Raw genomic sequence first — 71,450 nt, 5'->3', positions numbered from 1 at the left:
CCGATGACTTAAGTCACATAGTTCAACAGCCTGGAGAGTCAGCCAGGAAATTATGGACTAGGTTCCTAACCAAAAAGAACGAGATCGTCGACTGTCCGGATGCCGAAGCCCTAGCAGCCTTTAAACATAGCATCCGCGACGAATGGCTCGCCCGCCACCTCGGCCAAGAAAAGCCGGAAGTCCATGGCAGCCCTCACGGCACTCATGAACTGCTTTTGCGCGGGTGAGGATAGTTGGTTGGCCCATAGCAAAAACACGGCAAGCGAAGTGGGCACCTCCGAGGTCAAAAACAGCAACGGCAAGCTCCGACGCAACAGACACAAACGCCGAAGCAATGGTGACAATACCGATGACACGACAGTCAACGCCGTATTCAGTGGCTCCAAGTCCGGTCAGCGTAAGAAGCCGTATAAAAGAAACAATCAGGGACCATCCAGCTTGGACCGCATACTCGATAGTCTGTGCCAGATCCATGGCACCCCAGACAAGCAAGCGAATCATACCAACAAAGATTGTTGGGTTTTTAAACAGGCCGGCAAGTTAAATGCCGAGAAGGGACCGCAAAGCGAGGACGATGACGACGAGCCCCGGCCACCGAACACAGGGGGACAGAAGAAGTTCCCCCCTCAGGTCAAAATGGTGAACATGATATACGCTACCCACATCCCCAAGAGGGAGCGCAAGCGCGCGCTCAGGGACGTCTATGCGATAGAGCCAGTCGCCCCAAAATTTAATCCATGGTCATCATGCCCGATCACTTTCGATCGTCGGGATCATCTGACCAGTATCCGTCACGGCGGTTCGGCCGCCCTGGTCCTTGACCCAATAATTGATGGATTCCACCTGACACGAGCCCTCATGGACGGTGGTAGCAGCCTCAACCTGCTCTATCAGGATACAGTGCACAAAATGGGCATTAATCCATCACGGATCAAGCCTGTCGTGGAATTGACACGTCAGATGTCCTAGGTGTAAGGACTTAGTTGTGAGGCCAACGCATCTATGTAGTAGCTTGAGAGGGGTTGATTGGGATGAGAGACGCAGGGCGGATCAACGCACAAGACAAGGGTTTAGACAGCTTCGGGCCCCGGGAAACATCATCCGGTAACAACCCTACGTGATGTTTGAGGCTAGGTCTCATTATGCTCATGAGAGAGTCACCGGGAACCGGCTCTCGGTGTCTAGCCCTAGAGATTGTTTCTTGTTCCTTATCCCTCTTTGGGGTGCCCTGCCCCTCCTTATATAAGTTAGAGGGGTGGGTTACATGTGGAGTCCTAGTAGGACTAGGACTAATCTATCTTCTCTTACAAGTTAATTACAAGTCCGGGTCTTGCTTCCTTGTAAAGGAAATATTCGTCATCCCTTTCTTCTTAAGCCGGCCCATCATAAATGTGAGCCGGCCTTCTGGGCCTTGGGCCTTGTTGTCCATCCGACCCGCCCGCCGGGTTACTAATGAGTCGCCAAGATCGGGCAGGTTATCTGTGAATCGCCAAGCTCCGGGCGGGTCACCAGTGAGTCGCCAATTCCGGCCGGGTCATACCGCGGGGTATATCCCCGACATTAGCCCCCAGTTTGATTTGGATTCATCCATGTTAAACTGATCCTGTAAAATAAACACAAGAACAAACTTAATAGGTTGTGCTCCGGGTTAAATTTTTGTAAGCCGGCACCTGATCATCTTTAAACCCTTGCTATTTCCTTCTAGATACATGCTCATGAACTCATCGCAAATCTCCTTTAGTAGATATGTTCAAATTTTGTGAATGCAAAAAATCCAGATACTTTTTTTTAAGAAATCCGGGTCAATAGGCCAGCTTCAGAGTCAATTTGCTGGCATTGGTCTCTTGTAGAGAAATATTGTAAGAAATAATCCACTTGAATCGGCTTCCAAAGCGCCGGCTTTAAATATATTGGTTTTGAAATACTCATCTGACTTTCAGCCGGCTTGAAGAGGTAAAACTTGCCGGTTTATCATAACCAAAATTGCCGGCTTGTAAATATTGATAGCACCGGGTCATAACTGTTGCCGACGCCGGGTCATAATTATTGATGACACCGGATCATGATTGTTGCAAACACCGGTTCATGTTGATAATGCCGGGTTGTAGACACAGGGTCATAATGATTGGTGACGCCGGGTCAATCTAGTTTGCTCAAAACAAAGAATTTGAAAATATTTCTTTGATAATAATATAATACCTGTAACCCCCAAGTCTTGAGGAGAACAAAGTGATGGCTTAAGACTTGCTTCAATATAAATGCTGCCACTTTGAAGAAATCCATATTGTTCATCTCAGTCACTAGTAAAAACTGAATACTCCATATTATGTAGCCCCCAAGTGCCGGGTTGTCATGCTTGCAGCAACCTGGGACTTGTAATTGCCTTATGCATATAAACTTCAACCAGCGTAGCCCCCAAGGGCCGGGTCATTATGCAATAATGAGCAGGGACTTTGTAAATATGATCATTGATAATAACAGTATATAATGTAACCTCCACCATGGGGCTCGAACCCACGTCCACAAGGTTAAGAGCTTTGTATTCTACCAACTGAGTAGTGGACCGTTCAATATAATGGATTAATGCTTGTGTACCCTGAATTTTTGACAGGAGCAATTGGTAGCCCCAAGGGTCGGCTCATTAGAATGTAATGAGTCGGGCCTTCAATAAGTTGAACAAAAAGTGACTTTACATTAGCCCCCAAGTGCCATGGTGCATGCTGGCAGTGACATGGGACTTGCATATTTGATGTAATCTCAATTTAAATAATGTAGCCCCCAAGTGCCGGGTCGTAAGCCTGTAGCGACTCGGGACTATTCCTTCCATTGTAGAATAAATCATATCCATTGATAAAATAATAGCCATTGCGCCAAAGCGACTTTGAATACCTCATCTGCTGATAAGTAAATCCGGAGTTTAAATACCCGGCGGCTCTTGGCCGATGGCGATTTAATACGTCTCCATTGTAAGCCGGAATTTTTATAACCCGGTGGCTTATAGCCTTTGAGAAAATCAAGAATTGACAACCCTTTTGAGACACCAATTTCAATCTTTGATGATGGGTTTGAACTTAATCATTTATGTAAGTCATAGCCCTGTAAATCCTGCACATAGTTTAAACAACATATGCCCTGGCGACTTAACGTTAAAAGCCAGGGCGGGTAACCACCCAAATGTAGTCTTATCCTGCACACAAGTAGATCACAAGATCCCTTGGCGGTTTACCGCAGGGCGGGTCATAATATCTCACATATAACCATTGTGATATTGAATTTGTACTGCCGGTTTACATGACCTGTGCAGTAAGGGTGATAACCCAATCTTGATACGCGCATGATTCCAATGGCACAATTCAAAACATACCGGCGGCTTAAAGTCCATAGCCAGGGCCGGTTTAAACATAATCATGTATAAACAATATCATACCTGTGATATTGAATTGTACTGCCGGCTTATGATACCTGTGCAGTAAGTGTGATAACCCAATCCTTAGAAGCCAATGCTTCCACATAGATGATGATTGTCATAAGCCGGCGACTTATCATCAAAAATCAAGCCGGGTTAAATAGCAACCACTCATATACACTTTAGATATGATCAAAAGAGCTTCAAATAAAATCCGAAAACTGTTTGCAAAAAGAGACATCAAAAATTTTGAGGCTTCTAATTCGAATACGATCAGAAAACCGTGCCAAAGGGGTTAAGCTAAGATTCGAATACGATCATATAGCCCCCAGTGGCTTTGGCGTTGCCGATCAAGAGGGTACCGACAACTATGTTCTCTTTGGTTCGAATACGACCTATGTTTGAACAGGAAGCCCCCAAATGACCTTGAGAGTTGTTTAACGACGCTGATTCGAATACGATCCACGTCGGTTCCCAAAGGAGGTTGAGCTATGGTTCAAATATGACCAAGAAACTCCCCAATGAGCTCGGCAGTGTGCCGATCAAAAGGGTATCGACAGCTATGTTCTCTTTGGTTTGAATACGACCTATGTTTGAACAGGCAGCCCCCTAGTGATCATGAGAATATTTAACGACTCTGATTCGCATACGATCAGGGTCACACCAAAAGGGTTAAGCTAAATTCAAATACGATCAGCTCCCAATGGTCATTAAAGCAGGGTACCTGTATTTGAGTTGTGCTTTGTAACAGACTCTCTTTGGTCCCTTTAATTTTTCCTGAGAACCCGAACTTTGCGAGAGATAACCTCTTTTTGAACCGGAAATTTGTAAACCGGATATTGAGAGCTTCAAAGCTTTATAAGATATAAATTTACCTTGAGCCGGATGTTTGAACCGGATTTGAAAGCTTCAAAACTTTGCGGGAGAGAGATATCTCTTGAACCGGATTTTAAACCGGAATCTTTATTTTGAACCGGCAATTTTCTGACGGCCTTTAAATTTTCATCAATATGGTAGCAGCCTCCGGAACCGAGCTATCATTCCCTCCAACGACCCGGGGTGCCCGAGTCATGTCACTGTAGCCCCCGAGTCTCAAGATGACTCGAGGAGTTGGCTTGAGATTCTCCATATTTAACCGTGATATAAACCGACATAACTTGTATATCATTGGTGTTGATAACACGATGTGTATCCATAGAAGGTTGAGGTGACTGCGGCGAGTTATAAATGATCCCGTATGAGCCGTGTCAGCAACTCGGCCAATGGTTCCTTCCAACTGGCTGTTTGAAGTTTAACCAAACTGTAGTGATGGCGACTTGTGCGCATGTCCATTGAGCCATCCAGGTGCAGACGGCGGCTGATAACATATGATAATTTGCCTCCAATTTGTTGGAAGAAAACCGGGCTTCCCAAGTAGTGACCTGCTCATACTCAATACACAGCTCATGCAGATAGGTGCGGCTCGGTGTGTTGATGTAGACCAGGCCGCGAGAGGCAGACGAAAAAGACGACCTCAGCATCAGAGGCGGCTCAGACAGATGAACCGGCCGCGGTGTTGTAAACCGGCGCGGTCGGGCGAGTTATACACGTCGTTTTGATGTAGTGAACAATTGTCCTGCATCAACAATATTGCAGACCAAGACAAGGATGAATTGCTCTTTGACAAAATAATATGTACCAATAAAATATATTTTAGATGGATATCACCTGATGTGCCAGGCCGGAAATAATCCGCCATGAAATTGATGATCGCTAGGTGAAGTTGAAGTCGCTCACGAGTGAACCGGCCACATCGTGGTAAACCGATGCGGACGGGTGAGTCGGCCGCGACGTTTGTAAGCTGGCGCAGACAGCGAGTCGACCACGGCGTTTGTAAGCTAGCGCGGACACGTGAACCGGCCGCGAGGGCGGACGGGCGAGTCGTCCGTGGCGTCGTAAGACGGCGCGGACGGACGAGTCAATCACAGGGACGGTTCCGATGAGTTGAAGTAGTCCGGGCCGCAAGGGTGGCGGCTTGCGCGTCCATTTACCGGGAAACGAGGCACGGACGAACACCGGGCACAATGTTGCAAGTACGTGCTCCCTACCCATGGTATAAACCACAATTGTCCTGCGTACAAAACATACAACAGGGCGGAGTAGTTTTTTGTCGAAGGAAATCAACATGTACCTAACAATATATGTAAGATAAATATCACCTGATTTTAGGTGACAGATGATCACCATATGGCATCCGTAGATAACCAAGAATTTTTGTGTTGATCCTCTCAAAGGCCTTGCGAGAGTTCGCCGCAGTTTGTATAATCTTCACTGCGTGCAAATTTTAGTATACTCTTTGGCCGGTTCAGAGGTGTGAAGGCCGTAGATGAAGTCGCTTTGGCCGGGGTGGCTCAATGGCAACTCGGTCGGGGCGGCTCGCAACACTTGGAGGCCGGCGGTTTGGGAGGCTTGGGGGCCGGCGGCTCAAAGCAGCAGCGGCAGCACCCTAGGGTCGATGATGGTGGTAGAAGATGACCCAGTGCAGTGGCGGTTCAGAAGTGTAGCAGCAGCGACGGCAGGACCCAGTCCGGAGGCGCGACAATATCTTGATGCGGCGCGTGGAGGCGAGGCCGACTCCGTGCGACCGAGATCTCCTCCGGGTCATGCTTGGTTTGACCCATCAGTTTGACTAGTGCCTTCATACGTCATAATGGATGATGGAGTAGTAGTTGATGACTAGATTTTGGTCTTTATGCACAAAGCAGCAGCGGCAGATCGTAGTGGAGGTGCAGCTGTAGCGCTCGTAGAAGGAGCAGCAACGGCAAGGCGTGCAGGCGAACAGCAGCTTGGCCGTCTCGAGGCAGCAGCACAGCCATGGAGCAGCGTCGAGGTGTGGGCCGAGGCAGAGGAGGCACATCAGAGGCAGCTCCGGCTAATGGTGAAGGCGGTGATTTGGCGCGGGCGAGTCAGATGTCCGCTCGGCCGGCTCACAGGCAGAAGCTTGAGCATCGTAGGACAGGGTCGAATCTGCGGCCACGTCCCTGTCTTTCTCCGGGTCATACTTTGACTCGGCAACCCCACGCCCTTTTCTTTCTTTCTCGAGTGCAGCGCTGTTGATTGGACAGCTCTGCTCATATTTCCTTGTACAGCCTGCCTCCATGTATGTATAGCTATCCGAGATAGCAATTCTGAGAATTAAACTAGCACTCAACCCACGTGAGCAGCCTAAATCCTGTTTTGTCCTTTGTACGATAACATGCAGCAGTAGTTGGCACGATTGATGGACGTTTGATGACTTGGAAGTCGCCTGTAGCGACAAAACACCTCGAGTCTGGGTGCGTCAGAAAAACGTGTTGTAACAGGAAAACACGGCCTGGCAACTTGCGATTCAACTACTCCCCAATCATACTGCAAAAAATTTCTCTTGCACTCCTGCTGGCCCCTGTGACGTGATCCTTGCATTGCTTGATCTCGAACACATCTCTAACTTGCGGCGGCGATAGTACATCCGACGCACTGTTAATCTTCTGGAACGTAAACCTTCATCTGTCTACTCGCGAGCTCTTCGATCCCTGAAGAGATCCCTCCAAGAACTCAACACCACCGTGCGCCTAGCCCCACGGTGGGCGCCAACTGTCGTGGAATTGACACGTCAGATGTCCTAGGTGTAAGGACTTAGTCGTGAGGCCAACGCATCTATGTAGTAGCTTGAGAGGGGTTGATTGGGATGAGAGACGCAGGGCGGATCAACGCACAAGACAAGGGTTTAGACAGCTTCGGGCCCCGGGAAACATCATCCGGTAACAACCCTACGTGATGTTTGAGGCTAGGTCTCATTATGCTCATGAGAGAGTCGCCGGGAACCGGCTCTCGGTGTCTAGCCCTAGAGATTGTTTCTTGTTCCTTGTCCCTCTTTGGGGTGCCCTGCCCCTCCTTATATAAGTTAGAGGGGCGGGTTACATGTGGAGTCCTAGTAGGACTAGGACTAATCTATCTTCTCTTACAAGTTAATTACAAGTCCGGGTCTTGCTTCCTTGTACAGGAAATATTCGTCATCCCTTTCTTCTTAAGCCGGCCCATCATAAATGTGAGCCGGCCTTCTGGGCCTTGGGCCTTGTTGTCCATCTGACCCGCCCGCCGGGTTACTAATGAGTCGCCAAGATCGGGCAGGTTATCTGTGAATCGCCAAGCTTCGGGCGGGTCACCAGTGAGTCGCCAATTCCGGCCGGGTCATACCGCGGGGTATATCCCCGACAAAGCCCACAAAGACTACCTTTAAAGGAGTCATACCAGGTGTAGAGGCCCGCTGTACGGGCTCAATCACACTAGAGGTTGTCTTCGGATCTCTGGACAACTTCCGAAGCAAAGAGTTAATCTTGGATATCGTCCCCTTTCACAGTGGCTATCACTCACTGCTTGGACGAACCACATTTGCTTGATTCAATGCGGTGCTGCACTACGCTTATCTCAAGCTCAAGATGCCCGGACCATGCGACGTCATAACAGTTAATGGAAACACAGAACGCTCCCTCTGCACTGAGGAGCACACTGTTGCCTTAGCAGCAGAAGTACAGAGCAGCCTTTTCAAGCAGAACCTTAATTCGGCGGCCGAGCTCCCGGACACTGTCAAGAGATTCCGGACTATGCTGCAGCAGGACAGCTCGGCTCGTCAAGAGCTCGACTAGCAATTCGGCCTCCGTCCCAGCCCCGATCAAGTGGCGGCATTCGTACCGCGCGTACATAACTACGCACTCAAAATACCATGGGCATAGACGGAGGCATAACTAGCTAGTGATCCACAATACGGCTCGACCGCCCCCGGACACACATACTTTTCACTGTTTCATTTTCTCCTTTTCAGGTTTCTTTTCCACAGGCCCCCCCCTGATGGCCTGATTACCGGTCCTTTCGAAGGATAAATACACCAAGATGGCAAGAAGCACAGACGTATAAGGGAATTTCTAGGTGGTCTCTTTAACGATCACTCTACCTGTTTTCAGGACCCACACGCAGCTCTCCCTTGGTTGTGGCATGTTAAATAGCCTTTTGCTTATTGCACTATTTGTATGAATGCGCTTTGACGTATTACCAAATTATAATGAAAACAGTTTGCGGCCCTAGCTTACTACCCTTTCTTCTTTCCTGTTTTCCTTTTCTGTTGATAACTTTATCAGACAACACCCGTACACTTTGGTACGTTTCAATTTGCCAGGGGCTTCATTGCAACCCATAATACGACAATAAAGTCCGAACACTTTTTACAGTATAGTTCGGCACCCCGAATTTAGCATTATATGCATTGGCTCCGAATCATGTCTTTGGTCAATAGTTGGGTTGCCCGGCTCCTGTGCTTGCTACCTTACGTTCCGTTATATCGGCTAGGGTAGTAAAGGGAGAACTACTGCGATCGTGCCCTGGTTTACCCGGATGAGCACCTCAGTAGAGAAATCCGAAAACTGACTGTCATGATGCGGCGAGAGCTGGTCAGCTCTTCGGAGGTTTCAAATCTTTAGAGATTTCTTCCGCAGTACGCGAGGGATCGGTACTTACCCGATCAGGTGTTTACAGCATCCTAGTTCGGATACTAAGGGTTGCGCCTATATTTTTATTGTCAAACTCCTATGGCTAAGTGAGGGCGCTAAAGCCGAATAGTCCGATTGCCTGGTTCGTTGCGCTAAACACCTCCTTCAAGGACCAAACAATTGGATCAAGAGTGTTTAGATTACATCCTGAACACCCCCATACTACCTACATGGGGGCAGAAGCCAACGACTGGCCAACTCTCAGATTTCATATACACGGCCGCACAGGAGGTAAAAATTAAACAAACATTTGTCTTACATAAATTAACTTGTTCCATAATACAGGGCAAGATAGTACAAATGTACTCAGTCAAAGATTACATCTTTGGCGCACTGCGCCGCCACAATGCGGGATCCCTCCAGGACATTGTCAAAATATAGTTCGGGCGTGCGGTGCTCCTTGCCCTCAGGCGGTCCCTCGGTCACAAGCTTGATGGCGTCCATCTTCGCCCACCACACCTTGACGCGGGCAAAGGCCATGCGCGCGCCCTCGATGCAGACCGACCGCTTGACGACGTCCAGCCGAGGGCAGACATTCACCAGCTGCTTCATGAGCCCAAAGTAGCTACTGGGTATAGCTTCGGCAGGCCACAGCCGGATTATCAAATCCTTCATGGCCAGTTCGGCCACCCTATGCAGCTCGACCAGCTGTTTTAGCTGATCGCTAAAGGGCACCGGATGTTCTGGCGCAAGGTATTGCGACCAGAACAACTTCTCCGTTGAGCTCCCTTCTTCGGCTCGGAAGAATTCCGCAGTGTCAGAAACACTGTGCGGTAGATCCGCAAACGCCCCTGGAGAACTCCAAATCTGGGTTAGTAAGAGATACTTCTTCTCCACATACTTGCTTTGCATACTAAATGCCTTACCCGCCGCGATCTTCTTAGCCTCCTGGATCTCCTGGAGGGCGCCCTGGGCTTCAACCCGGGCCGCTTCCGTGCTTTGGCGAGCCTTGGCGAGTTCGGTCTTTTGAGCCAAAACATCGTGCTCCAAGGCCTCGAATTTCTTCACGGCATCCTGGAGCTCTTGCTGGACCTCATCAAGCCTGGCCTCATGCTTTTTACGAGCGGCTTGTTCCTTGGCATCTCTCTCCTCGGCCTCGGCCAGGGCCTTTTTAAGGACCTCAACCTCGGTTGCCGCTCCTACAAATATTATGGCACTATGGTCAATACACATCATTCATTCTTCCTGAATATACAGCAAGTCACAACATACCTTGCTTGTCCTCTAGCTGCCTTTTTACAAGGTCGAGCTCTTCTTCAGCCCGCTCCAAACTCTGCTTTAGTCCAGAGACCTCCGCAGCATGAGAAGTTGCGGCCAGCAACGATGCCTGCTTATTCATATAAGACATCTTTTAGTTAGTTTCCTGCGAAAATAAATTGATCCTCTGTCCGGCTCTTCTTTCCGAACACCGGACAGTGTCTTAGGGGCTACTGTCTATGCTATGACTTTTTCTTTTGCATCGCTTACCTCAAAGCCTGTCAGCAGGCTACCGCAGGCTTCGGTCAGTCCGCTCTTGGCGGACTGAACCCTCTCAATCACCGTACCCATAAGGATACGGTGTTCCTCCACAATGGAAGCGCCTCGTAGAGCTTACAGCAGATTATCCGGTGCCTCTGGTTGGACAGAGGTCACCGGCGGGATAGGCACACCTCCTTCTCTTGAGGGAGGCTGCTTGCCGGATTCCGGAGACGTATAGGTCTCCGGAACCGTATTCGGTTGGGGGCCAAGCTGAACATGGCCCCCATCGCCAGTTTCCATGGGGATCTGCTCCCCCATGTGTCCGGCAGCCGAGGTTTCGCCCGCTAGCGCCACCCTGACGGCCTCCTGAACCTCCCCCTGGCCTGGGAAGGTCCTTTGGGACAGCACCTCGTTGTCGCCCTTGGCCGTGGGAGAGTGAGCGGTCGGCGGTGACTCGCTGGCCATCGCCTTTGAATCCAACGAACCTCCTGATGAGGATCGCATGGAGCTGTCGTGGGCCGGACTGCAATAGCGTAATTAAGCGTGTTAATACCATGAAGAGGAGAGGCCGGATACATGGACGTATACGGGTTTTCAGTACTCACGAGTCAGCCAGGGGCTTGTCTCGGGGGCGTCGCTCTGGGCTGATGTCTATGTCCCACGCGGAGTTATCCGCGAGGGGGCCTTTCCCCTCTTGGGCGCCTCCGCCTCCAAATTTGTGGAGGCCGCCCTCTTCTTCCTTCCCCCCTTAGGGGGTAGCTGCTTTCTTCCTCCTCCCCGTCGTCGTCTCCGGCGGCGGAGGAGTGAGCATCGTTGTCTTCGGACGTCATGTCTGAAGCACCCTTGCAGCGGGGGCCACTTCGGGCCCCCTTGGCTTTCTTCTTGGCCTTCTTCTCCGGCGCCTTGTAAGGCACCGGAACCAGCATCTTCATCAGAAGCGAAATTGCTGGCTCTTCGGGCAGCGAGCCGGACACCGAATTCGCTCCACCTTCTTTGTCCAGCCCTGAAAAAATAAATAAAGAGGTTTAGATATCTTCTTTGACTAAGCAAGTAAAATGTATGCCTTGAAGCGTGAAAAACTTACCGCACTGGCAGGACGGGCCAGGGCGTGCCCACGGTCCTCGGTCGTTGCCGGCGGCGTCTCCTTGCCCGTGAAGAGCACTTTCCAGATGTCCTCGTGCGTAGTTCCGAAGAACTGATGCAAAGTCTGGTGCTTGGCCGGATCGAACTCCCATAAATGGCAAGTCCGGCTCTGGCATGGAAGGATCCGGTGAACTAGCATCACCTGGACCACGTTGACAAGCTTGACGTTCTTGTCCACCATGCTCTGAATGCTCGTCTGCAACGCTATCAACTCGTCTGATGAAGACCAATTCAGGCCCTTCTCTAGCCATGAGGTGAGCCGCATTGGGGCGCCGGACTTGAATTCGGGAGTCGCGGCCCAAGTGGCGTCGCGAGGCTCTGTGATATAGAACCACAGTTTCTGCCACTCTTTGCCATTGGTCTTCATCATGGCACCTCCACGAAAGTACCCTTTGGCCATGTGACACTGGGCATCTTGCTCACCATGGCACCTCCACACTCCGCGTGTTGGCCGTCCACCACTTTCGGCTTCACGTTGAAGGCCTTGAGCCATAGTCCGAAGTGGGGAGGAATGCGGAGGAAGGCCTTGCACATGACAATAAATGCCGAGATGTTGAGGAAGGAGTTTGGGGCAAGATCATGGAAATCTAGCCCATAATAGAACATAAGTCCACGGACAAAAGGGTGAAGAGGGAACCCTAACCCGTGGACGAAATGGGGGATGAATACCACCCTCTCATTAGGTTTTGGGGTGGGGACGACTTGCCCCTTGGTCGGAAGACGGTGGGCGATTTCTTTCGCCAGATACCCGGCCTCCCGAAGCTCGGTGATGTCCTTCTCCTTGACAGAGGAGGCCATCTACCTGCCTTGCGCTCCAGATCCGGACATGGTTGAGTGCTTTCTTGAGGCGGAAAAGATGAGGACTTGGGCGCTGGAGCTCGAGAATGGAAGGGCAGAAAAAGAGAGAAGGCGTGGGTGAAGAAAGGGAATCCTTATCTCCTTATAAAGGCAGTGAATATCAAGTGCCTCCCCACTCGCCTTAAAACTCGCCTATTCCCAAGAGCTGTGCAAATGGCACGGTTGGATTATACACGCCCACATTGATGAGAATCCCGCAATAAGGGGACACGATCTCTTCTTTGACAAGACGTGCCAATGAAAACTGCATCTCGAAACGTGGAACGACAGATGAAAACGGTTCAAAATAATGACCGGGCAGACGTGATGTCACCTTACCAAAAAGTTGTCAGCGGATTGGACTTGCGAAATATTATACTCTCTGCGGTTGTGTGTGGTACTTGTGTTGCAGATCCGGACACGTTTGTTGCATCCGAAGATTGTGTTGGAGTATTCGGAGAATGAACCCGCCTTGAAATGCCGAAGACAATCTGCGCGTCGGACACCTCGTCATTGAAGCCTGGTTCAGGGGCTACTGAGGGAGTCCTGGACTAAGGGGTCCTCGAGCGTCCGGCCTGTTAGCCATGGGTCGGACTAATGGGCTGTGAAGATACAAAGACCGAAGACTCTACCCGTATCCGGATGGGACTCTCCTTGGCGTGAAAGGCAAGCTTGGCGACCAAATATGAAGATTCCTTTCTCTGTAACCGACTTTGTGTAACCCTAGTCCCCTCTGGTGTCTATAAAAACCGGAGGGCTTAGTCCGTAGAAGATAGATACAATCATAGTCAGACAGGCTAGACTTCTAGGGTTTCAGCCATTACGGTCTCGTGGTAGATCAACTCTTGTAATACTCATATTCATCAAGATCAATCAAGCAGGAAGTAGGGTATTACCTCCATAGAGAGGGCCCGAACCTGGGTAAACATTGTGTCCCCCGCCTCTTGTTACCATCGACCTTAGACGCACAGTTTGGGACCCCGTACCCGAGATCCGTCGGTTTTGACACCGACATTGGTGCTTTCATTGAGAGTTCCACCGTGTCGTCGTCAAAAGTTTGATGGCTCCTTCAATCATCTACAACAATGCTGTCCAAGGAGAAGTCTTCCTTCCTGGACAGATCTTTGTGTTCGGTGACTTCACACCGCGGGCCAACTCGCTTGACCATCTGAAGCAGATCGATAGCTACGCCCCTGGCCATCAGGTCAGATTCGGGAGCTTGAACTACGTCACGGATATCCGCGGAGACTTGATATTCGACGGATTTGAGACCACGGCGGCCGCTCCCCGTCATCGTGATGAACATGACCTAAATCTGTCATCGGACCATACCCAGGAAATTGCACCTGTAACCGCTCTGGCCTTAGATCCGGAGTAGATTGCGCCATCCGAAGACGGGAAGCTCAACCCCGCCACGGAAGCCACCGACTCCGCGGCGTTGGAGCCGCACACAGACCTAACCTCGGGTGGTATCTATGTCATCGAAACCTCGGACTCGTTTCCGGCTACCAGTTCCGAACCATGTGCGTCCGCATATGTCGAGCTTGACCAGTCATCAATCTTCGAATTCAGCGCCGCGGACATCTTCCGGTACTCGCCTTTAGGCAACGTGTTGAACTCTATATAAACCGGAGGGCTTAGTCCGTAGAAGATGGATACAATCATAGTCAGACAGGCTAGACTTCTAGGGTTTCAGCCATTACGGTCTCGTGGTAGATCAACTCTTGTAATACTCATATTCATCAAGATCAATCAAGCAGGAAGTAGGGTATTACCTCCATAGAGAGGGCCCGAACCTGGGTAAACATTGTGTCCCCCGCCTCTTGTTACCATCGACCTTAGACGCACAGTTTGGGACCCCGTACCCGAGATCCATCGGTTTTGACACCGACATTGGTGCTTTCATTGAGAGTTCCACCGTGTCGTCGTAAAAAGTTTGATGGCTCCTTCAATCATCTACAACAATGCTGTCCAAGGAGAAGTCTTCCTTCCTGGACAGATCTTTGTGTTCGGTGACTTCACACCGCTGGCCAACTCGCTTGACCATCTGGAGCAGATCGATAGCTACGCCCCTGGCCATCAGGTCAGATTCGGGAGCTTGAACTACGTCACGGATATCCGCGGAGACTTGATCTTCGACGGATTTGAGACCACGGCGGCCGCTCCCCGTCATCGTGATGAACATGACCTAAATCTGTCATCGGACCATACCCAGGAAATTGCACCTGTAACCGCTCTGGCCTTAGATCCGGAGTAGATTGCGCCATCCGAAGACGGGAAGCTCAACCCCGCCACGGAAGCCACCGACTCCGCGGCGTTGGAGCCGCACACAGACCTAACCTCGGGTGGTATCTATGTCATCGAAACCTCGGACTCGTTTCCGGCTACCAGTTCCGAACCATGTGCGTCCGCATATGTCGAGCTTGACCAGTCATCAATCTTCGAATTCAGCGCCGCGGACATCTTCCGGCACTCGCCTTTAGGCGACGTGCTGAACTCTATATAAACCGGAGGGCTTAGTCCGTAGAAGATAGATACAATCATAGTCAGACAGGCTAGACTTCTAGGGTTTCAGCCATTACGGTCTCGTGGTAGATCAACTCTTGTAATACTCATATTCATCAAGATCAATCAAGCAGGAAGTAGGGTATTACCTCCATAGAGAGGGCCCGAACCTGGGTAAACATTGTGTCCCCCGCCTCCTGTTACCATCGACCTTAGACGCACAATCCGGGACCCCCTACCCGAGATCCGCTGGTTTTGACACCGACAGAGCCCCCTTTGGTTGATTCTTTGGCCAGTATTTTTTATTAATTCCAAAACGTGCCTCCATGAAGTTTCAGGACTTTTGGAGTTGTGCATAATAGCTCTCTAATATTTGCTCCTTTTCCAGTCCAGAATTCCAGCTGCCGGCATTCTCCCTCTTCGTGTAAACCCTGTAAAATAAGAGAGAATAAGCATAAGTATTGTGACATAATATGTAATAACAGCCCATAATGGAATAAATATCGATATAAAAGCATGATGCAAAATGGACGTATCATTGTCACGTTGTGATTCGCTCTGGACCGAATCATCACATAGGTGGTCAAGTTGTGGGAGTCCTCAGTTACATTTTGCAACTTTTGGACTAAATCATCACATTCCCTGCAAGTTTATGGATCTGGGGTGCTATTACCTCATAAAAAAAGATGATGTCAGCAAAGATTTCATTTGAAACGAAACTTCAAAATGTTTTGTAGCTCGAACCGTTGGTCCGATTGGAAAATCGTTTTCACATAAAAGATTCATCGCGACGAGACCTCTGAAACTAGATCCCATGTTGGTATGTTTCGATGACTTTTTTCGGGTCAAAAGTTATCAGACTTAGACTAAATAAGTTATCACCTATGTGGTACACCAGTTACCATCATGTTTACATGGAAATTACCGAGGCATAAAAATGGCTCCTCCAACATTCTTTCCACATGCAAATGCAGTAGAGCACAGGAAACCTGATGTCATTGTAAATCTCGCTATTTCGAAAATGTAAAACGTTTTATAGCTCAAACTGTCATTTTTGATTGAAAAATCATTTTCACATTAAAAATCCATCGCGATGAGAACTTCGATACTAGATCTCATGTTGACATGTTTTGATTTCTTGGTCAAAAGTTACCTTAAAAGTTATCAGTTATGTTATATGCATATTAACATGTTATTTGTGCAGAAGTGTCCGGAGATGTGTTTTCAATGACTTCTTTCCCCTGGGTCAAATTTACCGTGGTATTTATACCTAAGTTATCAGCTTTGGATGCATACATTACCGTGCTATTTGCACAGAAGTAACCATGGTATGTTTCAATAATTTTTTATTCGGGTCTAAAGTTACTGCGTTGTCTATATCTAAGTTATCATGTCTATGATGTGTGAGTTACCATGATATTGACAAAAAAAAGTTATCGGAGATATATTTCATCAACAACCCTCCTCCACCCCTCACGACCGTCGCCAAAGTTATCAGGACTGGGGCACATAAGTTATCAGGCCTGCAATGTGTGAGTTATCATGTTATTCACACAAAAAGTTACCAAGGGTATATTTCATCAAATACCCCCCCCCCCCACCCGGTCACCAAATTTACCAAAAAAAGACCGGGGTACATTAGTTATCAGGTCTGTGTGATCAGTTACTGTGCTATTTACATAAAAGTTATCCGGGGTATATTTCATCACCCCTCCCTCACGAAAAGTACCAGGACCGGGGTGCATAAGTTATCGGGCCTCCGATGTGTGAGTTACCATGCTATTCACACGAAAGTTGCCAGGGGATACTTGATCACCACACCCCCCCTCCCCCCCCCCCCCCCCCCCGCCAAAGTTATCAGGACTAGGATACATAAATTATCAGGTCTGTGATGTGTGAGTTATCAGGGTGTTTGTATGTAAGTTATCAGGTCCGTGGTGCATTAATGACCTGTTGGGAAACGTAGTATTTCAAAAAATATTCCTACCATCATGCAAGATCTATCTAGGAGAAGCATAGCAACGAGCGGGGAGAGTGTGTCCACACCCTCGTAGACCAAAAGCGGAAGTGTTTAGTAACGCGGTTGATGTAGTCGAACGTCTTCACGATCCAACCGATCCAAGTACCGAACGTATGACACCTCCGTGTTCAGCACACGTTCAGCATGATGACGTCCCTCGAGATCTTGATCCAGTTGTGGACGAGGGAGAGTTTCGTCAGCACGACGGCATGGTGACGGTGATGATGAAGTTACCGGCGCAGGGCTTCGCCTAAGCACTACAACGATATGACCGAGGTGTGTAACTGTGGAGGGGGGCACCGCACACGGCTAAGAGAAGACTTGGTGTGTCTTTTGGGTGCCCCCCTCCCACATATATAAAGGGGGGAGAGGTGGCCAGCCCAAGGGGGGGCGCGCCATAGGGGAGTCCAACTAGGATTCCCAATCCTAGTTGGAGTCCCCTTCCTTTCCGAGAGAGGGAGAGAGGGAAGGAGGAAGAGAGGGAGAAGGAAAGAGGGGGACGCCGCCACCTCCCTAGTCCAATTCGGACTTGCCATGGGGGGGCGCTGCCTCCCCTTGTGGCCCTTCTCTCCTTTCCACTAAAGCCCATTAAGGCCCAATACTTCCCCGGGGGGTTCCGGTAACCTCCCGATACTCCGAAACTTATCCGATACTTCCCGAAACCATTCCGGTGTCTGAATATAACCTTCCAATATATGAATCTTTACCTCTCGACCATTTCGAGACCCCTCATCATGTCCGTGATCTCATCGATGACTCCGAACAAAACATCGGTCATCAAATCACATAACTCATAACACAGAACGTCATCGAACGTTAAGCGTGCGGACCCTACGGGTTCGAGAACTATGTAGACATGACCGAGACTCATCTCCAGTCAATAACCAATAGCGGAACCTGGATGCTCATATTGGCTCCTACATATTCTACGAAGATCTTATCGGTCAAACCGCATAACAACATATGTTGTTCCCTTTGTCATCGGTATGTTACTTGCCCGAGATTCGATCGTCGGTATCATCATACCTTTATTCCTTCAATCTCGTTACCGGCAAGTCTCTTTACTCGTTCCATAATGCATCATCCCGTAACTAACTCATTAGTCACATTGCTTGCAAGGCTTATAGTGATGTGCATTACCGAGAGGGCCCAGAGATACCTCTCCGATACTCGGAGTGACAAATCATAATCTCGATCTATGCCAACTCAACAAACACCATCGGAGACACCTGTAAAGCATCTTTATAATCACCCAGTTATGTTGTGACGTTTGATAGCACACAAGGTGTTCCTCCGGTATTCGGGAGTTGCATAATCTCATAGTCAGAGGAACATGTATAAGTCATGAAGAAAGCAATAGCAATAAAACTAAACGATCATAATGCTAAGCTAACGGATGGGTCTTGTCCATCACATCATTCTCCTAATGATGTGATCCCGTTCATCAAATGACAACACGTGTATATGGTCAGGAAACTTAACCATCTTTGCTTAACGAGCTAGTCAAGTAGAGGTATACTAGGGACACTTTGTTTTGTCTATGTATTCACACATGTATCAAGTTTCCGGTTAATACAATTCTAGCATGAATAATAAACATTTATCATGATATAAGGAAATATAAATAACATCTTTATTATTGCTTCTAGGGCATATTTCCTTCATGACCATGTTATTCACACAACATTTTTGGGGGATGTTTCAACAAAAAAATCAGGTCAGAAGAATCACGTTAGTGGGGGAATCATTGACCTAACCACTGTTTTTAATGTTCAAACTTGTATTAACCAATAACAAGTATCATGTAAACTTGTTACAAAAACAACAAGTCTGAAGCCGGGCTAGTGGTTTGTGTCGTAGGGATTACTACTTGAGGTATACGGTTCGATTCTTATCCAGCACAGGAAGCTATCAAATTTTTTTGGAACATGGGCAAGGATGCGATCGGTAAATGGTCCTCTTAATTTAGGAACATGGGCCGACGGTATTTGCACGTGAGTTATCACGTCTGATAAGTGTATATTATCATGTTATTTACATGAAAGTTATCGGGGTATATTTTTAAACAACTTTTATCACGAGGATGAAAAGTTACCGTGGTGTTTGTACTTGAGTTATCAGCTCTGAAGTATGTATATTATCGTGCTATTTATGATGAAGTAACACGGTGTTTGTACGTGAGTTATCAACTTTTATCCTGGCCATTTTTCGCGGGCCGGCCCACAAGCACGCATGCTTGGCACGTAACAAGCCCAAGCCGACACACGACTAAACGGGTTGTGCCTGCCCTGTTGCACGCCGTGCGCCGTGCTCTTCGAGGTGAGGCCCAGCGGCTGTTAGATAAGATCATGAAGGTAAAGAAATGTCATATGTTACCGTGTGTAGTGCAATGACAAGGCCATGGGCTGATTACCATGCTAGGTTTACGTAACAGATGGTAGGTTTACATGAAGTTGCGTTGGCTTAGTTGGTTGTTGGCTTTCCTAGCATCGTAGGCGACGTGGGTTTGAATCCCATTCCAAACTATTTTTTCTTCCGCCTAAACAACAGTAGCTCAATTTGTGGGCGGGTCCACCTTAAATGCAGCAGTGATTGACGTGCGGTCGGGCCGGAGAGAAAATAGGATCTTAACTGCAGTATAGGTCAACATGCGAGCAGGAGAGAAAATCGGGATCCAATCTGCGGGCGACCAGATTCAGGCGGAAAAAAAGGAAGAAATGGCACGCGCAGGATGAGGATCTGACGGCGCGCGAGTCGTCGGATCTGATGCAAAAATCCAGCCGTCCGGATTTTAGCTTTTCCGAAAAGAAAATGAAAATCCTATTCCTACGTAAACTTCCTACAACTACTTACTAGTTCATTTAGGTCATAACTACCTTCATGAGTTTAGATAACTGATTCCCGATGGTGGAGGAGGGAGGCTGACGACGGAGATCGACGAAGCCCTTCCATCGCCTCGCGGGGGCTACACGGGAGGGGAGAGGAGGGTACCTGGCCGAGTCTTCATTGGCTCGTTGCCGCTCTCTTTGTAACGCATGGGACGGGAGAACTATCACACAATGTTGTAATTAGTCCACTACTGCCACGAGGTGGCAGCACTATGTACCAGTGTTCTTTAATGTTTAGTGACCAAATATTGTATTACTTTTGGCAATGTTCACATATAAAAGAAACACTTCATGGAATGGAAAATTTGGTCGTCCATGCGTCTTGTAAAAACTGGTCCACCATTTGAAACATAGTTGTTCGAGGCCATGCCTTTTATTGTACATGAAAAACCCAAATGAACTGAACATGGTAGATACAACACATCACAACGGCTTATTATCCAACCAGCGTTGAGCCATGGCAAGACTTTCTCTAGGCCGATACTCTATGGCTGAGTGGCCACCACCCTGTGTAAGCAATTAACCAATAATTATTGCAGTGTCATAATGTTTCTTCTATCGCCCAATCCTATCAGTAACTTTATATCATGGAATGCAAAATCCAAGATAATGTACCTTTAGTGTCGCAAATGTCAAATGGTTGGCGTATGTGATTGTAAATCTACACCAAAGACAACACAACCGAAAGAACAAAATTAAAATATCAAGCATGTACTCTTTCCACAAATTAATCTTCTCTATTGATGTTAACCCTTTTTGGTCTATGTTAACGCTACTCTACATCCTAGTGTATGGGGCAGCAAAAGAAACAGAAACATTATATCACTCTTCTTATATACACAAGAGCATGTACTCTTTCCACAAATTCATCTTCTCTATTGATACTTATATCCACAACTTACCCTCCAGCCTGGCCACCCAGATGCCATGCTCTCCAGTCATCAACTATTGACAAGTTGAAGGATCTAATCCACGCATGTGTGCCCAAAAATGGCATCACAAGATCATGGTCCCCGCTGCACTTAAGGTGATGATTTTAGGGCATTGACAAAGTTTCAATCAGCACATGTAAATACCAACAAGAGTAAAATTGCACCTGAACACAAGTGCGCGGTAGCCCCTGCTTGTGAGGTTGAAATGGTACTCTATGCTGCTCGAGACATCAAATGAATAGGGCATACTTTTTCTGCATCTCTTAAACTCTCCAATTGTTCCCTAGATGGATGCGATGAGTCAACAAGTCAACAATGATCAGAAGTTTGGAAGTTCTATAACAGTTATACTATGCAAAGGTTAAGGTGGTTCTCACATGTCTACTCTCAATAGCTAGAAATTGTTAAAACATCATTTATTTCTATGGGTCTGAACTAGAACAATGTGAAATGACTATATTGCTCAATTTAGGACCATTTAGTCAATGTTGCTACCTGAAATGGCTATGTTTATTTAACTCTAGGACCATTTAGTCAATATTGTAGCCTGCGTTGTGCCGAAAGGCCTACTAAACCAACATTCCGACCCCGTTGGGTTATTATACACATGTCAAGAACTAACATGGACTAAGATTGTCAGATCCAAAATAAGAGTTGTACCACACTGCTAGTTGCAATTAACTAATTTAGATGACATGATATGGCAAGAAAGCAAACCAATTATCTCATATATGCTAGCTACTTGATCATGTATGTATGATTTTTTGCAATATGTATGCATACTTAGCATAAATGGAAATATGTCATATGATTTGTTACATGCTTCACCCCAAGAGCATCTCTCGTGGAATTGTCATTCGCCCAAATATTGGATAGGTAGTAACGGTATGCCTGTATATGAGAATCCAACCATAGACAAAATTCATATCACTGGAACGCAAAAACAAAATTCATATAATTTTTTTTTTAAAAAAACTTCTATAAAATAATCACTCCTTGGTAAATACTAGAGTAACTTACAAAACAATTGATGGTAGGTTGTTCAGGAGATAGCTCGCTTAGTTGAGCATTTTCTTCTAACATAAATCTATGTCTTAAGAGATCCCATACACATTTGATACCCACGATATATCCTTCGTCAATTTCAGAAATGAGCTGCAATTAATACAAGGGATCAATATAATGTTCACATGTACAATGTTAGCTTGTACAAGTAATTTGGAACCTAGTAGGAATCTTACATCTTCAATAGTATTTAACGACATGTCACACAGTTTATTCCGTGGTCTTATATAATTTCCTTTACAGTTCCCCACTGCAGCCTTTGGAAAAGGAGAAGGAAAAAATATTATCACTGCAATTTATAGATGTGTGTGAATGTCGAATTACCTCATATAGTTGATCAGATATAATTCCAACACCATGAGCATATTGTGCTCTGAAATTTCTATCATAATCCGAGCCTGTGAAAGGGTTGCCGACTAGATAGCCCTATAATTAATTGAATTAATGAACACAACAAATGATGAAAACACACCTTTCATTCATTGCCATCACTTATTTTACTTTATAAAATGGAAGAATTAGTTTCTTTTTTGGACATAACGATTAGTTGCTTTAAGCCTGATGAATTACTTGCCTTGAGATTAATCCTGGGTTGCTTCCCATGTTCGATTTCTGAAGCAAAAAACGAAAATCACGTTAGAACTAACTACTAGGATAAGAGGCCATGATTAATCACAAGGAACTCCAAAAATGAATGGACACTCGTGTCTATTTACTATATACATATATTGACTGAAAATTAATGCAAAATTGTATTTAAAAATTTCTTTACCACAACTTACATTACCAGCTTATGATATCCTTATTTATTTTAGAGTCAATGTCCAGACTTACCTTGTGAAATGTGTTGTGCGATAATTGGAGTCATCATTCCAGCATATGAACTTCCTCCAACAAAGAAAGGATTTGATTCGTAGTGTGGGTGATCGATAAACCACTACATCAAGATGCATAAGACGATAATTCACACATATATTTTTTCAACTGCAAATACTTGACAAAGAAAGATAAGTTTCACCTTGCTGAGAAATGTTACAACATGCATAGCAAACGACAAATCCCCAACATCACGATAACCTTCAAGATCACGTGCGTAGGAGAAACCCGTGCCCACTGGAGAATCCAACAGGATGATGCTTGCCACCTGAATATAAAATACAGGCTTACTAGAATAGTCATGCAGAGAGGGACGTCATCAATGTTAAGATAAAATAATATCTTACCTTGGACCATGAATAGGGATTATAGGCCATTTGTGGCAAGCTACCATTATAAGGCGCCAACACGAATTTCATAGGACCTGTTAAGCAAATATCACTAATGTATATTTCATGCAAAACATAAAAAAAGAAAGATCAACCCATTGGTGAAAGATACATGAGGTGCTTAGTGAGAGAAACTGGTTATTTGGTGAGCAAATCTAGCCAAACATGACATCATGTTCTTTAATTTTTGTAGAAAACTTGGTTGTGTGTTTAGTCATCTAGAGTAGTGGCGGGAGAAAGTGCCTTCCACTATCTAAACCATAAAGTGTTGCATGCACTCCCGCATACGAAAATGCTCAATAGCTTGCTAAGGATTTGCTCCCACAGGTTGTATTCCAAAGGTATATATCTTAACTTTAATAGTTTTTAAATTAAATTAAATACAAGGGTCACATTCGACAGTTTTTAAAAGGGTGTTAGAGCATCTACAGCCGGACGCCTCAAACCATGCCTCATACGTCCGCGGACGCGCCCGGTCAGTGGCCGAACAGGAGAAAGAAGAAAAAACGTGACCCAACGGACCCCTCATATCATTCCTATACGCCCAGGCTGTCCGCGAACCCTCATATCCATCTCAAATATGGGGAGGATATAAGGGCTCACGGACGCGCCCAGGCATTCCGTCATGTAGGACACAACCCCATCCCGGACACCTTTTCTCTTTCTTTATTCATTCTTTTATTTCTCTCTCTTTATCTTCAATAATCACGTGCAAGTGACCGAACATATGAGGAAGAAAATAAGGATTGTGACTGCGCGGATGAACAAACAGGGGCATAAAACGGACACGCGCGATCACTGACCGGATGCGTGCGCGGGCGCTTGAGGGATTGAATTAGAGGTACTCTTAACCAAGTCCCGGGCCATTTGACAACTAACAAGGGTCCCACACGCATGTGGATTATGGCACTCGATCAGAGCTTTGAATCAGAAACAACAAACATGGTGGTTGAAAATTTGTACCAAGTAAGATCACTGATCTCATGAATATATTTATTATGGGTTTCAGTTCTTCAACATCCATGTCAACATTTTAGTCCAATGTTTTGGATTATGTATATGGATCAAAATTTTCCCTTTCCAGACAACCAAGAACTTCATTATACTTCCTCCATAAAGAAATATAAGATTGTTTAGATCACTAAACAGAAGGAGTACTAATTATATGAACTTTGTTTAAAAGACATCCATAGAGACAAAAGGAGCGGAGGACGAGGGTCTCACCAACTTCGTAGAAAATCAAGCTAGAGCAGCCGGGCCCTCCCGTCAGCCACAGAACGACGGGGTCCGTATCGGGGCTCCTCTCCGACTCCACGAAGTAGTAGAAGAGCTCGGTTCCCGTCTCCTCGTCCACGTTGACGTACCTGCAGAAGCACAAGAGCACTCAGAGAGAGAAGCAGCAGCATGGAAGCTTGCAGGAAGAGGCAGAAGCTTGCTTACCCGGTCTCCAGGTGGAAGGGAAGGCGTCCATGGAAGCCGGGGAGATGGGTCACCACCGTCGTCGACCGCGAGAGCGGCAGAAGAAGAAGAACCAAGGGGACGACGAGACTCAGGAAGAACAAGGAAGCAGCCATACTCTAACACAGCTTCTCACGAGATGGTGTGCAACGGCATCTCTGTTTTCCTTGTCCGTCGTCGACCTTATACAGCTCAGGTTGGGTGCGAATCTTGCGAGGTAATGACTGACGTGACCAGACCACAAATTAGGAATCGTATTGACGCTCGCTCCCTCTAGATCTGTGCTGTGCCTGCCATTTCAAGCCACTCTGCCATTTCATTACAACTCTCCTCTGCATGTGTGCATGCAAGAGACGTGCCCACGTACGCTGGGGTGGGTAGCCTTTTTTTTGGTAAGTTTTGTACTGGTACAGTACATTAGAATATGCATGCCACCCTCGCAGATCACAGGAAGAAACGTACCAAGGGCCACGTAAGTAGTTACCATCACCTGATCTGGAACTTACTAGTACATGTACATTTAATCGCGACATCGATTCTAGTGTCTCTGCTTTCCTGCTAGGCGCATCGTCCCGAGGAGATCTCTGACCGTTTGAAGATCCTGTGTCTGGATCATTAGGGAGAATTCCGATGGATTTTTTATGACGGATATTGCTCTAATCTCAGAGGCATCTAGGGCTTCAGAGTTAAACTTGGTCGTGCACGGTGCACCAGCCCAGTTCGGTAATAAACGAGACCCACCAGTTGATCATCAAAGGATGGATGAAGTTTTTTTTTTTTTTTTTGAGAAACAAAAGATGAATGAAGTAGCTAGTCAAAATGTGCAGGAGCTACTCTTACTATGAGCTGACGTGGGCTGATTTGGTTGGAAGAAACAAAGGGGCGTGATTAGTTTATGGGGAAGGAAAGTTACATAGCTTCATGTAACAAGCAAGGAACTTGGCTCAACACCGGCAACATTCGGGAGGGCACGACTATGCCTCGCTTTTCATCAGGCACGCCTATGTCCAGCGTGCGGGAAGCCAAAGGCCACAGCCTCGTTTTTCCTTTATTTTTTCACGTTTTCTGTTTTTCTTTTTTTCTTTTTTGTATAGTTTCAGAAAATATTCTAAATATATTATAAAAACCGCTTTACATAGAATGTTTTAAAAATATTAATGAAGCATTTGAAAATGTTAAATGTGTATACAAAAAGTATTTCTCATGTATACAAAAATATAAACAATATGTATGGAAAAAGTTGATCATATATTTACAAAATATTAAACAAGCAATTGAAAATGGTAATCAAAATTTTGAAATTTTTTAATCAAGCATTTGAATTTTTTATATGTATGGAAAAGATGTTTCTCGTGTATACGAAAAAAGTATATAAAAATATACAATGTGTATGAAAAAAATTTGATCATGTATTTTAACAAAATTAATAGTATAAAAAATGTTTCTGATGTATAGAAAAAAATATATGACTTACATGGAATAAAAGTAGACTTCAAGTAAATAAATAAAAAGGGTTAATTTCTATTTAAAAATGTTAAACATGTATATAAAAATATACCTGGTGTATTAAAAATGTACATTTTGTGTGAAAAAATGTCTATTCCCATTAAAAAAAATGTTCACCATGTATTTGAAAGATAGGGGAAGATTTGGTCTTCAGCAAGCTACTGATCACTTGTGACTGTTTGGGAGTCATAAATGACCTAAAGATGGTCGATCACCTTGGCGCTTATTGTATTATATTGAAACAGAATAATTCACGAAAGCAAGTAATGATGAGGCACATAGACTTGCTAGAATTGCTACATCTCTTGAGGTGGGCGCCATATGTGGCTCACGGATCTGCCAGATCATCTTTCCATTCATGTAAACATTGCTACTTGAAATAAAGTGTGTTGTTATGAGCATGCTAGCGCGGTGTTGCTAATATGACATAATCAGACCCTCCGCTGCGGGGCAACACCACTGCATAGCAGCGTCCTTTAAAGTTTAGTGACCAAACATCGTATTACTTCGATCAATGTTCACGGATAAAAGGAACACTTTCATGTAAAGGAATTTTGCCACGAGTGCATCTTTTATAGAACTCGTCCATCATTTGAAAAATACTTGGTGGAGGTCTGAACTTCTATTGAACATTAAAAACCCACATGATTCGAGCAAGGAGAAAATGACAAAACTAAATAGGGCAGATCATAGAGGCTCATTATCCAACCAGCGCTGAACCATGGCAAGACATTCCTTAGGTCGGTGTTCTATGGATACGTGGCCACCACCCTACATAAGCAATTAACCAATAATTATTGCAGTGTTACATTTTCTTCTGTCCAATCATGTCTGTAACATTATATCACAAAATGGAAAATACAAGATACTGTACCTTTATTGTCACAAATGTCATATAGTTGGCATATGTGATTGTAAATCTACACCAAAGACAACACATGTGTTCCTTGTCAAGTAACCAAAAACTGAAATGTCAACAAAGTAAACAGAAGAAACATGTTTGCTTTACCCTGCAGCCTGCCCATCAAGATGCCATGCTCTCCAATCATCGACTACGGAGAAGTTGAAGGATCTAATCCACGCATGCGTGCTCAAAAATGGTATCACAAGATCATGGTCTCCGCTGCACTTAGAGGTCATGATTTCAAGACGCGTTGACACTGTTTAAATCAACACATGTAAAATACTGAGGAGAATAAATACTCCACCTAAACACAAGCGAACGATAGCCCCTGCTTGTGAGGTTGAAATGGTACTTTATGCTGCTGGGGACCTCGGATGTGTATGGGATACTTTTCTTGCATCTTACAAACTCTCCGATTGTTCCCTAAATGGATGCATTGTTTCAATGATGATTGGACCATGTTACACAAAGGTTAGGGTGCCTCGATCGTCTACTCTTAATACAGCTAGAAACTCCAATATGTCACATAACATCATTTACTTCTATGGGTCTGAATTGCAACCATGTGAAGCGGCTATGTTACTCAATTCTTGGATCATTTAGTCAACCTTCCAGACTGCATTGTGTCGAAAGGCCAGCTAAACTAGCATTGCGATCTGGCGACAAAGCAAATCAAATATCTCATATGCTAGCTACTTGACCATGTATGCATATAGTTTTTTAGAATATGTATGGAGACTTATTATAAAGGGGGGAAACATGTCATATATGATTGGTTACCCGCTTCACCCCAAGAGCTTCTCTCGTGGAATCGTCGTTCGCCCAAATATTACATAGGTAGTAACGGTATGACTACACATGAGAAGGCCAAAATTCACATCATCAGAATGCAGACATGAAATTCATATCGAAATAAAAGTGAATCTTCTTTAAAATGATCACCCTAGGGAATAACTTACAAAACAATCTAAGGTAGGTTGCTCGGGAGACGGGTCACTTAGTTGAATGTATTCTTCTGATAGAAATCTATGTGTTAACATACCCCTTATACAATTGACACCCAGGATTTGTGACACATCAATTTCAGACACGAGCTGCAATTAATACAAGGAACCAATATAATATACTCAAGTCCAATGGCAGCTCGTATAAGTAATTTTGGAACCTAGTAGTAGTAATAGAAATCTTACATTTTGGAAAGTGTTTAGCACCCTGGCACACATTTTGTCTGTCGGTCTTATATAGCTTCCTTTACAATTCCGAATTGCAGCCTTTGAAAAAGGAAAAGGAAAATAGTGTTACCACTGCATCTTATGGATGCGTGTGAATGTGGAATTACCTCATATAGTTGATCGGATATAATCCCAACACCATGAGCATATGGTACTCTGAAATTGTCATCATAATCTGAGCCTGTAACAGGGTTGCCGACTACATAGCCCTATAAATAGTTGAATTAATTAACACAACAAAGAACAAAAGGTGATGAAAACACACCTTTTATTCATTACCATCACTTATTGTAGTTTATTAAATGAAACCAATTAGTTGCTTGAAGCCTAGTGAATTTACTTGCCTTGAGATTAATCTTGGGTTGCTTCCCCAGTTCGATTTCTGAAGCCAAAAGGAAGATCATGTTAGAACTAATAGGAGATGAGGCCATGATCAATCACAAGCAACTCCAAACTAGAATTGGAACATTTGATTATTGACTACATATCCTGATGAAGTCCTACAAATTTTTATCTTAAATTTTCTTTGCTGCAATTGGAATTACCAGATTATCATGCCCTTATTTATTTTAGAATCTGTATCCAGAGTCGAGACCTACCTTGCGAAATGTGTTGTGCGATAATTGGAGACATCTTTCCAGCATATGAACTTCCTCCAACAAAGAAAGGATTGGATTGGTAGTGTGGGTGATCGGTAAACCACTGCATCAAATGCATTAGACGATAAGAGAATCACACTTTTTTTTTCAACTTCAATTGAAGTACATAGAGACATTGGTTTCACCTTGTTGAGAAATATTAAGACATGCATAGAAAAGGAGAAATCCCCAATATCGTGATAACCTTCCACGTCACGAGCGTACGAGAAACCAGTACCAACTGGTGAATCCAACAAGATGATGCTTGTTGTCTGAAATTCTGAATATAAGTTATGCTTACTTGAACGGAGACGTAGAGAGGGACGTCATCAATGTTAAGATTAAATAGTATCTCACCTTGGACCATGAATAGGGATTATAGGCCAATTGTGGCAAACTACCATTATAAGGTGCCAACACAAATTTCATAGGACCTGCGGAGCAAATATCACTGGCGTTATTAAAATAAAATATGAATAAAGATCAACCTGGTGGCGAAAGCACTATGGAGGTGCTCGGTGGGATAAACTAGTTATTTTAGTTGAGCAAAATTGGGAAAACATGACATAGTGTTCTTCACTTTTTTTTTTAAATTACAAGCTCGTTTTCAGCAAAAAATTGTCTGTGCATTCAGTCATCTAGAGTAGAGACTAGCAAAATGCCTTTCACTGTCTAAAACATGAAGGTTGTACGCATTTGTGCGTCTTGCTAGGTTGCTTTGTTAGCTTGGCCCTAGCCAAGAGTAAGAAGGACAGGCGAGATAAATCGGCCTCTGCATAATGAATTACGCTTTTCATCCTGTAATTTGACACCACATTATCAGATTTGCAAATGATACCGGGCCCTTACGCTAATTGTTACACCATTTTCCTCCCTTCTCTTTTTAATTTTAGCCCAGCTCCATGAGTAGATACTACCTGATGTACAATTAGTTGTGCACTAAGTCCATGGAATTCAGCATTCCAAGATGTTCGCATATTTTCCAAATTCAGCTAGTAGATCATTTTGCATATCCAGTTTGTGGAGAGTTTGATCAGGTCAACTGCTCAATTGCTCCTACTAGTATTTCTTTACAGAGGGATCTTTGCGGAGGGAGTATCCTGTAAAATTCACAGCCCCGTTAAAAGGCGAACAACCTGATAAACATTTTCAAACTCAGACGATTTGCTCAGCTAGCTTCGAATTAGAGATTAATAAAAGCTGAACTTCACTCTTTAACTTAATCTGACTCTGATGTAGTAGTAATTGACAGCAACGGCGGCCAGCTTCTAGCAAGCTAGCTAGTAAACACAAGAGGAACGGTGCATGAGTGCCTCACCAACTTCGAAGAAAACCATGCCAGAGCAGAAGGGCCCACCCGTCATCCACAGGATCACCGGGTCCGTGTCGGGGCTCCTCTCTGACTCCACGAAGTAGTAGAAGAGCTCCGCTCCCGTCTCCTCGTCCACGCCGACGTACCTGCAGAAGAGCACTTGAAAAACAAAGAAGCATGGACGCTTGCAGGAAGGGGTTGTGCTCCGGCTTACCCGGTCTCGAGGCGGAAGGGAAGGCGGCCATGGAAGCCGGGGAGATGGGTCACCACCGACGCCGGGCGCGAGAGCGGCAGAAGAAGAAGAACCAAGGGAACGACGAGACTCAGGAGAACCAGGGAAGCCTTATCCATGGTGTCCAACGGCTTCTCTTTCCCTCGTCGGTCGTGGACCTTATACAGCTCGGCTCCGAATGTACAGTAGTATCCGAGGTTTCCGGTATCTAACTTATGGAGGTGGGTCATCAGAAAGCGATCAGTGATTCCAGCTAGCATGATAGGAAGGGTAGGGAAAGTGATTACCGAAAAATGCGTTTGGTGGCCGCGCTATAGGCAGGCCGCTATCCCTGCCGTCGCGCGCCCATCTAGATTCCCGCTGCCAGTGTATAGAGGGCGTATTCGATTTATTTTTGGCTTGTATCTGCCCAGCGCTGGCCCACCCACATGCAAGGCACCTAGGGGCTCTTACAGCCTGTCTGACATGTACGCATAAGTCTTGACGATGCAGTACTGAATCTACACACTTTTTGTAGATGTGTACCAGGCGGTCGTGGCCCTCGTGGCCGAGTCGTGGCCAGATGAGAGCAAACGGAGGCAGAAGTGTAATCGTGGCACACATTTTCGTTTTCTGCGTCTTGATGATGGCGTTTTCAGAGGGTTGCAAAATGAATCGATCTTTTTTTCAATGTGTCATAACATCAGTTAGCACATTACCGCAACTTAATTTCATGGGCATTTTTTAATTTATATAAGCAATCAGGTAACCACGCACTTAACCACGACACACATGCACGATAATGTAAGTTTGCCCCTAATTAGTTCTCGGTGCAGCAGAGATTCTCGTCGCTGCGGTACAGCTACCCGCCGCGCTATGTGTGCCACCTTTTACGATCGTGTCACGTTTTGAAAATTACTATCCCCTCAACATCACCCCCACCTGTTCTCACCTACCCCCCCCCCCCCACCCAACGCATCTCTGTGTCTCTCTGTTCTTCTCACCGGAAGGAGCTCGGCTCCCACGGAACCAGGTGCGGCAGCCTGTTCCTCGCCACCCGAGTTGCCCTCTCCACACCAAAGCCAGCGCTATGTCCATGCCTTGTAATGGAGCCTGGAACTCAACACCACCCACGCCGTCCTGATGCAAGACATGAATGCCTGTTCGATACGTCGGGCACACATGTGCAAGGCAGAGGTCGCGTGCTCACCACTGGCGCCTGCTGACACTGTGCAATGGAGCACTCTATGGCAAGCTATCAACTCTAGCCTTTTTGTCACATCAAAAGGTGACAACAGCGCCGCCCTCTTTGCACATTTTGTTGACTCCGGCCTCCATGATCGTACACAGGGAAATACTAAAGCAATCAACTCGGAGCAGGACTCGGCTGCTTGCATCTTCGCCTTCAAAAATGCACAATCATGTTCTCACCCCCTCATCAAGCAATAGACGGCATTAGCTGTGCACATGTTACTCTTGTTTTTGGCACAGACAGATGCAGAAACCGAGACACAATGACGGCGCATGTTCCTTTCATGCACATATATCACCAACAGCTGTTTTAACAAAGGATGCATTAAGCAATACGTAATCCTGGGGCACATATCACCGAGTTCAATTTAGGCATACATGACATAGAGTTTGAAAAACATCGAGAAAACATACGATAATTCTACCCAGAAGATGCAAGCAAATCAGACTGCCTACAGGAAGTTTGGCTCAAATGGGCCTGTTTTCCTAATGCCGCAAGTATTGCGCCGATGTCCAATGACACCACAGTTCGTGCATTTCGGCGACTTCCTTGGAGCCTTCGGCAAATTGCCTCGCTGGGGACAAGTTGTACACTTGTGCCCCTGCTCCCTGCAGATAGTGCAAAACCGCGACCTCTTCAGTTGCTGCTCATACGGAGCCTTGTCCCTGCTGTTTGTCGGCCTCCCCCTCTGCCTCTTCTTCTCATTCAGGCCAACAACTGAGCAACTGGATTCATCATCTCCTGTATGTTTTTGCAGCACAGCATCACCCTCTGCTGGTACATCCACCTTATGCGCTGCAATCAGTTGCTGTTTTTCTCTCTCTGCAAGCGCCATTCCATCTTTATCGACACTTAGCGGAAGCAGAGTCGCATGCACCTCCTTCATCATAGCCATGAAAACATCATAGCACTTAATATTGCTGTCTCCAAGCACGACACACTCAAGCGCTTTCATGTACATTGTGTGATGCCTGAATGTATCACTAGCCGGGGGTCCTCTGTCTCTCTGATACCTAACCAAATGGTCAGGAAGAATGTCACACGCCTCTCTGGTCCATCGTTTAAGTATATGCTTCTGGGGTATTTTTTGCGATCGGAAGTGCACCATCACCTGTAACGTGGGGACAGAAAGGATATCTATAAGATGTGCATCTCAGGTAGAAAACAGCGAACATAAATAAACGGTACGATGAACACCTGAAAGAACATGCGGTGCCCCCATGTTTGGTTTTGGTAATTGATGACAATCTCTATGGACTAATGGTTGCCTTGAGTTATATTTGAAGGATTTGTCCATAGGCATTTCTTGAAGTCCATGTGTTGGTTTCAAGGAGTTTATGTGGTGACCAAGGTGTTATTAAGGAATTATCCAAAGATTGGTCATGTGAGAGTAGAGCTTATTGCAAGCATGTCTTGAAGAAGAAGATTGTGTGATCATTCATGTTTACCTTCAAGACATCATCCAAATGAAGAGAGTTGGAAAGAGTCAAGGTTGATCAAGACTAAGTCAAGAGTGTATCAAGTTGATCAACACACAAAGCGCACAAGATGTACCGAGAGGGATCAAGCGATCCCATGGTGTGGTAAGCATTGTCGATTACGCTTTGTGTACTAACCCATGATCTTCGTGAGAGTTCTTTGTGGGGTTAGGTTGCGGTGTGCAAGTTCAAGTGAAGCATCATGAAGAGATCAAATGCTTGAAGCTTGCCGTCCATTGTGGTGACAATGGACTTGTGAAGATGTGCGGAAGAGTGGCTCACCCATAGTGGAGTATGGGGGAGCAATCAACTAGTCTCCATCGAGCCAACACAACCAAGAAAGGTGGTCCAACTTGAGGGAGTCAAGATCGTCATCATCTAGCTCAAGTGGACCATGTGCAAGGCAAAGGTTTGCTCTTGATAGGTTTTCTATTTTACCGGTCTCATGATGGTAGTTGGGAGACTGGGTTATAGGATCGATTGCCGTACTATCAAGGGGGGCTCTCGATGAGTAGCTTGATCGTATCGTTCATAGAGAGCTCAAACCATTGCATCCTTGCATCATATTTGTTGGTTCTTGTTTGGTTCTTCTCTTTGTGAGTTTTGGAGCTTATGGTCATCTTGATGACAAGCTCGAGTTCATCGAAAACGGAGTTCACTCGCATCTTCTATGATGTTTTCGATGTTGGAGGTTATGCCGGTTCTTCTCGGTTGGAGGTTTCACTCCTCTATTTGTTGGCATACCTCCCCTGCCTCTTCTTACTATAACCAGTCGCTGTTTTGATGCTACTCGTCTTTCTCAATCCAACAAGCTTGAGTTTTCTCAATTCGGAGCTCATATGCAGAAGTTATGGCAGTTTTGGTTTCCTAGCGGTAGTACCGCGGCCAGAGCGGCAGTACCGCTTATCGCCCCAAGCGGTAGTACCGCTGTCCAAAGCGGTAGTACCGCCTATGGCCATAAGCGGTAGTACGGCTACGGTTCCGCGCTGGTACCGCCTCGATTTTGGGTCTTGCATTTTTCGTGTCGAGTTTTGCAGTAGTTGCACGGCAGTAAGGCACGGCAGTTCCGCCTATAAGCGGTAGTACCACCCCGATGGGCGGTAGTACCGCCTGTAAGCGGTAGTACCGCTCCGGTCGGGCGGTAGTACCGCTACTGCATTTTTGGTCCCGTGTTCTGCTCCTCCAGCGGTAGTACCGCTGGGGTGCGCGGTAGTACCGCTTATAAGCGGTACTACCGCCCCAAGGTTCATGTTTGGTTGCTCCTTTTCCCTGCTTCTTCCGCCAGAGCGGTAGTACCGCTCGTGGAGCGGTAGTACCGCTCGTGTGCGGGCTGAGCACATAACGGTTGGATTTTTCCCCTTCTATAAAAGGGGGTCTTCTTCCCCAATGAACCTTATCCTTTGAGCTCGTGTTCTTCCCCCATTGTTGACCTTCTTCGAGCTTGCTAACTCTCAATCCCTCCATGGATTCTTGCTAGTTTTTGAGGGAAAAGAGAGAGGAGATCTAGATCCACATTTCCACCAATCACTTTCTCCTCTATGTGAGGGGAACCCCTTGGATCTAGATCTTGGAGTTCTTGGTGTTCTCCTTCTTGTTCTTCCTCTCATTTTCCTCCCTAGCATTAGTTGCTTCGGTGGGATTTGAGAGAGAAGGACTTGGGCACTCCGTGTGCCCTTGCCATTGCATTTGGTGCATCGGTTTGAGTTCTCCACGGTGATACGTGGAAGTTACAAGTTGAGAAGCTTATTACTCTTGGGTGCTTGGTGCCCTTGAGCTTGTTCCTCTTGGATGCTTGGGCGCCCTAGACGGTTGGTGGTGTTCGGAGCTCAGTCATTGTGGTGTAAAGCTCCGGGTAAGCGTCGGGGTCTCCAATTAGGTTGTGGAGATCGCCCCGAGCAATTTGACGGGTACCGGTGACCGCCCCCAAGGGTTGCCAAAGTGTACGGGTTCGGTGACCGCCCCCAAGGGTTGCCATTTGTACGGGTTCGGTGACCGCCCTCAAGGGTCCCTTAGTGGATTCACGGCATCTTGCATTGTGCGAGGGCGTGAGGAGATTACGGTGGCCCTAGTGGCTTCTTGGGGAGCATTGTGCCTCCACACCGCTCCAAACGGAGATTAGCATCCGCAAGGGTGTGAACTTCGGGATACATCGTCGTCTCCGCGTGCCTCGGTTATCTCTTACCCGAACCCTTTACTTATGCACTTTACTTTGTGATAGCCATATTGTTTCTTGTCATATATCTTGCTATCACTTAGTTGTTTATCTTGCTTAGCATAAGTTGTTGGTGCACATAGGTGAGCCTAGTTGTTGTAGGTTTTGTGCTTGTCAAATTAACCGCTAGGTTTATTCCGCATTTGTTCAAGCCTAAACCGTAATTATTTTAAAGCGCCTATTCACCCCCCCCCCTCTAGGCGACATCCACGATCTTTCAACACCGAGACACACCTGCAATGCATGGCAGCACACTAGCCCAGCATGTTCAAAATAACCGCACTCGCAACTGAAAAAACTCTCGTCTTCATCCACTTCTATCTTGAATTCAACTTTGCTCCATTTTTCCCTTTTGTCCGCTTCTACATGGGTCGACTTGTAAATCCGCCTAGGCACCACCTCGTCCAACACATGTGCCCCACACTTATACAATTCTTCACTAAACTTTTCAAACATAGCTCTGGTGTAAACTTTGCTAGCATGCTTCTCAATTGGAAGGTTGACCCTAAGGCACACACCGCTCTGCGATCCGAACCACAAGCAAAAAGGTGATTAGCATGTCCAGGTAGCAACGGAAGAACCATAATGACGTTGAAAAAAAAACCCAACACACTCACCAGGATGTCCTCTTCTCCTGGAAACTCTCCTCCGCCTCTCTGTCAAATTGCAGTTTCTGGAATTGCTTAAGAAACAGATGCATTGGGCACCCTCGCAGCATGTAACCTTTCAACAGATGGTTGGCGCTCTCGCTCCGTTGAGTGCTTGTCATCCTGGCACAGAACACCCCTCTGAAATATGGCTTTGCCCATTTATGCCTGACCTCATATATCTGCGTTAAGAATGGATGTTTCTTCAAGGAGTATTTATCCAGCATCTGGCTCCAGCCCTCCTCAAACTCTTCTTCCGTGATCATGTGATGGACATGCTTGTGAAATTCCAGTTTGAAGTCGCTGTTCTTGCTCCAAAGAACGCCCATGGACTCCTTCGCCTTTTTCAAAACATGCCATTTGCACCAGCGGTGCACGGTATTGGGCAGCTCTGCTTCGATTGCCAGCTCCATGGAGCGTGCCTGATCTACATTTGTAACCCAACAAAACAAAACGGGGAAATGATCGGACAACGAGAAATGTACAAGGAAATCATCGCATCAATAAGTTACGAAAACCACACTCACGTGCCGGCACACCAACCTGTAAGTATTGTCTGTGGGTGTTTCCCACCCACCATACAGACAAACTCCTTGAATATCCACTTGAATGTTTCCTCTTTCTCGTCTCTCATCATCGCTCCCCCGAAAATTATGCTCTGGAAGTGGTTGTTGACGCCGACAAACAGACCAAACGGCATATCATACAAGTTTGTCCTATAGGTGGTGTCAAATGTTATTGCATCTCCGAAACACCTGTACTGATCGCACCCCCTACTCGTCACCCACATAAGTGTCTTTATGCGGCTCTCCTCGTTGACCTACACGGTGTAGTTGAAATCTGGATCATTAGCTTTCATCTCCCCAAGCAAGTTCATCGTCTTGACAGCATCAAAATCTGACTGCTCCTTGTTGAGCTTCTTGCATAATGTCTTCAACGACCTCTTTGTAAAAGGCACATTCTCCGCGACACCAAAGAAGCTACCAACAATGCTGAAAACCTTCCCGAGGGCAACATTATTATCCCTAAGCTGCTTCACAAGATCTTTGGTATATCTGTCTATATGCCTATGTGACTTACAATGCATTTTCTGGCCACACGTAACGGAAAGCGGATGGTTGTGCCCTGCTTTGTGCTCTGATATGTACCACCCGGCATCCTTTGATCGGAGCAGCCTTATCATTGCACTGCAACCACACCTCGAAGAACGGTTGTTCTCCTTCAATGGGGACCCCTGGAAAGGAAAAGAAGATGATTATCAACCTCAATGTACGATAGAAACCAAGATTCAGTCTAGAGGGAGTATATTCAGAAGCCAAAGGTGCATATTAGTAATGACTTTTTTTCCACACACGTAGCGCACATGCACAGACAATCTCTTGCATACATCTTGTTCTTTGCACGGTTGAGCCTGCTCTTTGCCAGCCGTATACCAAACCCAGTCTCCCATGAATATAGGTTGTAGAACTCATACGCCTCATCCAGCGAGTCAAACTCCGTGCCAATTTTTGGATTGATGACATGCCCTTCACATTTTTCGGCATAAGCACGGATAGACAACTCAAGTGCCGTTTTCCTGTCGGGGTTCATGTCCCTCTCATCAGGTACTTTCCTGAGCCTCACCCTGCGAAACGAACAAATTCATAACAGTCAGCATACATGCTACCACTCGACACTAAAAAAAACAGCTACCGACAGAGCTCCGCCCATGCATAAATAACAAACGCCACAAATATAACTGACATACAAAACAGGGAACTTGTCAGCTGCAATTGCAATTTTGCTGTCACCACTATAATCCAGCTCTACGTACGCAAGACAAACTCCACAACCATAACCAGACCAATTCATCATATCTATTTTTTTGCAGGTGTTTAAATACACAACCAGCCTTTTTTCTAAAATTCAAACTAGAACGTCATAAAATCCAAAATATAAACTGCTGTTTTGTCCCGCATGCGCCCGCAGTCTCAGTAATCCAAAATAATCACCGGAAGCCATGTTTAAACTCACAAAGCACATTTTCACTTTTGTATACCCCATTTGCATTCTGTATGACACCATCAGAAAGCATTTCCTCTTTCACGTAATTCAAAAAATCCATGCAAAAGTCTTGAATATCCTGGTCTAAACTGTACCCATCGTGCTAAAGCCACAAAACAGCCATTTGCTCTCATGTCCACAAGACCATCCTAGAATCCAATCATCACACAAAATTGCGTGCGCATGCTAGGTTCGTCTCAGTAATCCTAGAATCCAACCAACGAACCAGATACATATTCAATCTGAAACCATCGCACCCTACCTCACACTACGATTGACACGACTCAAACAACACGCTAGGTTGTTGTTGTTGTTGAATTTTTACCTTTGTGTTGATGACTGGGTTATTCGTGGCTGCATCGAATGTTTCTTTGTCAGGTATAACAGTCTCTAGTTTCTCATCGGCTGTGATGTCTTGGGCTTTCTCCTTCGTACTCGTGATGGTGATCTGCAATGTTGTGGCACTGGAAATCTCTTGTACACAAACTTCTTGTTCTGTAACGCCTTCGTCTGTTTGAGGTTCACTACTTGGTTCAATTTCAACACGGGTTGTCTCTTGGTCTTGCAGTGCTTGTGATACCTGGAGATCAAACAATATGAGTTTGCGGTTCACTTTCTTTCCTGCCATTATGAGTTTCCGGTGTGGGGTGTAGTGGGCTGTGGAAGTTTACCTCCTCTTTGTTGTTTTCTTCTTCTTTGTCGTTTGTTATGCTAACGGTTGATTGTGGGTCAGCCTCTTGCATTTGGTTGGCGGGACTGCTGACTTGATTGTTCTCCAGCTGAGCCTATATTTTGTTGGAGGTTTGTCAGTTAACTTATAACTCTATCCAGTTTTAAAAGGAAAAATGGATGTTCATACTGACCTCTTCACTGGTTCTGACGTCGATCGTATCTTGTGCTTGTGTTGGGGTAGTTTTTGTAGCATTGTCTGTTGTGAGGTTGCTTTGTTTGTTGCGTTCATTCTTGTTTTTGGGGTTGTTGACATCATCCTGCTGTTGGAGTTCATCTTGGCCTCGCGTGCTATTGGTACGTTCCTGAAAGCATTGAGACAGTTCTTTTCAGTTGAGGTATGAAAACAGGGGTTTGCTTTAGGGAGTGGATGGCACCATGCATTAATATTTATTTACCTATTTTTGCCGCTTTATCTTCTTCTTGTCAATGCCCATGTCCCTTGATTTTGTTCTTCTCTTCCTCTCTTTGTATTCTTCTTCTTTCTTTCCTTTTCTCCTTTCTCTTGGTTCTGTTGTGGCTACGATTTCATTCGTGCGGTTGGCATCGACTAGTCTACTTGAGGCTGCTGGATCTGCTTGCTCTAGTGTCCGCAGGGTCGCATTGTCTGTCAGGTACCTTGTGCAAACTATGTCCTGAAATTCTCTGAGTTGTTCTAAAGAATCCATCAGGGCCATTGTTCGTTGCATGACTGAGTTCTTGTTTTTTCATCCAATCTATCCTCTTTTTTGTTGCATTGGTGTTCAGCCCTGGTGGTTACTTCGGGTAACTGTTCTGCTTCATGGAGCACTTTTTCCAACAATTTCTTTATCCTTTGGAATCTTTCTTCTGGTCCTGTGCTGATGCTTTTGTTTGGTTCCCTGCTTCCACTGGTGCCGACACGTGGTTCACGCCGGCGCTTGGGTGGAGGTGGTAGCAGTTTGGTCGTGTGCTGGTGTTGCTGTTGTTTACGATGTTCTCCTGCTATCTGGTGAATTGAAGACGAAGTTGATGCTGTGCTGGCATAGAAGATCCTCTCTGCTGTTCCTTTCCATGTCTGCATCGTTTTGGTGGAATGGAGTTGATTAGAATGGAAACCGTTTTAAAAAGGGAAGGACTGATTTATGTACAACAGAGCTATACCTGTATCTTGCCAAATTCATAGTCATCTGGTCGTGCTTTTCCGTCCCTTTTCATGTCTGCTCTAGCTATTTTCGCTAGGTCACTCTATTTGAGATGGTTTGCTCGTGGTAATGAGGTCTTGTCCATTGTTTTGCAATCTTCCGCATTTCTTTTGTGTCGGTTGGCAGCAACAGGGAGTCGAGGTACATGATTACTGGTCCCTGCGCCAAACCATTGATATGCTTTTTGTTCTTTTCTTCCTGAGGCAACATCCTGTGCTTCTGCCATATCTTGGCTCCTTCCTTAATACTTTCGATGATTACCTCGCAGAAATCCATCTTTGCCATTTTTGGATAGTCCATGTCCTTGACCATTATAGCTTGTTTGCTGAAGATAGCGGCGCTTGACCCGCAGGCAACATTGTGGAAAAAAATAAGGAAAAATATTTTAAGTGCTTTCATGTTTGATTGTTCGTCATCTAGTTCCACCAATATTTCTAGCTCCTTGAACAGTTCTTTTGGCGTGGTTTTTCTACGTTTGAAGCCAAGGTCTGACATCAGTTCTTTCATTGAAGTTGGGCTAGTCATTGGCCTTGGTGTAGACTTTTGTGTGCCGTTTGGGTATCCAAACACCTTGTGGATAGCTTCCTTGGTAATCTTGATTTTTTTGTCTTCGGTACCATCACTGAAGGTTATTGTCATGCTTTCTGTGTCCAGGTTGTCGTAGATGTGTGCTGCAAGCGGTCTGCAGATGGGCCCGTTATTTTTCAGTTTTCTATGCTGCCAAATCCTGCCGTCCTAATATCTTGCTTGTGATGGTCTTTAAGTAAATTCCATGCTTTATTGACATGAGCGAATGCTGCCCCTGCCTTGATTTGGCATTTCTCTTTGTTTGTTTCTTGCTGTTCTTCGTCAATTGTCGGTGCTGCCAATTCTTTTCCGCTTGTCTTTCTCCTTTTTCTGTCCTTCTGGCCTGATTTGGGCTGTTTCAGAAGAAAAAAAGAAAGGGTTTTGTTAGAAAGGAACGTTAGATCCTTAGTGCTGAATAGTGGTATTCAAAATTAGTACATAAGTGTGTTTTTACATCGTCGTCATGTTCTGCGTCGCTGACGTGCTCTTCGGCATCATCGCCGTCTGTAGGAATGAAATCTTCATCATGTTGTCTGTCATCGTCGTCATCATTGGTATCTGAACCTTTGCTGTTGGTATCGTCTTGTTCTTTTTCTACCCTTTGTCGTTTGTTTTTCTTCTTGCGTTCACCTTGTTTCTTCGTGTCGGTTGGTGCTGTTGGCGGGAGTACCATTAGAGGTAATGGCTGATGCTGCAAGGTACTAGTGTCGGCGATGTTTTAAGCATTGTCCTTTTGCTTTTGCCTTTTTGCTCCAGGAGTAAAAACAGTGTTGGTATCTGATTTTCTCTTTTTTTTGCTTGTTGCTAGATGTTTAATCCTGTTGAGCCTGGTGTAAGTTACCATTTCTGCCGCAGGTGGTTTGTTCTTCATGTTCTGTTGTGTCCTTTTCTGACGAATGAGGAGACATGCTGTGTGTTTCTGCGCTTTCAATATCACCGTCTTCGTGCCCTACATAATGACCAGGTAACAAAAAAGGATATTCTTTTGTCCGAAAATAATTGATACACATTTAAAATATATATCTTCCACGATTATGCATAAGGAATGTGAAACTCCCAAAGGGGATTTTTAGTTTTCTTTTTTTGGGTTAAGAAAGGTTATTACTGCTGTTACCGATTGAGCTAATCAGGGGATGGAAAAAAATATTAATTATGGTTATAAGTGCAGCTAGGGAAGTGAAGTTAGGGTGAAGCATTTTCTGAGACAAAAATGCACTCTGCAGGTGATATTTCATAATGGGAGGAATATCATCAAGGAGAGTTGAAGATTTATTGGGTAAGTTAAACTGTTTTTGAATTAAAAATAAGATAGTGTGCGAACATTTTTAATGTTTTCTATAAAGAAATATATAAAAAGTGGCAGGTAGTTTTATTTGTAGACATAGTTAAGTTATTGTTGTCAAGGATAGCAGTTAAGTTATTAATGTCTCAATATAGTTTTTTGTAGATCGACAGTGGACACTTTTGCTCAAACCTTTGACAGGAGCTTGCTAGATTGCATGCTCTTCAGCAGGGTCTTCGTCAGTATTTTGCTGGGTTTTAGCTTCTTCGTGAGGATTTCTCATTGCTGCATAAAAAACGGGCAGGTGTTAGAAGCAGAGTTGAGTGTCACAGAAAAAAAAACCTGCGTTGTGTGAAAACAAATTTGTATGGATAGAGAGGCATGGGTTGTTTTACCCTAGAAGCACAGGGTAGACCTATTCTTTGTTCACGGTTTTTCACACCAGAGGCACTTAATTTGAAAAACGGTTACATTGAAGGGACAAGGGATGTAGAAAATCTCGTACGGTTATCAATTTTGGCCTCTCAGGATGCTTGCGGGTTTTGGATCTATCGACGTATTCTAGTTAGTGATGTTTCAGGTTTAGTACCTTTGAGCACATATCGTATGGCGAAAATTCTAGGGCGGAGAGCAGTAGCATTTCTATTAAATCTCATCTCTGCGCTAGTTCAATTTGTTAGACAAATTGATTTAGGGTATTGGAAAACTCCTTGGTAGCGGTGGCTAGGGTTGCTGTTCTTGGAAGTGAAAAATTCACTAGGATCTACCCGGTGGAATGGAATGGGATAGAACGATAATTACCTTCAATTACTTGTGCGATGTTCTTCGCTTCCATCCGCTTATTGTGTCGTTGCTCTTTTTTTGTTGCGATTTCCGCCGCCGTTGTTGAAGTCCTCGCCATCGGTCGCCGCAGCCGGCGGGGTTATTGGTGTTGTCGCAGGCAGTGTGTGGCTGTGTGTATGTCAGATTGGAGGGTGGTTGGCAAACGCGGTTGCGGTTGTCCGGTGACGCGAACTCGATTTCGAATTTGTGTTTGTGTGCAGAAGGAAGGAGGAGAGCATGCGGGAGTGATGAAGGTTTCGAGATTTACTTTGCGGAAGGGGAAGCAAGCTAGTAGAAGAGGGAGGGAGAGATGGAAACCATCGAACCGTCTCAAATCTTCAACCGTCCGTTTCAGCATCAAGATTCGTTATGCTTGGCTTGGGTTTTTTTGTGTGCTACAGTATTATTATTTTTTAGTGTTGAGACTGGTAGTGCTGAAGTGGAGCCTCTCTACAGGCATGTGGATGCAGGCACACGAGGCACGGAAGTGCAGGTTCTACAGGCACGTAGTTGCAGGAACAGGAGGCACGGAAGTGTAGGTTCTACAGGCAGCTAGAGAACCACGGGACAGGCAAGTGTCGCATGAGGCATGTGGATGTAAGCATCGGAGGCACGGAAATGAAGCCAACACAGGCACGGACATGCTGCTTCTCGAGGCACGGGTATCAACCCTGTGGATGTACAAGAGTGTGGTGGCAGAGGCATGTGTTAGAATGCTCGGTTAAAGAGGCACGGTTGTGAAGTCTCTACAGAAATGAAGGCATCACAAGCATCCAGAGGCACATGGACGGAGTAGGAGAGGTGAGCTCCGAATACATAGTTACAGGGTCACGGTTTGGAAGTGTGCAGAGCCAAGGGTGTGCGACACCATGGGGCATGTAAGAGTCATGGCTATTGTCATGTGAGAGAGGAACCTGGATGCAGGTACGCAAGGCACGGGATTGCGACTTCTCGATGCACGGGTATCAACATTGTGGATACACAATAGTGTGGTGGCAGAGGCATGTGTCGGAATGCTCGGTTAGAGATGCACTGTTGTGACGTTTGTGAAGAGACACGGGCATGGTACCGCGACCATGTAAGAGTCGCAGGGCATGACACGTTAGGCACGTGGATGCAGGCACGGAAGGCACGGAGGTGAAGACGCAAAGAGGCACGGAAGTGGGGTTTTTGTTGTTGCGAACAACTATCAATCCTGTGGATGTTCAAAAGTGTGGTACCAGAGGCATGCTTCCGAATACACAGTTAGGGAGTCACGGTTGTGAAGCCTCTAGAGAGTCACACGTGTCTGGCATCACGGGCATGGAGTGGTGTGGGGCTTTGAGAGGCATCACTGGCCTTCAACCCTCTGGATGCATGGTGGTGTGGTAGGAGAGGCTTGCTTGCTAATACTGAGGTAGGGAGGCACCATTGTGGATGCACAGGTGTGAGGTCTCTAACGGCGCGAGTGGGTGGCACCACATGCATTTGTTTGAATACTCATTTAGAGAGTCACGTCTGTACTCACGCCAGATGCATGTTTTAGGTTGGTGGCATTCGGAAGCACACGGTTGCAGAGAGGGGGAATGTTTGTGAAACATCAAAGTCACCGGCGGTCACGCGTGAGGAGTATGTAGAGTCATGGCGCGTCGACGTGATACACGTATGTCTAGGGACGGACTTGGGGCTTTATGGGGCATGGTCATCAACTGCCTAGATCGATAGTTGTTAAGTGTCTAGGGGCACCGGCTTGTGTTCGAATGCTTCATTACTGAAGAATCAAGGAACTACATCAATAAAAAGAGTTTGTTGCTTCATTATCACAGTATGATGTGCGGTTAAACCGTTTTCTAAGGTTTCAATGGAGCTAGGCTCGTTCGCTTATCAACAACTTTTTATACCCTGATGTCGTCGTAGATCTTTCTAATCTCATCGCCCATTTTGCTGGGTTTGATTGTATTCTGATCGCTAAATAGTAGCATGCACAGTTGTTATGCTTTCCGTTGTTCCGTGTCATCCTACAAAAAGTTCAGTGAAAAACAAGGAGAAAAAACACATCAGAATTAGGTCATGCAGTTGTATGATATCTAGCAGATTTATTGCGATTTTTAAGCGAAAACTTACGTCGAAATTATCTATCTCTTTGACGAAGTGGTTGCCATCAAAGAGATGCGCGAACCTTAGAACATCAAATGAGGTTTCACCTTTGTTCACCTTTGGAACGCCCTGTACAAATTGAACTTCCCATCTAGTCTTTTCCTTTTCGAATTTTTCACCGAGTAATATTTCGTATACTTCTTTAAACCTGGGCACCTAGGAATTGCATTTTGTTTTTGTTTTAGAGAGACATGTAGTGTAATTTGTAAAACTGAAAGATGGTGTTATTTACAATTCTTACCAGTTTGTCTTTAAGGTTGTGGTATTTGTTATGCTCCTTTTCTTTGTTGGCTTCGTTGATTTCCATGTCAGCAATTTGCTTACTTAGTTTGCCATCATGCACGTGTTGAACACGTTTATTTTTCAGGTATTCTTGCCTCTTCAATTCTTCAAGAGAGGTTTCTTCAGGCTCGATGATTTGAAGCTTCCTTCTATATTTGTCGAGCACGAATAGTGTGTATCGGTCTTCCTTTTCAAGTGGCATGAATACCTGCGGTACAAAAGTTTTATTGTTAGAGGAGAGTTTAGAATATAGTATTTTGTTTGAAATGCTTATTTTTATTTTGTTGTATGGAAAACACTATTACCATTTTTGCTGTCTTGAGCTTCTCTGATTGACATTTCTTAAGGAACAAAGGAACCAAGATATCCTTCTCTCGTGTGAAATCATCTCTAAAGTTCGTCATAGATTTTCTTTTATCCTTTAAACCCAGAATATGCTGCAGGGAACAAATAAAAAACCATAAAAACGAGTTAGAAAAATAGATCGGTACCAAGAGATTAAACAATCATTGCAAAAAGATGAGTTTATATGATCATTGTGGTTTTTTTTGAAATTTACCTCTCCAAATCTTGGGCCTAATAATAGTCTATGTCTTTTGTGTATAGTTTGGTTGCTTTCCCATGCTTCTACTAACTCATCGAGCACCTTCTTTTCCATTCCTTGACGTTTTTTCTTGTTTGCAGGCCCAAATATTTCCTTTAGGTTTGATCCAGTAAGAGTTGTGTTGTTGCTCTGTGGTTGATCTCTCGAGAATACTACTTTTCTTCTTACAGGCAGGACAGTAGAAGAAAATTTTGTTGAGAAAGTCATTAAGAAGCAAGATGATAAACAGGAATTCAAGGTTCTTTCTAGTTTCTGTCTTATTTGTGTGATTGCCGCCTAACTTAAACTAATTTCAGTTGCAAAAGGAACCAAGTCACCTTTTGAATTTGTCCTGCCATGTGTCACTCATGACTATGTTTTAGAGCTCGTTCGCTTTATGCACGTATTTAAACGAATGCCGGTGTTGCGAGTATTTGTTGGTGCTCCCTGATTGATGCTGGGTTTTTTCGTCTCGCTCTATCAAAACAGATAAAAATTATGGCTATTGTTTCTAAAAGATATATTTGAAGCTCTTGTCATGTTGACTGATGGTAAAAATGAAAATAGTTATATTACCTTTCATGGGCAAAAAAAGGTTTATAGTCTCTGGTTTGAAAACTTTGATTTTTTCAGGAAGTTGATGGTGCTTTATTTGGTTGGTTTTACCGAATATGAGTGTGAATACGTACTCTGGTTTCCATTCGGCATCCACCTTGCTGGGCTGCAGGCATGTCAAAATGTATGGTTTATAGTTACATGTTGTCCACCATTGTGAATAAACTAATTACGATAATAAAGAAATCAAGTTATTTGACGTGTATGTACTGGTAACTTACATGAAAATCCTCTCTGTACTTGACCAGTTCTTTCCCATTCCAGTATTTCGCAAATTGGGCAGTGAAGTGTCCGCATTGTGTTCCTTCTTGCTTTGGTGTGCAGACCCTGTGAGGCCTTTCTGCTATCCTTCCCCAGTCTGGTTCGTTCTTGTGTTTTAGTTGGTGGTACTTGTTCATCAGCAGGGACATCCTTCTCATCTGTGATTGCATTTTGGTTTTGTTGTTTGGGTGCGGTATTGATAAAAGTAAGAGTATCATACTATCACGAGGAAAAGAATAAATCAATGTACAAAAAGTACGTACCAGTTCTGCTCGATGCACATGGTGTTTACTCCAAGACAAATCGGCGTAGTTTACATAGTTCAGTGAGTCAAGAATGTCAATGCTATCTCTGTACTTGTTCATTACATAGAGCGTGTAGTGGCTGTCTGTGTGTGAGGTATCATGATCTACGTTGAGAGAGGAGATCGTTGTTGATTTAAAAATTGAATTTCATTTCATTGTTGAAGCTCAAGGAGAATAAGCCATTTGTTCAGTAATAGTTCTGAACTTACCATCTTCGAATGCAGGGTGTTTTTACCTCGCACGAGTTGTTCAAATCCTTGTAGTGCATCGTCCTCGTTGAATTCTGATAGCTCTCCTCTATTATAATTGAGACCGAGCACCATCTTCAAGAAAGAGAATGTGTGGTTTTAGTTAAATATTGTACCATAGTAATGACGGTGGTGTTTTTGTGGGTGAGGTATGCATACATTTGCGAATTCTGCAGGGAGTACAGTTGTGACGTCTGGGTTAAACTGTTCCTATTCTGTCCATTCGTCCAGTAACGCGTTTAGCATGGAGCCCTCCATTTGTGTATCTCCTTTCCCTACTTGTTCCATGAAGGATTTTCCTGAAATGTAGACTTCGCGCTTTGAGCTTTTATATAGCTGTTCTCTGCAAGCAAGGGGGGTTTAGAAGTAGGTGAGTGAATGGTTAGTTGGATGTTAGAGAATGTGCAGCTCTCTATAATCGTTTCCATGGAACAAGGAGAATCTGCTTACCGTCCGCATTCTTTCTGTCCTTGTCGGCTCATCAGATATCTATAGAGTTGCATGGCCTTTTCTTTGTAAATGAAATCTCCCGGAACAAGTGCTGCAGCGTTGACTTTCTCAATTTCCTTGCTTGCTCGCTTGAATGGCCTCTTAGTCGAGATTATGTTTGTTGAGCTGATCTCATATGATTGAATCGTCGAGGGTTTTGGGGAACTTGTCTGCACTCTTGCAAGATGCCTTGCCTTTTTCTTGTCGTGACCTACCTGCGCCTACTTGTTAAGTTGCCCAGGTGTTGGTGTTTCCTTTTGTGTGTTGTTGTTTTTGATGCTCGGTTCTACTGAGACTACAACATCGCGTTTCCTCTTTTGAAGTATCTTTTCTACTAAATAATTCTCTTTCCGCTTCTTTTCTTCTTGTGCATCTTTTGCCTCGGGTGATGTTCCTGATATGCGATCTTCGCCAACAGGGTTCATGTTCTGTTTGGAAAGCTGTTGTTGGCGAGTTGGTACGCTCTTTGTCCTGTTATCCACTTCTAAAGGAGAGCGTGTTATGCCTTCGGTGTTTTTATCTGGGGGTGGTCTGTCTGGTTCTATCGGTGGATCTTTCCATTCGTCTTCCTTTTGTAAATCAGTGTCTGGCTGCGCGTGTTGTTCCCTCTGTAAACCAGCATCTGTCTGGGCATGTTCTTCCGTGATTGCTTCTTCAGACACCTTGGCGGTATCCTTGCTGCTCACATGATAATCTTCTTTCTCCTTGTCGGCGTTCTGGGAACGGGGGTCCCCAGACTTGCCTGCCTGCGGCCCACGGCGTGGCTGTGCTAGCAGGCCCGTACGGCCCATCTTCATCAACAAGACATTCAAGACCCTCGCGAGGGGCCAAGCCTCGCGGGGAGGACGACGCAAGACCTCCTCAGGAGCAGCCTCACCAGGCTGCCTCGCGAGGAGTGGAGAAATCAAGGCAGGGCAAACCTCGCGAGGCTCTCGTGACGTGAGCCATGACGATCAAGACCAGGCGGGCGCCAGCGCGCGTAGCGTCCTTGTTCCCTCTTTGGTGCTAAGGAGGCAGGCGCAGGCGTGGAGTACCGAGGCATCAAGCAAAGGTTTCCATATCGGTGCAACGAGACCAAGACCAGCAGGACGGCAGGACGGAGGTCACCGTGGAGCCCAAGACGGCGTCATCACCAGAGCCTTTCGCAGGCGAAGACCGCTTTTGTCAGGATAAGTTGTACTAGCCGTCCCCTTTCAAATTGGCCATTGTTGGCTCCCTTCCCGCTCAATATTTGGGAAGAGGACCAGGGCCTCTATAAATAGGACTAGCCACCACAGTAGGAGGCAACTGATTCAGATCATCCTCACATCCACAAGTTCGCCAAGCACAAGAACACCTCAACCTCAGGAGGCTGTTCTTCCCTTTGTACTGTTGTTCAGCAGCCCAAGAGGCAATCCACCACCACCACACTGGAGTAGGGTATTACACCACAACGGTGGCACGAACAAGTATAAATCTTGTGTCTTTGTGCTGTGAGTTCGTCGAGTTCGTCCGCGAGATCTTAGTGAGCTAGGGCGTAGATCGGTAGGGAAGAAATCTTCGCGTGCACCCCAGTGTTCGAACCTTAAGGGTTTTGCCGGAACCCGTGATCCGACATTTGGCGCGCCAGGTAGGGGTGCGCCGGAGCTTCCTTCCCGCCGTCTCGCATCCAGTTGCTCCGTCATCTCCATGGCCGACGCTCGCCATGCTCGTGCTGAGCACCGGGCTGCCCTAGCCACTCGCGTCGCTCAGACGGCTCCCGTCGGTGGGCCACCTCGTCGTTCCCCGTCTCCTGCCACCAACGCCGCCACCGGTCCGGCGGGGAACGAGCAGCAAGCGTCCTCGCTGCACCCCTCGGTGCGGCGGGACGGCCGCACCGCCACTCCATCGCTGACCCCGGCCGGTTCCTCGTCCCATGCTCGTCGCGCTCCCATGGACACACGGGCCGCGCTCCTCATGGCGCACGAGCTCCTGCGCTACCGCCCGGTCGACGACCTCTACGAGGACTGGCTCGACCGCATCGCCGAGCTCGTCCGCGGCGCAGGGGGCTCCCCTGCGCCGTCCCTCTCTCCGCCTCACCCTCCGCCAGCTACGAGCGACGTAGCTCATGGAGCGCCTCCACCACCTCTGTGCCAAGGCGCGCGGCCCCATGACGCGACCCGCCGCGTCCCACGCCCGCGTGCAAAGAAAGAAGCTGTCGAGAAGTCCCTCCACTGCAAGAGAACGCTCTGCCACTCCTCGCACCGCCGCGCCAGGATCGTCTGCCGCGGCAGGGCCCCGCGCCGCTTGCTGTGGCGGCACGTGGGCATCAAGACCAAGCTCAGCCCCCAAGACGGGCCCTGGCGACCACGGCCGGCCGCCGCGCCTTCACCCCCGAGATACGTAGCGTTGCTTGGCCGGGCAAGTTCAAGCCAGATATGCCTCCTCGCTACGACGGCACCCCCGACCCCGCGGAGTTCCTGCAGCTCTACGAGCTGAGCATCGAGGCGGCCAGCGGCGACGAAAAGATCATGGCGAACTGGTTCCCCGTGGCACTCAAAGACGGCACCCGTTCGTGGCTCCTGAACCTTCCTCCGGACTCGATCTCCTCCTGGGACGAGATGCGCGACTGCTTCATCGCCAACTTCCAGGGCACTCGCGACTGCCCGCCGGCCGCGGGTGACCTGCGCCGTGTCAAGCAACAACCAGGAGAGACCCTCCAGAAGTTCATCCAGCGCTTCAACAACATTTGTCTCAAGATCCCCAAGGTGACGGACGAGGCCATCATCTCTGCGTTCTCTGATGGCGTCCGCGACGTCAAGATGAAGGAAGAGCTCGCTATCCACGAGGAACTGTGCACGTCTCAGGAGCTGTTCAACCTGGTGACCAAGTGCGCAAGAGCTGAGGAAGGGCGCCTCTCCCTCCTCGAGCTGCCGGCTGCGGACCCAGAGGAGAAGAAAGCCAAGGCCAAGGACGTGAAGCGCAAGGGAGCAGCCGTGCTCGTAGCGGAGCCAGACACCAAGCGAGGCAGAGACCAGCCCGAGTCATCCAAAAGCAGTCGACTGTTCTGCGCCTTTCACAACCTGAATACCCACAACACCAGCGACTGTCAAGAGCTCAGAGCCATTCGTGAAGGACGCTTCGGTCGACGCCCCGAGCGCGGTGACCAGGGCTACGGCCGAGGAGGAGGACGTGGTGGCGGGCGTTGGGACGACCGTGGCCCGCGCCAGGAGTGGCGCGACCGGCCTTGTGAGGACCGCTGGCAGGATCATCCTCGCGAGGGCGCCTGGAGGGACCAGCCTCGCGAGAATCGTCCTCAGGGCAACGCCGGTCTTCCCCCGCTACCGCCACCACCAAGAAGGAATGACGACCACCATTAGGACGAGGGGGCTGGGGGCTTCCAGGAGCCGCGCGCTATCGCCTGCATCTTGGGCGGAGCCTAGGCCCCAGCCTCGCAGCGTATCTTCAAACAGTTTGCTCGTGAAGTGAATGCAGTCCTCCCCAAGCTCGAAGCCACGCGCCCGCTCAGGTGGTCCCAGTGTGCCATCACCTTCAACTCAGCAGATCAGCTCAAGTGCGCAGCGACCGCTGGCGCCCTCCCGATGCTTTGTTCACCAGTCATCAGCAACGTGCAAGTTACCAAGACCCTCATCGACGGTGGCGCAGGACTCAACGTCCTGTCCGTCGACACGTTTGACAACCTCCAAGTACAATATGACCAGCTTCAGCCTACCAAGCCTTTCTCAGGAGTGACCGACGGCTCCACCACACCGATAGGGCAGGTCCGCCTCCCTTTCACCTTCGGAGAACGCAAGAACTCGCGCACATCCGTCTGCCATACAACGCCATCCTTGGGTATCCAGCCCTGGCCAAGTTCATGGCGGTGACACACCACGGCTAAACTGTTGGAAATATGCCCTAGAGGCAATAATAAATGGTTATTATTATATTTCTTTGTTCATGATAATAGTCTATTGTTCATGCTATAATTGTGTTATCCGGAAATCGTAATACATGTGTGAATACATAGACCACAACGTGTCCCTAGTAAGCCTCTAGTTGACTAGCTCGTTGATCAACAGATAGTCATGGTTTCCTGACTATGGACATTGGATGTCATTGATAACGGGATCACATCATTAGGAGAATGATGTGATGGACAAGACCCAATCCTAAGCATAGCTCAAAGATCGTGTAGTTCATTTGCTAGAGCTTTTCCAATGTCAAGTATCTTTTCCTTAGACCATGAGATCGTGTAACTCCCGGATACCGTAGGAGTGCTTTGGGTGTACCAAACGTCACAACGTAACTGGGTGACTATAAAGGTACACTACGGGTATCTCTGAAAGTGTTTGTTGGGTTGACACGGATCGAGACTGGGATTTGTCACTCCGTATGACGGAGAGGTATCTCTGGGCCCACTCGGTAATGCATCATCATAATGAGCTCAATGTGACTAAGGAGTTAGCCACGGGATCATGCATTACGGTACGAGTAAAGTGACTTGCCGGTAACGAGATTGAACAAGGTATTGGGATACCGACGATCGAATCTCGGGCAAGTAACGTACCGATTGACAAAGGGAATTGTATACGGGATTGATTGAATCCTCGACATCGTGGTTCATCCGATGAGATCATCGTGGAACATGTAGGAGCCAACATGGGTATCCAGATCCCGCTGTTGGTTATTGACCGGAGAGGCGTCTCGGTTATGTCTGCATGTCTCCCGAACCCGTAGGGTCTACACACTTAAGGTTCGGTGACGCTAGGGTTGTAGAGATATTAGTATGCAGAAACCCGAAAGTTGTTCGGAGTCCCGGATGAGATCCCGGACGTCACGAGGAGTTCCGGAATGGTCCGGAGGTGAAGAATTATATATAGGAAGTCCAATTTTGGCCACCGGGAAGGTTTCGGGGGTTATCGGTATTTTACCGGGACCACCGGAAGGGTCCCGGGGGTCCACCGGGTGGGGCCACCTATCCCGGAGGGCCCCATGGGCTGAAGTGGGAAGGTAACCAGCCCTTAGTGGGCTGGGGCGCCCCCCCTTGGGCCTCCCCCTGCGCCTAGGGTTGGAAACCCTGGGGGTGGGGGGCGCCCCACTTGGCTTGGGGGGAAGCCACCCCCCTTCCCCCTTGGCCGCCGCCCCCCGTGGAGATCTGATATCCCAGGGCCGGCGCCCCCCCCCAGGGGTCCCTATATATAGTGGGGGGAGGGCAGCAGCACCACATCCCCTGGCGCCTCCCTCTCCCCCTGCAACACCTCTCCCTCCCGCTTGCGCTTGGCGAAGCCCTGCCGGGATCCCGCTACTTCCACCACCACGCCGTCGTGCTGCTGGATCTCCATCAACCTCTCCTTCCCCCTTGATGGATCAAGAAGGAGGAGACGTCGCTGCTCCGTACGTGTGTTGAACGCGGAGGTGCCGTCCGTTCGGCACTCGGTCATCGGTGATTTGGATCACGGCGAGTACGACTCCATCAACCCCGTTCACTTGAACGCTTCCGCTCGCGATCTACAAGGGTATGTAGATGCACTCCTTTCCCCTCGTTGCTAGTATACTCCATAGATGGATCTTGGTGATGCGTAGAAAATTTTAAAATTCTGCTACGATTCTCAACATAAACGTCCTCAAGATGCCAGGAAGTGGCGGAATCATCACGGTCCCATGCGAAGAAAAGAGACGCGGTGTGCTCCCTCGAGCGTGCCTTCCAAGCTGCAGCAATCGACGACCCCGACAGCAAGGGCGAGGGCCCTGCTGAGGCCATCCCCAAGAAGAAGAAGAAGTAGCTGCATCGTGCAGGATCTCAGGAGGATGGCGTCGTAACTGGAACCTCGTCAGGATCAGCGCCCGCTCCAAGGGCGCCTCCCTCCGTCGCATAGGAAGGTGCGCCCAGCGCCCTCCTCGGGCAGGGCTCGGAGGCTCTCTTCTGGAGGGCCTCAGACCTTGCCAACATCACGAGGGAGGCGCTTGGGCACCACTTGGAGGCGTGCTTCACGGCACGATTCCCTCAGGAGGACACAGGGCGAGGAGCGCCCACCGCTCAGGAATTCATCACTAAGACCACTCAGGAACTGCAAGACACAAGGGCCATGCACGGAGACCGTCACTCACGAGGCGCAGCTCCCCATCCAGGCGAGGATGTCGGGCTGCATGTCTGCATCGACGTCCCAGGGCTCAGCAGGGCTGCTTCTCAGGAGCTTTTCTGGCCTTCGTGCGTGGGCCGTTGTGAGGGTCCGCCACACAGCTACATTCGCATGCCTTTCGGCCTGCCGAGCGTGTCGTCAGCCTATGAGCGCAACCTGCGGCGTGTCCTGGCAGCTCAGGAGGCCAGGCACCACGCCGTCCTGGCGGAGATGGAGACGGTCCTCAGGGAACCACCTGAGCCCCCAGAGCCTCCCGAGGCTCAGGGCCCCGGTGGCTCGTGAGGGGCAATCCCTTCGCCGCGTACCGTCAGCTGCCCCGACTCTCCTTCGTCAATAGAACCAGGTGACATTTTCCAAGTTCATTCAGCTGGGAGCGCCCCTCGGGCTGCATCATTCCCAGGCCGCGTGGGTCCATCCCTGTGGCATGTGTCCCTTTTTATGTCTTTAGCTTACCCTGTTGGGGGCGCCCCTCGGGCTGCATCATCCCCAAGCCGCTCGGGCCTGACCCAGTGGCATGTATCTTCCTGCATTTACCCAAGCTGATCTGCCTTTCATGTGTAATCTACCTGTGGTTATCACCTGCTCGATTGCCACCTGCTATGGGTCCACCCCTCTCTCTTGCAATTCGCTTGCGCGTTAAAAGGGGGGCGATGCTCAGGAGCTCTTATTGGCTCTCCAGCCCTCACCCCCTGGCCTTGACCACGACATCGCGACCTGGCATACCAGCGGCGGCTGAGCTCACTCGAGGGCCGGGACCTGAGGACGTAGAGCACTTGTACCTAACCGTCTGGCAGGAACATACAGCTATCAAAGACCCAAGACCATGCGCAACCCGCCTTGAGGTAGGGCCTCGTGAGTCCCGCGCTGGCTCACGAGTGCCCATATACACCTCGTCTAGCCCTACCGTGCAAGCCATGTGTCAGGGCAGGGCTGTACACGCCCCGGGGGCTCTCCTCAGAGGGAGCCCCCCTCCCACGCACAAGTGGAAGCACCATGCTCCGCGCTGGCCGTCGATACTGCCGAGGAGCAGCTATGCCCGTGCACAAGCGGAAGCACTATGCTCCGCGCTGGTGATAAACAACTGAGGGCGGCTCCACGGTCGTACCAACCTCAGGGAGCCCCAGAGCTCAGCGTTCGGCCTCACCGCAACGCCTCCCCTCGTGAGAGCCGTGCGAGGGGGCTGGGCACGGGGGCTGCGCTGGGGTCACGCCCAAGCGTACGCCACCCAACCAGGTCTCTCGGACCTGGGGGCTACGCTCGGGTCACGCCCAAACGCACGCCACCCAACCAGGTCTCCCGGACCTGGTCGTCGCACGCCCCTCCCGAGACCTCGGCGAGGGTAGGTATGGAGATTGTTTGCACGTCAAGGGGGACTCCTGAGCATCACGACTCAGGAGCCTAACTGGTCACGTAGCCCCTCACTCCTTGGTCCGTCCTGGTCTCCGGTCGGCCCAACGGCGGTTGAGGTATGCGCCGGGCCGGGCTCTGCCGACGTAGAACATTAATCTATCCTCGCGTACTCTCCCTATAAGCTGTTTGCGCGTCAAGGGGGACTCCTGAGCATCGTGACTCTGGAGCCTAACTGGTCACGTAGCCCCTCACTCCTTGGTCCGTCCTGGTCTCCGGTCGGCCCAACGGCGGTTGAGGTATGCGCGGGGCCGGGCTCTGCCGACGCAGAACACAAAGCAGATAGGAAGAAAATCGCAAAATCTCGAAGCAAATATTACAAAACATATTGTCCTCACAATATCAAACGCAAGTTTTAACGCCTCCATGAGGCCCGATGCATGATCGCAGGAATAAAACAGGAAGGGAGCCGCAGGTCACCCCTGAACACCATCGATGCCCGAGGGCGGCATTCCTCCCTTGGTGGTGTCGCCCCCGGTCAAGGGCGCGGAAGCAAAGCCGCGGAACTTCTTCAGCAGGGCCTCCACTTGACCTTGCACGGCTGTGGCGGCAGCTGTGCAGTGCTCATCGGCCACAGGCTCCAGCAGCTCATCAAGACAAGCGCTGGGGTCGCGGAGGTGCGGGTGGCTGAAGAGCGAGTCAATGCAGCTGAAGAAAGAACACGAGCCTCCGCCTCTGCCATGGGACCGACGCCCTCCACAACTTCCTCGAGCGCCTTCACCAAGAAGGGAAGCAGTTGGGCAGGGCCGTCCTCATCGGTGGCCAACGGCCTCTCCAAGTCGTTCTCGTAGAGCGTCTTCAGTGCCGCGCGAGACCTCTCCTCGAGATCAGTGAAGGTCGTGCGATCCTCAGCCAGGACCTTCGCCTTGGCGTCAAGATCGGCTTCCTTCGCCTTCGCCTCCCGCTCCAGCTCCTCCAGCCGGTTGCGCTCAGTAGCCTGCGTCTTCTCTAGCTCCTCCAACTCAGTGTCACGGTTCTTGATGGCGTCCTCCCGGGCCCTCATCTCCTCCTCCTTCACCTGGCGGCCGCGTGCTTCTTCCGTGTGTTGGTCGCGCAGACGCTTCAGCTCGTCCTCCAGCTCTTGGCAGCTGCCACGGGCGGCCTCGGCGGCCTTCAGTGCCGCGTCGCGATCAGCCGCAGCTTTGATGGCGCTTTGCTTCTCCTTCTCGGAGGATGCCGCGGCCTGGCTCAGCGCCGCTCGGACCACCGAGTCAGAGTGAAGCCAGCCAGAGGCCAGTTCCAGGCGCCCGGCCACTAGGTGTGGGTCCGCGCCCAGAAGGTCTTCCCGCAGCTGTGCCATCTCTGAAAGAACGCGCTCCAGGGCGATGGAGGAAGCAGAAGAGCCTGGGAGTAGTGGCGCGGCAGAAGGAGGAATCGACGTCGTCACCAGAGCCTGGGAGATCAAGGACTCCTGAGCCTTTGGGACCTCATCAGCCGAGCCAGGCGCCGGCACTTTCGGAGCCAGCGGGGCCACAGGGGCTGAGTCCTCCCGACGATGCTCCCCTTGGCCTCGCGAGGGCAACCGGGCCGGGGAGGTGCGAGTGCTGCCACCTCCTTTCTCCGCCGAAGGGGGCGCGACCGCCGTGTACTCCTTCCGTTTCTTTGCTGAAGGCGCCGGCCTGATCAACCAAGGGTGAACGTCAGGAAATAGCAAGTATAAGCAGAAGCAAGACGAAGCTCGAAACACTTACTGATCCACCGCGGCATATTCCACCATCCACTTGGGAAGCTTGAAGCCTGAAAGTCTCGAAGCCTGAGGTGTGGGCGCGCGGACTCCAGGAGCAGAAGACGGCGCGGCAGAAGGGCCGGAGGCAGCTCCGGGCGGCGTCAAGGCTGAGGCGGCATCCCGAGGAATCAGTGACGACCTGCTCCTTGTCGGGACGACGGGGAGTTCTCCCTCCTCTTGGCAGGCGTCGACCTCGATGTCGTCAGGAAGGGCGCGGAGGATATCAACTTTGCTCAAGGGGGAGTTTTCCCCCATCTCCTTGGGGGTCGCCTCCGAGTCCTCCTCCTCTTCTTTCCCTCCGCAGGACTCGTTAGAAGATAGCTCCACTGGCTTCGGCGCCGTGGGGGCTCCGGAGAGCACAGGCGGCACCAGCCCGCGCGCGTCAAAGGTCGGCCTGGAGACCACGATTGGCTCCCAGTCCTTGCGATGGAACAAAGGAGTGAAGGCGCTCGGCGGGTACTCCTGGTTGTCCCAACCAGGAGGCGCAGGACAGCAGCCAGCTCATCGTCAGGCAGGGCCCCCGGCCTCAGGCGGACCTTGTCTTCTTCATCTCCAAGCCTCCACAATGGGCGCGCACGCGCCTGAAGCGGGGCGACGCGCAACATCAGGAATTCCCTCAGGAGCATGGCCCCTGTGACCTTCGCCGCCTTCGCGTTGCCCGGCTTCAGGTCGGTCTGCATCTGCGCCAACACCGATGACGCCTGCTCGTCAGTGAGCTCTGCGCGAGGCCATCCCTTGTTAAACTGGGGCTCCTCCGTCGGCAACGCCAAGCGCGGGTGGATGCACTTGGCGTCCATCGTGACCCATTTGGCCCGGATGTTGTCGGCTCTCTTCCCGGTGTTCGAGATCGAGTTGGCCTTGCCGGATGCGACGAAATTGGTGCACCCGGAGACGTGTCCATCACTGACGCGAAGGAAGAAGTGGTGGCGCAGAAGAGCCACGGACGGCATCACGCCCAGATACGCCTCACAATAGTAGGCGAAGATGGACAGGAGGAGGATAGAGTTGGGATGGAGGTGCAACGCCTGCAGCCCGTAGTGATCGAGGACCTCATAAAAGAAATCGAAGAAGGGAGGAACCAACCCGGCAGTGACGCTGCTCGAGAAGAAGGAGAAGAAGGTGCTTCCCTCAGGCTCCGGCATGTCAGAGGCAAGCCGGAGCTCTGTCTTCCCCCATTCATTGCTCTCCCCCGCCGTCAACAAGCGCGTGGAGGCGAGGCTCTTCTCTGTGACGTTGGGCGCTTCAAGAGCTGGCTCGTACCAAGCCGGCGCTGAGGAGGACTTGACCTTGCACGGCGCCATTAGTCGCAGATGCGGAGCAAGATTGGAGCAGATCTGGAGGTATCGTAGCGAGGAGCGAGAAAGGGGATCTGAGGCAAGGCAAAGAGGAATAGTGAAGGCAAGCGCTCTCTGCGCCAGCCTTTTGTCAAGTCGAGCAGTTGCCGAGGTAGCGTGGGGAAGCGGAGACGCCCACGCCCAATCAACCGCCACGCATCGACCAAGGCCGCAGGCTTTTGGGGCCAGCGGCGCTCCGCGCTTGACCTTTGGCTTCGCCTCGAAGCCAAGCCTGAGCGCACCTTGGGCCCGGGGGCTACTGTCGGCGTTCTGGGAACGGGGGTCCCCAGACTTGCCTGCCTGCGGCCCACGGCGTGGCTGTGCTAGCAGGCCTGTACGGCCCATCTTCATCAACAAGACATTCAAGACCCTCGCGAGGGGCCAAGCCTCGCGGGGCGGACGATGCAAGACCTCCTCAGGAGCGGCCTCACCAGGCTGCCTCGCGAGGAGCGGAGAAATCAAGCCAGGGCAAACGTCGCGAGGCTCTCATGACATGATCCATGACGATCAAGACCAGGCGGGCGCCAGCGTGCGCAGCGTCCTTGTTTCCCCTTTGGTGCTAAGGAGGCAGGCGCAGGCGCGGAGTACCGAGGCATCAAGCAAAGGTTTCCATATCGGTGCAACGAGACCAAGACCAGCAGGACGAAGGTCACCGTGGAGCCCAAGACGGCGTCATCACCAAAGCCTTTCGCAAGCGAAGACCGCTTTTGTCAGGATAAGCTGTACTAGTTGTCCCCTTTCAAATTGGCCGTTGTTGGCTCCCTTCCCGCTCAATATTTGGGAAGAGGACCAGGGCCTCTATAAATAGGACTAGCAACCACAGTAGGAGGCAACTGATTCAGATCATCCTCACATCCACAAGTTCGCCAAGCACAAGAACACCTCAACCTCAGGAGGCTGTTCTTCCCTTTGTACTGTTGTTCATCAACCCAAGAGGCAATCCACCACCACCACATTGGAGTAGAGTATTACACCACAACGGTGGCCCGAACCAGTATAAATCTTGTGTCTTTGTATTGTGAGTTCGTCGAGTTCGTCCGCGAGATCTTAGCGAGCTAGGGCGTAGATCGGTAGGGAAGAAATCTTCGCGCGCACCCCAGTGTTCGAACCTTAAGGGTTTTGCCGGGACCCGTGATCCGACACTCCTCATCGCTGTTTGTGTCATTAATGTCAATAACTTTTATCTCTTGAGCGCTCGTCCCAATGTGCTCGGGAGTTGGAGGAATCTCTTCTTGAATTATGTCACAATGTATTCGTTGCATTTCTCTGTCTTCCATATCGACCTCAGAGTTCAACATATCTGTTAAAATAAAAAAACTTATTGGTGTGTCTCTGAAAATTAGAAAGTAGAATTTTACTTTGTTGTCTTTAGAAAGAGAAACCTATGGTGTAGTTGATTAATGACAGTGCGGCCGTATCTTTGTATTGGCTGATTATTTGATAGAGAATTTTCTTCCTCAACTCTGGGACTTGTTCTTCTGTTAGTAACACTGTTTCTCCACCGTCAGTGTAGTGCTTTGCGTTCATGAACATATAGAACGCGCAGTCGAGTCTGCAGGTAGAAGGATGATTGGTTATTGTCGCTGTCCAAAGATGGTTGGGCAGTTTAGGTGAAATTGTCCTAACGTCCTATGTTTTTTATGGATTGCATTAATAATTGTTACAGTGAGTAAGGAAAAGGAGAAAGGTTTGTAGTGCTTACGTTTTTCCCTGAAGTGGTACCTGCATTTTGACCTTTTCGAAATGGTCAATACTACTTGGAGACAGTTGGAGCAATTTGCTTATTTGCTTCCATATCCTCTTTACTCTGCTTGTTACTGTGTTGAAGTAATCCATTGTGCCTAGATATTCATCTGTTAAAGAGTCAAGGAGTTCAAAGCGCTCTTTTTTCATGTTAATTGTAACAATGAAGTAGTGGCCCACATGTCCTTGTTGAACAGGCCCGCCTATGCAAACTGGTAGAAAGAACTGCAAAATGCAAAATAAATAAATAAGGGATCCTTCTTGGATTTAGTCATGATTTGTTGATTGTTAGACGGAATTGTAGTGCCGAGATTGTATCTCTTATCTGTAACATGAGATGTGCTTACCATGTCGAAATCTTGTAGTTGCTCTCCTTCTTGCACATCAAGGAATCTTTTAAGCCTTTTAGGCATTGTCTTGTCTCTGACGTGTGCTTCGTCTTTATTTTTCAACTCCAATGGATCTTCATGGTTGGCCATGTGTATTGATGCCTGCTTGTTTTGTCACATGTGCGTAAAAGAAATTTGTAAATTCAATTGTACAGAAAGGTTGATTGATCGATAGAGTGATATTCATTGTTGAAACTTGAGCTTTACTTACGGTGTTGTATATTGATAGAATCTTTCTCTTTGTGCCCCTGAATTGCTTTTCCAACATATGTAGCATGACTGCCATGGTTTCGCTGCACACTGTCTTTCCAATGTCGAATCTTTATGCCATGTGGCTGACCGTTACTGTGGACGTCTCTGTATTTATTAAAATCTCGTGCCTGCAACATATATATATATATATATATATATATATATATATATTTACAGGTATACATATAAAATGTTTAAGGGAGGAAATCATTGGAAGAAAATAATTCTTTGGTGGTAACATGAACTTACCCTTTGTCCTTATTCGCTGTCATGACGTTGTTGTACAGGTGTTCGATCCCTTCATCTTTTGTGCCTTCTCCGATGGCCTTTCCTTCGGTGAGTGGAGGTTTTTGGACCTCCTCTGGATCTTTTTCGTTTTGTTCATCCGTGGTGTCGTCGTTTTTTTCTTGTGGCTGTTGAGACATAGAGGTAGGTAAATGATATTGCATTTGTGTCTTTGTTCACTCAAATTTCTAATTTCCTTAAAAGCAGCTTATCTCACTTCACCTTTTCGATCTTTTGCGTCGACGTTGCCATCCCTGTTATTTCTTGCCCGGACGGCGAAGGTTTTCTGGCTTGGTCTACGGCGGTTACGCTGTCTGTTGTTGGAAGAACATCTTCTGCTTGTTCCATTCCCTTGTGTTGGTGTGTTTGTTGGTCTTGAATATTGGTGCTCTCCTCTATTTATTGCATCTGTCGGAACGCAAAAAGCAATTAAAATGTGTGTGTTTCTTTCTGGTGGATGCATTTTTTATATGCTATAGAAAGAGGTTTTGTAGCTTGACCTCTACATTCAATCTCTCTGGTGCCGTGCCTGTCACTTCTTCTGTGTCTTCTGGAGTTTTTGTACATTGTCGAGCGGTAGCAGCACTTTCTATCGCTTCTTGAGGCACATCTTCTGCTTCATTTGTTTCTTTCTTCTGTTCAATCAAAAAATGTAAATAAAGTTTGGACTTCATCTGTGCATGCATAACTTTTTTGTTTTAACGTTGTAGGAGCAGGTGCGTGTAGCTTTACCTCACTACAAGAAATATGTCAACTTGTGACCTTGACTATTGGTCACTGAAAGGTCATTGTTTTTCATTTGCGACCTTATTGTGACCAAAAACAGAAGGTCAAAAACTGGCAGTCGTAAACTAAAATTAACGACCTTCTCACAGAGAAGGTCGTAGACGTTTACGACCAAAACAGAAGGTCGTTGAACCCATGACCTTTTGTTTTGGTCACTGGCTGTCTGCCCAGGCCACGTCGGATCCGACGTGGCAATCTGACGTGGCAAAATTGCGACCAATTGAAAAGGTCAAAAATTAGAATCGGTCCGGTCCAATTGGGTGTTTATATGGGCCGAGCCCATTAATTCAGCCAATTTAGTGTATTTTTCTGTCAATTTGTGCACGGGCCATACTTCCATATTAGGGGGCCTCGGCCTTTTTTGCAATATATTTATTTTTTTATTTTCTAAGGCTTTTTTGTTTCACTTTTTAAACAGACCAATGCTTGTTGGGCTGTGGCGTTTTTCAGCCCAATTAGTTGTTCGGTATTAGATCTCAGATTTTGAAATAAATGTTTGGACAAAATTGTTTGGGCACAAGACCTCTTTAATCCAGTTACACACACGCATCCGACATTGTTTCATATTCAAATCAGGAAAACTCAATGTCGAATTCAGATCATCCATCATATCACATCACATAAGACATCTCCCAGGTTTAGATAACATAACAAAATCATCTCAGGAATACATTTCCTTACACAGGAATTATGGCACATCTGCTACTATCCTAACATGTACGTATATGCATGTGTGCTTGCTTGACCGGCGCATGCATCACTGTAGCAGCCAAGCAAGTAGGCATCGTTGACGTCTACTCACAGCTTTCCTCGCACCAGAGAAAGAATCAAAACAAAAAATATTAGTAACTTTAAATCAAAAAGTATATCCACATCACCATAAAATAGTCGCAGACCATCACACAGAGGCCAAATACTATGAACTGATGATTAGTAGACACGGACATGATTCAGCTACGTAATGGCTACCACAAGCAAAAGTGACAAGTGTGTAAGCAAGCTGCTAGTGTACACAAGGTGATTGAGCTCCTACTGTTTAGTACGTATACACGGTAGGCTACTGCTGCTAGTGTTCTAAACCAACAGAGCATGCTATAGGAGCAGAAAATAGGGAGCTAGACCTAGAAGATGGAGCCGACTCACCGGAGAGCTTGTGGTCGCCGCCGTCACGCCGGTCGCCTCAAGAAGCACCACCACGCCGGAGACGGTGCTAGACGTGAGCAAGAGCAGAGCACCTGCTGCGTCCATTTCAAAATAGAACAAGAACAAAAAATTAGGAAGGGTTGCAAACTCATTCATTCTCTGATCAATTTGATTCGATTGACAGACAGCAGCAGGATGGGGGTAGCATCTCGATTTCAACAACAAAAGTAGCGGTAGGAATGTAGGATTGAGCTGGACAGATAAATGAACAGGAGGGAGCAGGGAGCAACCTTGTGCGTGGGGTGGTGGTTGTAGGGCTGGACGTCGAGCTCGTGGGGCTTCTGGCTAGGAAGTACCAGCAGGCTCTAGAAGCTTCCATCGCACGGAATTTCCGCGACAACGGTAGTGTAGTTTGTCTCCCGGGCAGTTTGGCTCGCAGGATTGATCCGTCAGGAAACACAAGCTTCCTCAGCAGATCGAAGTCATGGTTTTCGGGTTTGTCACTGCCATAATCACACGCAGAGTTAGCATCAAAGATTTCTTTCAGTTTCAGCACATGAAAAGAAAACTGAAAGTTGTCTAAAGATATACACGTGTGGAAAAGCTAAAAGTTCTCCACTGCCTGTAATGTTCGTTACCTCACGTATATAGCGCAACCGCCAACTGCCCACACTGCGGCGTGGTATTCCGCCATCGGGTGAACGCTCTGTCAACACGACAATGAGCAGTGGCAGACACGAGTGAAGCTACCAAGACAATATAAATTTTATATAATCAGTACCACTGCTCGATTTTTGCAATAGTTTAGAAAAGAACAATGAGTTTTCAGTAAAGAAGAATATGTTTAAATTTAGGGGCGCTTCTATTTTTCTTGTCATAAGAAGTGGCTAGAGCCTTCTCTGTTTGGTGAAGGTGCCGATGGTATGCACGTCTGTATTTACAAGAACAACAGCTGGGCTTTTTGTATGAGTAAGGAAAGGATAGATGATTTTTTTTAAGATCCACAAACCCAGGCACAACAAGTTTTTACCAGACTGTCAACATATATACAGTATCGCAGTTATGTTTACAATCAGGTAGACACACTTGGCATATGCACAACAAATAGAATCTGCCAACATGTGATAAGAACAAAGAACCTACCTATTGGATTTGATTAAATTTCTCTCTCTGCTCATCCTCAAGCGCAACTCCACCGAGAACAACATCCTTTATTTGGCCTGGCAAGGAAATGAAAAAGCACCATTAGGAACGGAAGATGCATATGAGACAGCTATCTATCAAGCACTTGACTGAAACAAGAAGAAATCGTCAGCCTCTACCTCTAGTCTGGTACCAAATCCCCACAAAATCATGCAGGCCAAAGTCACAAGCACAAAAGCAGGTTACAGCCAGGATCTATGATAATTTTCTACTATGCACTAGTATTGCTGGATAACTCGTCTAGCAAGACAAAATACACAGGATAAACTCGTCGGGCGTACAAGGCGGGCTTGCTGCAACCACAAAATCACAAGCCCTCTAAAACCTGGTGCCCATGTTCCTATTATTGTTTGTTCGTTCATTCATCACCCTAGCGTAGCGGATTCTATCTAACTAGATGATCTGTGTGGCTTGGTGACGAAAGCAATCTAAGAAAGTAATCTAGCAACATCTGATCTGAGATAATCATCCATCCACGCTTGTGATTATGTAGGAACAGTAGTAGTAACCGGCACGACTACGCAGTGAAAGGAAACAATAACTGGTGATTAACAATACAGTACATGATCTACATAGTTAACTGAAGCGTTGCTGTCTGAATCCACACAGTTCACTGAATATCTTGGACACTGCATCTTCAGGTCTGACAAGGCAGGGAGAGGGAGGGGGTTACCTACAGCTGCAGGCAGGAAGATGGGTGGGAGTTGGGCGAGGTCCATGGTGACCTTCCGTGCTTCCTCCCTCCCTCCTCGAGTGGTTCTCCAATCCAACACATACATATATATACAGAATTCAGCATGAATCATTGGTCTTAGTTGTATATGAGACTAGTTGGGCTGTGTATTCTAAGCTCCAAGCAAGTTACAGAAGAAACTGAAGATGAACCGTATATAACAGACTAAAAAATCAAATAGAAACCCAAAAATTAAATACAAGTAGAACAGGAAGGATTACAGCAGGTTCAATTCAATCAATTCCTAAGCATTGAATCAGTAGCATAAGCATGCAGCAACAACATAAGCATTTAATCAACAGCAGCGTGAGCATAGGCATTAAATCAGCAGCAGCAACTGATCGAAACCAAAAGGTTCCAAATCATGTACGCTGGTCCTATACTTCAATCTTCAATAGAATGTTGCAATCAAACATTCTGGAATCTGGATAAACACGGACATCAAGCAAACTGTGCATGTAGGACGATTCATCAGCTAAAAAAAGAGGGGCATTTTGGGTGATTACCAAATACAGCCTTCTTACGGCACGTAAACGAAAACATGATTCATAAACTGGGGAAACACAAATAAGATGCAGCTAATACGAACATAAAAATGGCATCACAGCTAATATGATTGACACATGATCCGAACAGATGAAGCTAATTAAGATAGCTCCTGCAATTCGATTCGATCATTTTTCCCACAGATAAGATAAGATGCAAATCAACGTTACACTACTACTACATTGATTGCCCCTAACTGATGAAGCTGAGATAGATAGGATAGCCAAGGCCGTCCAGGAACCACAAGTCTGACCAAACTGAATACAAATAGAAGAGCATGGCAGCAGATATATCTGACGAAACTGAACTGAAAGCACAGGTCTGGTCTTCTGGATAGTCGAGCGACTTGCACGCGTCGTCCATGACCTGGAAGTTGTAGGTCCAGTTCCATCCGGGCGGGATGGGGCAGTTGGTGCCCAGCACGCCGTCCTGCCAGCAGTTCTTCCGCTGCTGGATGCCGTCCCTGCATATGTGAGCCAAAATTGAAAAATGTTCAGACCAACACTTGCTTGCCATCACTCACACTGAACCCATGACTGTAATGACTCGGCTTGCATATGAGAGCAGTGTGGGGAGTGGGGAGTGAGCATACCAGGTGATGAGGAGCGGCTCGTCGAGGCTGTTGAGGACGTTGACGGCGACGTTGTAGTTTGTGGTGACGTTGACGACGGGGCCCGGGAACTCCTTGTTGATTGCGATCACCTGAATCAAAGCGAAAAATTCAGAAACAGAAACACACACAACCGGTTGTTCAGGTTCAGGTTCAGGCGGTCAATTAAAAAGGGGCGCCGCGATGTCAGATCTCTGTCGGGGAGGCGCACGGGAACAGTGTGCTGGGGAGCGGGAGGGGGGATCTGAACTTTTGGAGGCGGCCGGCATCGAAATGAATCGAAACTTTTGAAGCTGGGGAGCGGGAGGTGGCAAAATGAACTGAAAGAACGGCGAGGGTAGCGATCCTGCACGCGCGGTACAGGTAGTCGAGCGACTTGCCCACGTCGCAGCCGCCGCCTCTGGCTGCCTGACGGGGCTTGCTGGAGCCGGACTTGGCGGTGGCGGTGGCGTCCGGGTCGTCGGAGAGGTCGACCTTGGCGAGGGCCTCCGTGGTGGCCGCGGCCGGGTCCGGATCCAGGTCGTCCTGTCGAGGCTGCTGCCCGGGAGGGAGGCCGTGAAGGAGGTGGAGGAGGAGCGATGGTGGAAGGGGGAGACACGGCCCGGGGAGGTGAAGCCCGTGCTGCTCCCGCTGCGCTGCCGCCCGCAGACGGTTCATGGCGGGCTCGCCGGAGCGGGGAGGGATCTGGGTAGAGGACGGCGGCGGATTGGGTTGGGCTACGCGGGGGTAGGGATAGGGGCGGCGGCGTATTGAGATCTGAGGGAGGGGGAGGGTTAGGGTTGGAGACAGGGTTGCGAGAGTCCACGTCGGGGCGGAGGAGCGGGGACGCGGTGGGCGCGCCGGCCGACGACGACTGCGAGATGGGGCTCTGCGCGGCGCGGAGCACCGACGCGGCCACCACGAAGAGCAGGCCGCGACGTCGTGGCTGCGGCGGCGGAGGACGGGCGCTTGGGTTGGATCTGGATCGGGGAGAGGCGGCGGAGAGGGGGAGAGAGAGGCGGGCGCGGGCTGCTTAGGGTTTGGATTGGGCTGCAGAGAGGTGGACGGTTCAGATCGGCTAGAACGGACGGTTCAGATCGGCTAAGGGGGATGATCCGTGGGAAGAGCCCTGATTGGTTCAGAAAATTTATGGTTTAAAATAGTTTCTAAGTACTAAAACTATGGGTGTTTTGTGAAACAGCTATCAAAAATATTTTGCAAAAGGGCATCACACAAATTTTCACTCAAGTTAGACCACATTTTATGGATGAGCACCAATTTGTATGCATTTCTGATGTTTCTATCTATTTTTAATCTTTTTTGAGTGCCCAAAAGGAGGGTTTTTTTATGAAGAACCTACCAAATAATTGTTGCAAAATTGGACCAAATCATTTTTCTAAAATACTAGGCCATATTTAATGCACAATTGACCAAATGATTGGGTGTAAAAAGTTTTGATCCACCTCTGGTGAAAAAGACAAATTTTCGCCGATTCAGTTGGAAGCGGGTCAAATTTGAACTGTAGCTGCCTTGTAGTTTTCTCTTTATTTTTTCCAAAATCATTTTTAGGTACATAAGTATCTATTTAATAATAGAAACACAAAAAAATCCAAGATTCAACCACTAGCTAGAAACGGTCAAGCCCGCCGTTTTGACCCCATTTTGAAACGGGCATAAAAAATTCAAAAAAATCAAAACATTGGAAAACCTTCGCATTGTGTCATTATATGTGACCAAGTTCCAGGAAAAATAATAAACTTGTAATACGGCAATTATTTTAAAAAAGTGTTCTCAGAAGCGAGCTATCACGTGTGGAGATTAATGGCTTTCAAGCCAAATGATCAATCTTATAGACACATGCATGGCATAGTTTATTCAAATGATCTCATATTGTGCACAAGGGTGCATATTGGAATGGCAAACAAACTTGCCTAAGGAAGTTTTCATTTTCTTTGGACGAAAAAACCATTTTCCATTTTCCGAGTGCCCAAAAGGAGGTTTTTTTTAAGGACCTCCCAAATAATTGTTGCAAAATTGGACCAAATCATTTTTCTAAAATACTAGGCCATATTTAATGCACAATTGACCAAATGGTTGGGTGTAAAAAGTTTTGATCCACCTCTGGTAAAAAGACAAATTTTCGCCGATTTAGGTGGAAGCGGGTCAAATTTGAACTGTAGCTGCCTTGTAGTTTGCTCTTTATTTTTTCCAAAAATCATTTCTAGGTACATAAGTATCTACTTAATCAGAGAAAAAATTCCAAGATTCAACCACTAGCTAGGAACGGTCATTCCCGCCGTTTTGACCGCATTTTGAAACGGGCATAAAAAATTCAAAAAAAACAAAAAATTGGGAAACCTTCGCATTGTGTCATTATATGTGGCCAAGTTCCCAGGAAAAATAACAAACTTGTAATACGGCAATTATTTTAAAAAAGTGTTCTCAGAAACGAGCTATCACGTGTGGAGATCAATGGCTTTCAGGCCAAATGATCAATCTTATGGCCACATTCATGGCATAGTTTGTTCAAATGATCTCATATTGTGCACAAGGGTGCATATTGGAATGGCAAACAATGTTGCCTAAGGAAGTTTTCATTTTCTTTGGACGAAAAAACCATTTTCCATTTTTCGAGTGCCCAAAAGGAGGTTTTTTTGTGAAGGACCTCCCAAATAATTGTTGCAAAATTGGACCAAATCAATTTTATAAAATACTAGGACATATTTAATGCACAATTGACAAAATGGTTGGGTGTAAAAAGTTTTGATCCACCTCTCGTGAAAAAGACAAATTTCCGCCGATTCAGTTGAAAGCGGGTCAAATTTGAAGTGCAGCTGCCTCATAGTTTGCTATTTATTTTTTCCAAAAATCATTTCTAGTTACATAAGTACCTATTTAATTATAAATACATGGTTTGGTGGCGATACGTCGAGGTTTTGGTGGTGGCCGAGGGCCCCAACTCTAGAGCGCGTAAACTCGCATGCCCGCCGCGTGGTCACCGCGTGACCATGGAGTTCCCATGTGTTTTGGGCGGCCTAGGCATGTCTAGTGGGTTGGGCACTCCCCATGTAGGTGCTAGGAAGAAAATTACAACATAAGATTCTCACGAGGAGACCGATCGATGCTCAAACATGAATTAGCAGCCAAGTGTTTGATTAGCGGTACGGGAAATGTACATGGCTAATGGGCGTGAGTTTTGGCTGAGGATGATCAGTTACTAAGAAGACCGTCTTCACAAATTTTCAGCTCAAAAGGAGAAGCCTAGGTGGTACTTGCTTTGCAAAGTACCACACTGGACATTAATACGAATGTTAAGGCTGGGCTCAAAATAATGAATGGATTGAGCTAGCATTTGGTGGAGGATGGTTATTTGGGCATAGGAAAGCACTATAGAAAATGGATACTATTTGGACATGCCAAAGTGGTACTTCCTTCACAAAGTGTTGTTCTGAACAGAATAGGAAAATGAATATTGTTGAATTCTTTTAGAACTAGGCAAGGAAGGTTTTTTACATATTTGACAAAGATATGACCCAAAGAATTTATGAGTTTTTTTTGGGAATTTTGGGAATGACAGAAATATAGGTTGCTTCACAACCTGGGGCAAAAATTGCCACATGGACATGACACATAGGCAAAACTGATGAGGTGGCGCCTAGTCATAGCAACCCACCACAATTTACATGGTTATGACCATCTATATTGGTCGTGATCAGTTAGAAATAAGGCAGCAGACCAGTGCTATCTGCTTTATGACCATTTCGTGTAAGGAAATTACGACCTTTCTGACCAAAATGGTCGTTATAGTTTAGGGTTTGGAACCCCCCGAACAACTTTTGACCAATTGGTCTGAAATGGTCATAGATCTATGACCAATTCTTGCAGGGTCACTGACAGAAGGTCACTAGTTGACATATTTCTTGTAGTGCCTCTTTGGTCTTTGATGTTGGTGGCATCTCTTCTCGGTTGTGTTTGTCATGTGAAGACTGCTCTTTGGTCGGCGTACTGGGTACCATTTGAGTCAACATTTGCCCTTGTTTTTTGGTTTGTTCCGTTTGTACCCCTTGTTGTTCTTTGGCATGACCGTCCTCGTTTGTTTCCTGCGTTTCATGAAACAGGAAAAGCATGATTTATTGGTTGTAATTCTTGTACTACTGTGACAGGTTGTACCAGGCAGTACATTTCTTATAAATTTTGGAAAAATGGTTCTGGTTGAATTTTACCTTTGCGCCGGTGGTTGGGATATCCATTTGTGCGTCCACTTTTTCTTTGCATTGTATACCAGCCTTGGGTGTGTCACCAGGTGGAGTGTCTGAGGCTTTCTCCCCTGTATCGGTCATCTGGAATGCTCTTGTGCTGAAAAGCTCTTCTGTATCAACTTTCTGTTTTGCATGGGCATCCTCTTCCCTTTGATGTGCTTGTAATACCTGATAGATGAAACAATATGAGTTGACGGTATTGGGCAAAGTGGGTTTGGAAGTTTTACCTCTTCTTTGTTGTTTTCTTCTTGTTTTTCTGCTGTGCTATTAACGGTCGATGCTAGATCAGTCCGTGTCTCGTTTGCGGGACCGTCGATATGATACTTGTCCGGTTGAGTGTATATTTTGTTGCAGATTTGTCAGTTAACTCAAAACCGTTTCTAGTTTAGAAAGAAGAGACTTATTAGAAATAAGAGACTCATTTTTTATACTCACGTCTTTGCTGCCTCCGATCCTGTTCGCCTCTTGTACTGCTCCTGTTGACACTCTTGAGGGAGCATTATCTGTTGTTGGGTTGCTTGTTCTATTGCTTCCATCCTCTTGCTCTGTGTTCTTGACGACATGCTGTTGTTGGCCTTTATGTTTCGGTGGCGTTCTGTTGCCATGTCCCTGACAGAATCGAAGACAAATTTTTTAAGTTCAAGTTTGAAAGCATCGCTTTCGAGTCACATGGATGATGTATTTGTTCTCATTTACCTGTTTCTCATGTTGATCCTCTGCTTCTGCAGCTACTTTTCTACCTTGTTCTTGCTGTCCTTCGGCACTTTCTGTGTTGGTTGATATGTGCTCCTTGCTTTGCTCTTTTTGCAGCTTGTTCTATTCTTTTGTCTCCCTCTGGCTAATTCTTGAGGTCTGTGTTCTTGATTTTGTTATTCTTTTCTTCCCTTTATGTTTGTTTTGTTGGTCTTGTTCTTCCTTCTTTCTTTTTCTCCTCCCCTCTGCTTCTCCTGCAGCTACGACTTCTTTCGTGTGGTTGCCATCTACTAGTGAAGCTATGGCTCCTGCGTCTGCTCGATCCTGCAACTTCAGCGTCATCTCTTCTGGTAAGCTCACTCTGCAAACTATGTCCTGAAATTCTCTAAGTTGTTCGAAATAATCCATCAGGGCAATTGTTTGTTGCACCACTGAGTTCTTCATTTTTCATCTAATTTCTCCTCTTTTTTGCTGCATTGGTGTCCAGCCCTGGTCGTTATTCTGGGTATCTGTTTAGTTTTGTCGAGTACTTGTTTCAACATTTCTTCTATCCTTCCGATTTTTTCATCTGATCCTGTGCTGGTGCCTGTGATGGGTTCCTTGCTTCCACTCGTGCTGACATGTGCTTTGTCCTGGCGCTTGGTTGGAGGTGGTAGTAGTTTGGTCGTCTGCTGGTGCTCCTGTTGTTGTGCTGATATCATCTGTATTGAATACGAAGGTGTTGCTGTGCTGGCATAGAAGATCCTCTCTGTTGTTCCTTTCCATGTCTGCATTGTTTCGGCAGAATGAAATTGGTTAGACTGGAA

At 47.3% G+C, this 71,450-nt stretch overlaps 2 protein-coding genes across 3 annotated transcripts; both read right to left on the bottom strand.

Moving 5' to 3' along the window:
• Positions 1-20,112: 20,112 nt before the first annotated feature.
• LOC109751592 (serine carboxypeptidase-like 7) lies at positions 20,113-24,788 on the bottom strand. Its single transcript, XM_020310472.3, has 14 exons — positions 24,521-24,788; positions 24,305-24,444; positions 23,039-23,115; positions 22,834-22,959; positions 22,650-22,752; positions 22,390-22,427; positions 22,140-22,241; positions 21,992-22,072; positions 21,771-21,905; positions 21,570-21,641; positions 20,915-21,033; positions 20,721-20,834; positions 20,434-20,479; positions 20,113-20,325 (listed from the first exon to the last, which is right to left on the bottom strand). The coding sequence occupies exons 1-14, from the start codon at positions 24,652-24,654 to the stop codon at positions 20,242-20,244; spliced, it is 1,371 nt and encodes a 456-aa protein (XP_020166061.1). The 5' UTR covers positions 24,655-24,788; the 3' UTR covers positions 20,113-20,241.
• Positions 24,789-26,581: 1,793 nt separating this feature from the next.
• On the bottom strand, positions 26,582-30,658 carry LOC109751591 (serine carboxypeptidase-like 5). 2 transcript variants are annotated; one of them, XM_020310469.4, is made up of 14 exons: positions 30,345-30,658; positions 30,137-30,276; positions 29,176-29,252; positions 28,965-29,090; positions 28,780-28,882; positions 28,525-28,562; positions 28,288-28,389; positions 28,139-28,219; positions 27,908-28,042; positions 27,729-27,800; positions 27,253-27,371; positions 27,054-27,167; positions 26,919-26,964; positions 26,582-26,815 (listed from the first exon to the last, which is right to left on the bottom strand). In XM_020310469.4, the coding sequence occupies exons 1-14, from the start codon at positions 30,620-30,622 to the stop codon at positions 26,732-26,734; spliced, it is 1,515 nt and encodes a 504-aa protein (XP_020166058.2). In that variant the 5' UTR covers positions 30,623-30,658; the 3' UTR covers positions 26,582-26,731. The 2 variants fall into 2 exon arrangements, with proteins under 2 accessions (XP_020166058.2, XP_020166060.1); XM_020310471.4 differs by lacking the exons at positions 27,729-27,800; positions 27,908-28,042 and having other exon boundaries at positions 30,345-30,591.
• Positions 30,659-71,450: the final 40,792 nt, after the last annotated feature.

This window comes from Aegilops tauschii, chromosome 5 (genome assembly GCF_002575655.3).
Source record: "Aegilops tauschii subsp. strangulata cultivar AL8/78 chromosome 5, Aet v6.0, whole genome shotgun sequence".
NCBI classification, from domain to species: Eukaryota; Viridiplantae; Streptophyta; class Magnoliopsida; order Poales; family Poaceae; genus Aegilops; species Aegilops tauschii.
Note: the sequence above shows the minus strand (reverse complement) of the source record. Positions and strands in the feature narration are given on the sequence as shown.

Excerpts from the sequence above, each read along its gene's own strand:
- LOC109751592 (XM_020310472.3), bottom strand. The coding sequence starts at position 24,654 with ATGGCTGCTTCCTTGTTCTTCCTGAGTCTCGTCGTCCCCTTGGTTCTT. Across the intron at positions 21,642-21,770 it reads AACCTACCATCAATTGTTTT|GCATACCGTTACTACCTATC; the intron begins GTAAGTTACTCT and ends TCTCATATACAG. Across the intron at positions 21,034-21,569 it reads ATGCTCTTGGGGTGAAGCAT|GGAACAATTGGAGAGTTTAA; the intron begins GTAACAAATCAT and ends GCATCCATCTAG.
- LOC109751591 (XM_020310469.4), bottom strand. The coding sequence starts at position 30,622 with ATGCTAGCTGGAATCACTGATCGCTTTCTGATGACCCACCTCCATAAG. Across the intron at positions 28,883-28,964 it reads TCTTAATATTTCTCAACAAG|TGGTTTACCGATCACCCACA; the intron begins GTGAAACCAATG and ends CATTTGATGCAG. Across the intron at positions 26,816-26,918 it reads TGACATTTGTGACAATAAAG|GGTGGTGGCCACGTATCCAT; the intron begins GTACAGTATCTT and ends TTGCTTATGTAG.